The sequence below is a fragment of the Pezoporus occidentalis genome, unplaced genomic scaffold, assembly GCF_034315485.1.
Source record: "Pezoporus occidentalis ecotype Australia unplaced genomic scaffold, CSIRO_AGI_Poc_V1 ctg30, whole genome shotgun sequence".
Taxonomy (NCBI): domain Eukaryota; kingdom Metazoa; phylum Chordata; class Aves; order Psittaciformes; family Psittacidae; genus Pezoporus; species Pezoporus occidentalis.
Window position 1 is genome coordinate 2,300,152 of NW_026914941.1, and position 72,089 is coordinate 2,372,240.

General features: G+C 37.7%; 1 long non-coding RNA gene across 1 annotated transcript; it reads left to right on the top strand.

The window, feature by feature from the left end:
- Nucleotides 1-30,255: 30,255 nt before the first annotated feature.
- LOC134168120 (uncharacterized) lies at nt 30,256-57,187 on the top strand. Its single transcript, XR_009966430.1, has 3 exons — nt 30,256-30,437; nt 33,008-33,136; nt 57,021-57,187. It is a non-coding gene; the product is annotated as an uncharacterized LOC134168120 (long non-coding RNA).
- The last annotated feature ends 14,902 nt before the right edge of the window (nt 57,188-72,089 follow it).

Sequence of the window (72,089 nt, forward strand, 5' to 3'; positions counted from 1 at the left end):
TAATTGTGATTTCTAAATGTGGTCTATGAAGACAGTGTCCTTAGCAAAAGTCCTGTAGAGACAAAGGCGTACGTTTGGAAGGTGCCAAAGACCTTCCTTTTTTCAAGGATTGTCACATCCCAGGAAGACATAATCTGGCTGTGTAATGCTGTATCTGAGGAGCAAATTTGTCCAGAGCTTCATTTCTCCCATCTCTCACAGGAAGGTGACTCCATAGTAAGGAAGTCTTTACAGATAGCAGAAGATACAGGCAAGTACCTATTGTGGTCATCTAGAAATGGTGGCAGGAAGAAAAGAATTCTTGAGAGTTCCTGAGAGTTCAGGAATTGCAGTGGATTTTCTGACTGTTATTTGAGCAAGGTGAAACTTAAGGGGAAGAAAACCCATAAGATTATCTGTAATTTTGAATCTGCAGGCTAAGTGTCATTGGAGTCTGAAATAAAACCTGTGCTAAACTGAAGAAGGGCAATTTGAACTAAACCAGATAACTAAATGAGCTCTTTCTATTTAATTGTTGTAATAGGCAATTTCAGAAGAGGGAGTATTACCTTGTGACAGTGTGACATAATAGTTTGTCTGAAAATAGCTAAGATTACAAAAAAGGGGGGTTTACTGTATGTGTGCAATGAATGTGTGCAATGTATGTGTGCTATGAATGTATAATTCTCTGAATTATCTTGAAAACAATCAGAATGGAATGAATCATTTATTGGAAGCCAGTAGATCTATTGTGTATGAGCCATATTCTTAGTCGTGATGTCAGCAACTGTTCTATTACACATCTATATGACATTATATTTAGAAATTAGTGGAATAGGCATGTACACTGTTGGCTGGTTTGTGTGCTGCTGTGTTTTGAAGCTGTCTCTTGCTCACTAGCACTGGCTGTTTTCTTTATGTCAGGTTTTTTAAGGTAGGGCATATGTTCAGAAATAAAAAGGATAGTCAAGATGAAGAGCAACAACGATTATCAGACCAGGAGCAATTACTTTACTAGGAACAATTACTTTAGTAACTGTATGATAAAAACAGATTATTATATCTAGGTCTGGTGAGTAATGTTTCATCAATACAGTATTTTCTTTAATCTGGACTTTGTTAAATTTGAAGTGTTACCTTTGGAACACCTCAGTTTAAAGAACTTCTCATGTACAAGGTCCTGAAATTCTGGTTCATACTAAATTTTTGAGGCAAACCAATCCAAAAGAAGCAGTTGTGACACATAAGGAGTCTAAAGGGTAGCACAAAGAAGATTTCTGGTTTTGTTGTGATTTCTATGGAAAATGTTTGCTTGGACCCATTTTGATACCATGTTGTTAGAAAGTATTTTACTTGGTACTGACAACTGCGTCATTCTGTTTGTCCTCCTTGTGTATCCATGTTCAGATAAATTCATATATACAATACAGGAATATCAACTAATTTAGTTAGAGATATATACTGAAGAAATTTGCCTCTTAAAACTACTAAATACTGTATGTAATCTTAACAAGTTTAGTGATCATAATTGCTTAGAAGTTACAGAGATATTTGCTTTATATTTATTCCTTTGAATAAAGGCAATGTCATGTTTTGACTGGATGTGAAGAAGTTTCCTTAAGAGATCTGACAAGGAAGGTAATTTTGCACTGTCTTCTCTTTATTAACACGGTGTAAAGAAAATTGTATATTTAAATAGTCTCTTACATTTTTTGCAGTACCTTAGTTTTTAAGAAATCCTCCAATGTTTTGCCCTAAATATTTGTTGCTAAGAATAAAACAATTTTTATCCTTTTAAATTCCTGGGCTGACCATTTTTCCAGTATTCCTTGGGCAAAGCAGTCTTACCTGAGCTCAGTTTCTGCAGACTTTCTAATAATTTTTTAGTTATACATTACTTTATGTACTTTGCAGTAGTTTATAAAAGAAGACAAGATTACGTCTAAAAATTCTACAAAGCCAATAGTTCTTGATGCTCTTTATCAAAATATTTGATAAGAAGTATTTTTGTTAAATATACATAGAAAGTGAACCAAGTTTCTTTTAAAGATCCCCTAAACAATATTAATATTATCAGTTTGTACTCCTTAAGTCATTTGGTGAGCACTGGGCGATAGACTTGGGCAATGCTTACAGAGCCTGTATTTTAAGAACCATTGGCACTGAGTTGCCTTGTTTTAATAAATGGAATTGGTCCAGATTTTAATAAATAGTAAGCACTTAACACCTAATTAAAACCTTTTGGTTTAACATGCATTTAAAAAAGGTAAGGAAATTAAAGAAGAAATAGATACATTAAAAAATACATAGCGTGAAGATTAACCAGCAGCTGCTATTTTAATCTCTGTTGTGATGAAGTAGGAGAAAATCATGTGGGCAAAGAAATGCTCCAAGACTTGAAAAGTAACAAAGTACAGAGGTAGTTTATTGAATACAGATGTAGTTTATTGTATGAGCAGGTTATGGTACTGTTTGAAAACAAGTACATGTAGAAGGAAGTTGTCTCATGTGAAGCTTTCTTGGGCCAAGTTGCATGTCTTTCCTGACCTAGATCAAAGTTACAAGTTTGAGACTTGCAGCTGGAACAGGAGATAGTAGGAGAAATAAAATGAAATTCAATACTATGACGTGCATAGGTAATAAAAATCATGTATATAAGGTATGAAGACTATCAGTAATAACAGATGTGAAGGCTGCTGACATGTTCTGATCACTGTGGGCTGTCAGTGTAATGCTGGTGAAAAGCAATATCCTGAGGGGAAAATATTTATGCCACCTTATCTGGAATACTCGCTAAAGTTTTCAGCAGCTACACTAAAGGATTACTTTTGGTTTGCATATATTTATGACTAAGTGATCAGCAGGTGTATCATACGGAGCGGCACAGTTATGAAAGCAGAATGAAGGAGCTTGGTTGTTTTTGCCAACATTATAGTAGAGATATTGTTGAGCTGTAAAATATACAGAAAGAAGAGGAGAGAGAATTGATGTCACAATGAAAAGCTTTTTCAGCACGTGAACAAGTAGGAGTAGAGTGGCTATATCAATATGCTGAAAATGAGAAGTGACCCAACTGTCTTAATTTCTGCATGTGGTTTTAAGGTGATGTTCAATTAAATAGGAACAAAGACAAAATCCTACAATTCAAGTTTTTGTCTTGGAATAGATGGAAGAATGTCAGAAGTAGCTCTTCATTCCCAGTGAGCTGAAGTAATCCTGTCCCAAGAGCCTCTCTCTCTTGTTTTGTAGCATAAATCCACAAGAAGGTTTGAAAATAACAACCACTTCTGAGACTTAGTGGGGTTTTTGAATGAAGTAATTTCTCATACATTTGTCCAGTTGCCACTTCCTTGAAAGTAAATGAGGTGCTCACAGTCTCACAGAAGAATGAGCGTTGTATTTATAGCAGATTTTTCTCATTTATTATACAGATTGCTTGATTCAGATCTACAGTAGCAGGGTGTAGAAGCAAAATGCACTCTTCAAAGTGTTGCAGTTATTCCTGTGGAACCTTTGTGGAGCACTAGGAAGCCCAGATACTACTAAAGCAAAACTGTGAGCCAGTGTGATCATGGATTTGGATCTTAAACAATCTTTGCATAGTGATAAGTAGACTTACTGAGCCCAGAGCTGCCTAAGTGAGGGCAGTGCACTTGTCCTTCTTACAGATGAGAGATACCCCTGCACACCCCCCTTCTTTCTCGAGAGAATACCTCATTTTCCATTGATTGTGATTTATCACTACCAGGGGTAATTTGCTGGGAATTAGTAAGGCTTGAGGAAGGATTCTTAAACTACTAGGTGCTGAATCAAAAGCTGTCTCTAATCCCCTCTCTTCCCAAACTTCCTATTACTTGGGACTAATTTTTGCTCTGCTTCTTTCCATGAGATGCTAAACTGTATGTTAGAAAACAGTTTCTTTAAAAGCATTTAGACAGCAAGGTAAGTACCGAACTATTGGATGCTGATCCCTTTATATCATCCACTACGTATTTTTAGTTAGCACCCAAGAATGTTATTAACCTACCTGTGCATGACTGATACTGATGATGGTAAAATATTTCAAGGTTTGATGAAAAGTTTATCAGAAGTTCTGACATCCTTTAGAGGTAATAAGAGGTGTTACTAAAGAAAATTACAGTTCGGAAGCCAGGTAACAATTAAAATGGTCAGTTTATGAAAAGATTTGTTTAGTCTAAATGTAAATCTTACTAGTTTTGTGTCCTGGCTCATGATGCTCAAACTCTGGTTGGTAATACTGAGACTGACAAAAAGAAATGCACTGCTTAGTAACTTTTAGTATCTTTTGATAAGTAACCCTTTGATAAATCCTTAGTGGTTTTAGCTTAAAAGAAAGAAAAACAAAAAACAAAACAAACAAAACCAAACACCACCACAAAACACCCAAGGAAGCTGAAATTCTGTTAAAAGCAAAAAGAAAGATACTTTTAAGTACGTATTTGTATGGAATATTTTCGAAAGTCAAACTAGCAGATGCTATATTAATTCTTTCTGGGAAATCTCCTATTAGTCAAGCAGAGCCTGTCAGTTTAAATTGGTTTCAGCGTAACTTTTTTGGATATTACTGGAAATCATGTCATTAAAGACAGCTTAATAACATAAATAAATCTTTAAATAGTTAACACGGATGTGACAACATGGCAAAAATTATGTTCTTTTGGAGAGAAGTTGTTTCACAAGTACTAAAGCATGTAATGTTGTTGAGGGAGGAAACAGCTTCTAATGCTAAGCGGTGTTCATCTGTGAAAAAGGTGCCTGAGCCATGTGTTACTAAATACAACAAATAAAAGAGAATTAATCTGAGATTTTATAACTGAGAGTAAGAAATGCATGGCAGCAACATATAACTGGGGGAAAGAGCACATCCAACTTCTGTACTTCCTAATAGTATCTAAATGGTTGCTAGGCTTTCCATCTGTACTTACAACTTGTGACTTGGCTTGTCTTCCATGCAGAAATGGTACAAATGCAGAGTCTTCAGGAGTCAATTGAGATATTAAATAATTATGTTTAGACATCTAACCACTGTGCCTTTGCTTACTGTATTATAAGCCCTTTTCTGTCTTCAGAACCCCTTAGTTTTAGGCAGTCACTCAGGGCTTTGTGATTTTTGTACAGCATCTGGCAGCTGAAACTTTGTCTCCTGTAAGGTAAATTCCTGTCTATTAAACTAACAAAAACCCCAGTGAAACCCCTTACGCTTCACCTGTGTTTTCTGATCACTTGCATTTTGTCCTTGCACAGACTTGTGATGTTGTTATTGCTTGTAACATTATTGTATTTATGTGCAAATATTTATAGTATGTTTTCCTCCCTAAAATGAAATGAGAGCTAAAATTGGGGTTGCACGTAATGAATTCAGATTCACCGGTTCAGCTTTTTCTCACAAGCAGCAGGGACATGATTTAAAATGTCTTTTCAAGTTGTTAATAGAAATAGGAAAGTCCTTGTCTTGGAGTGTGCGAGAATGTGGGAGGAAATCTGCAGGGAAATTTTTTGAGAACCTGAACAGCAAACTTTATGGAAGCAGCTGTAACATTTGCAAGATTTGAAGGATTTGCTCTAAAGGCTGAGTAAGAATTAAGACCATGTAAGTGTGAGCTGTGTAGGTTCCTGTTGGAAATAGGTGATGTATGAAATGTATACAACGTAAAAGGAAACAAGCTTAACATTTCTAAATTTCATTCTACTTCAGAATAAATTTTACGTGCTGAAGCCCATTTCTTGAAGAGGTGGATGTGTAAAGCAGTCGACCAGGGAGCTTTCAGAAACAATGGCTACAGATTTATCCATTCCGCTGGAGTGTAGCGAGGAAAGATAGTCTAGGATTAAGAAATCTGTCCAGTCTGGTGTTGATTAAACTTGTAGACATCCATAATCTTCTCCATCTCTCAGTTGAAGGATTTGCAATCCATACATAGCCATGTGGTTGAAACATAAGCTCCCTTTTCTAAATAAAGTTGTCATCTGTGTACCAGTGAAAGTAAAATCTATGCTCTTCAGAGACAAAGCAGAATATAACAGAACACCTACTTGGAAACACCTGTCTGGAGTAAAGATGATATTACTTTTTCCAAGTTACTGTGGTCCAGGCTGAGGCATGTAAAGAGTGACACAAAGATTTCTGATCTATATAGAGAAGTACACCAGGTGCTCAGAAGGGGTATGGAAAGGTCAGGTCTAGGTGGAAATCTGCTTTGTAGTTGTGTGTGGCTTTGATTTAGGGGATCTTTCACAGCTAAGGGCAGAAAGCCTATTCATCTGCTCAAAGCACATCCAGAACAGCCCTACTGAAGTACAATGTGGCTGTGTGCACACAGCAGTGGAGCAAGTGGGAGTTTTCATCAGGCAGCACTCGCTTCCCTCACAGAGATGGTTAAATCCTGTATCACAGCAGCCATAAAGCATAAAGAGATTCCAGATTTGCTCATGCCACAGCCTTAGCACCATTCTGATTATAAAATTGTTATATTTGTAGGGTGGTTTGTTTTTGTTTTTTTCAAAGAAGTAAAGGTGAAAGTAGCAGCTTTAGAGCTCAGGGTGCCTTCTATTGTGAAGTTTCATAAGATGACAGGCTACTTTGCCAAGGATGTCAGTTTTATGGTGCATCTCCCCATAATGGCAGGGAATCGTATCTATTTTAAGCCTGCCCAACTTGTCTCTGTTTTCACTTTTTACCTCCTGTTCAGATTTCCAGGCAAGGCACAGAGCTGCTCTTTGAGCTCTAAGTGAAATTCCTTCTCTGTTTGACTGTTCTCTGCCAGACAGTGCTAACAAGCAGCCTTCCCAGCAAACTCTTAGATGGAATAAGCTCTGATAACCTGAAAGAGGACTTTTTGTTGCAACTCCTCTAAACCCCAGAGGTATGGGCTGTCTTTTCCTCAAAGCACCTACTCCTCTAAACCCCAAGATGTTGGATATTCTCTTCCTCAAAGAACATGGTCTCAAAGACCTTTTAACAGAGAGATTCCTTTTTTTTATTAGTCCTTTGTGTGTCTGGGAAATGGAAGCAATGGAAACTAACATGCCAATCTCAAGTGCAGTCTGCGTGTGGATCCTTTCTCAAAAGAAAGGATGGAGTTAATGCATTAGCTTAACTTTTAGTGTAACCCAACCTCTGACAGCTCTGATACTGTCAGTTACCTACAGTTTTGTTCCTAATGTGGTAACACAGAGAGGTCTCATGCTCTTTTAAACAACCCAGGGGTGAAGGGCAGAGGGGAACCCTGCTGTTCATAGACCTGGTCTGCATACTTAACCCAGCACATCCAAATCCTAACCACGAAGAAGAGTTCTTGGCTCCTTTGCTATCAGTGTAATTTAGAAGCAAGTTAGAAGTAGATAATATTGGGTGTTTTCCCTTTATGCAGATTCTTTAATACCTACTGGAGAGATGTCTGGCAGTATTGGCGATGGTAGTATGGCTTAAGGTTTCAATGTGCAGGCTTTTGCTTACCCTTGTTGTTTTGTGGTCGTATTCTGTTTGCCTCAGAGAGCTAAGAAACTGAGGATAAAATGGAAAGCAATTCTTAGTCGAAATGCATTCAACTTGTTTAGAAATCAATAAATGATTCTAGAAAGTAGCTAGAATGAGACTTTAAAAGGCTGGTGTAAAAGTGGTAGTTTTGGTTTCTATTCAATATTGATTTAGATAAACTGTTCATTTCAGTCAATCCCCCAAGTACATAAACAGTCAGTCTGTGACTGTGGTAATTTCTGCTTCCTGGAGCTTGCTGTAACTTTTAAGTGGTTTGATGGATTCAGGCTCTTGCTTGTCAGTGCTGCATGGTACATATCCTAGACCAGGAGCAATGGAGATCGATAACTGAAGGGGTTTTCCATTCAGAAGGGAACATCTTAGGCCAGTAGTGAAACGCAGCAGTAAGTCCTGTCAAACTTGCGTAGAGTGACTGGGATTCTAGACTGGATCTGCAAGGAGGAGGAATTAGAGGCAGGTCTTAAAAACAACAGAACCTGATAAACCCAAGGACATTCATGTATAGGTAAGGTAAGTAACACAGAACTGGTTATCTTCGCTTTCTAAGCGTCTAATATATGAGAATTGCCACTGGGAAATGACAGGAGAATGCATCAGCTGTGTTGGATCAAGTAAGGAATGTACCTGTCTATGAATCATGTTTGGGGAGGTGGTTTGACCTCTGCAGCGTCATGGGGAGGGCAGTTCCCAGCTTCAGCTTAGCTTTATGGCTTCTGTTCAGCTCCAAGTAGCACTACATGTCTGGCACAGCCACTCAGTTCCTGTGTTTGCTCAAGACAGGCTTTGCAGTGGGATAAGAGGTCAGATGTAAACCATGAATTGAACTTACTGTATGGAATATTCCTGGTTGAGGTAGGTGGCAAAGTGCACCTCCAAGGAGCATATCAAAGTGGCTAGAAATAGCTAGGCACACACAGGCTGGGCTATGCAGCCGTTTGGTAAATGTCATCTTGGAGTGGTGGAGAGGTAGCTGTGTACCAGTGTGAAAACCGCCTTGAGATGAAAACTCAGTTGTGTAACATCTTTCAAATCATCGCAGGAAGCAAGACCTAGTCATTAGCTTGCAGGTGTTGTACTTGCCAGACAATTTATTGTTAAATGCTTGTCTGTAAAGAAAAATCTGCTTTTCCTGGGAGCTGTCGATAGTGCTGACATTTACTCAGAGTAAATCTAACATGGATTGGCTCAGAACAGTACAGCTTGACAGACATGACATTTACTGCTGCCATACTTTAACCAATATTGTGATGATAAGGTCTTGGATATCCAATGGAATTGATGAAATACAATTTTAAACCTAATGGATAGTCTATTTACCTTTACACTAAGCTGTAAGAAGAAATAAATTAAGGATCTTTCCATGCTGCTTGGTATATACTGAAAAAAAACCTCATGAATTAAAATTTACCCTTATTTCCATTGTCTCCAGACATTAAAAGTATAAGTTAGTTTTTTCTGTCCTTTTTTGGAGTTTGTTAGTCTGTTTCTCACAGCCTTGCTAAACTGCAGATTATACATAATCTTTGAATACCATATGATTCTATGCTAAGGCACATGGAAAATAAGGAGGTGATTGGTGACAGCCAACATGGCTTCACTAAGGGCACATTGCATCTGGCAAATTAGTGGCTTTCTACAACAGAGTTGGTGCATAAGGGAAGAGTGACTGACATCATCTACTTGAGCAAAGCATTTGGCTCTGTCCCTCATGACATCCTTGTCTCTAAACTGGAGAGAGATGGGCTTGATGGTTGGACCACAGGGTGGGTAAGGAATTGGCTGTTGGGAGTAAGTGCAGAGGATCTGTTGGAGTGAGTCCAGAGGAGGCCATGAAGATGCTCAAGGGCTGGAGCAGGTCTGCTCTCGAGACAGGTTGAGAGACGTGGGCTTGTTTAGCCTGGAGAAGAGAAGGCTCCTTAAGGGAAGACCTTAGAGCAGGTATTTTCGTTTGTAAGAATTACTGTCCAAGAATTACAACCTGTGTCTCTTCTGGGGAATGAAAAGGAATATCTGGTATGTTTCCTTTTCATCTCGGGGATGTTTTGAGGCACTTGTCCTGTGGGCAAACAGGAAAACAAAAAAACGAATTTGAAGAGAAGACAGAGAGATTCATGCTTATGCACCTAAATCAAGTGTTCAATGCTACTTTTTTTTTCACCTTTACTCTTCAGCTCTTTGCTGTATTCTTCTTAGCAATATTTGAGCTCCTCTTGAAGGTGTATGCACGTCACAGTTTTTTGTTGTTGAGGTTAATTTCTAGCCAGCTCTTGCTTAGTACTTAGTTTTTAGTGTCAGTGTTTTATAGTATAGAATGTACATATTAAAGCTTTAAGATGTGTAGTATAGCACAAGTAGACTTTTTTCCATAAAATCAGAAAAACTGTATCTAACTAAAAGGTATTTTCTGCATAATGAACATTTTAAAAGCAAAGCCAAAAGCTGCATCACCATGTGACTAATGAGCACAGAAGCTACAAGATCTTATCCAGCTTCTGAATTTGAGATATGTTCCAAGTTTTGAAGTTTTGCACTTCAGCTGGCTCACAGTGGGTTTGTCATGAGTTGCTAACAGGTAGTTAGCGAAAGCAATGCCTCGTATATGTACCTCATGGGTTTGCATTTATTGTTATATTCATTGTTGTTCTATTCATGAAAACATTGCTAGATTCATGAAGTCGCATATTAATCATAGACCCAGTTTTGATGCAATATTTGAGAAGCTTCAGTGAATTCCAGAAATTAATTGCTGCACACGATCAGTCTATTTTTAGTTGTAATTCTCACTGTAAGCATGGTACAGTGCTTCTGTTTTTTAGCATGACTGCATATTGAGACTAAGTATTTTGGTGTGGTAGGAGATGGAAACATGAACTAAAGACGGTGTTCAGAAGCTTCATTAGTTAAACCTTTTTCCTTCCTGCAGACAGATGAATAATTTCTAAGCTAAATGAAACTGTGGTTGTAAGGATTATTGTGGTGCTGCCTGCAAAACAGTTCTTGCCCGGCTAGTAGCTAAGGTTTGACTCATGAACGCCATCAGTTTTGATCTGTTTGCCCTCACACAAAGTTGATCCTGAAGATGAGCCATGGCAGCCCCGCTGAGAGCAACTTCAAGTCCTTCCTCTCACTCATACCCAAGTCCCTCAGCCTGGAGCAAGTCATAGAATTCTCTTACAGTAATTAATAAATTGGGAACAAAAGGTCTTGGTGAAAGAGAGGAGGAAAAATATCAAGTTGGAATTGCTGCTGTAAAAACAGTGTGCTGGAGAGATGTCATAAACATTACTAGTATTCAGCATCAGTGGGGAATATCTTACAGGAAATGAAATAATGCATTATTAAAAATATGGAATAGTTTTATTTCCACAAGGAAATGAAAGAATTGCATGAGGGCATCTTCTGTAGCTTTTTTTCATAAATCATTTGCATAATCTCTTTCTTAGTATTAATCGCAAGTTCAATTATCAGTGGTGTCATGTGTCAGGAATTAGTTATGTCTTGAGATCTAATTATTCAGGAGTTTATTTTGCAGACCTCTTTAAAGCGTGTTGAAGTAAAGGTTGCCGTCCTTCATGGTTAGCGATAATCAATTTACACACACAGGGTTGGGGCGGGGGGAAGCAATTACCAGTCATGCACATACAATTAAAATAAGTTTTGGAGCCTTCAGAGGGTTTTAACCTTTTGTTACCATTCCGAAGTAAGGATTGTCATAAGAGTTTATAAAGCTGTAATGAAGTCAGAATCTATTCTTTTTAATGCAGATTGCTTATACATTTGTTCCCTTTGAATGAATAGTATATCTTTGGTGAACAGCATAGTAGTTCTGTTAATGATTCCGCATTATCAAGTTAGACCTAGGAAGAATTAAGAAAAAAACTTTATTTTTTCCAGGGTGTTGTACATCTGAATTACTTCAAAGTAATAAAAAGCACGATCCTCATGCTTTTCTGATTCTGGTAGATAGCTCTTGCTTAAGTAGAGAGGGTGGCCAATAATACTGCATGAAACTTTAACACTGTAGAACACTGTATTAAATTGTTCTAAATTTAAGGGCCCTTTGAGCATTGAGCCGTTTGAGTGTTAATGGTTGCTTAACAGTTTTGAAGGAACAGTAACATTATACCCCCAAATATACTGAATCACCGTCCTCATGTGGCAGAATAGTGATTAGTATTAGAAATGACAAATGGCTTAATTAAAGAAACTAAAATGCTACAAGAACATATCAGCTAACAAAGGGAACAGGGCTCTGGTTTGGCATCTTAAGATTAAGTCCAGGTTCTGGGACAAGGGCAAAATCTGCTTGCTTTGTAAGGTGCTTGCTATGTGTAGTGTTAAGGAAGAGAATGCTAGGGAGTGTTATTTACCATAAAATATTGACATTTTTTATATCTTTAAAACATATGCCCAAAAAGGAAATATAATGGTGTTTATGTCATGATGATGGCCATATAGCAGAGCAACAGAATGTTTCTTAATACACTCTGGAAATAGAAAAGACTAGTACAAGTCAATTAGCTCAAAAGCAGCTATTTAGGAGTTCTTTTTCAGCCTTTCATAGTTCAGTGCCATCAAGTCTGATTAGTCAGAACATATGCAAGGGAACTAGATCAGTGACCCATTTTACAAGACGAGGACCTTTCTGTTCAGCTTGGATTTTGTCTGAGCTCAACGTGCACAAAGAATTCCTTACTACAATGAATATAAAGCTTGGAAAAAGTATTTTTACTCACTTTCATGTTAGTCCTGCTGTCTAGCTTCAGCAGGTGTTGGCTACAGCTGATGACTTTCCTGTTTAAGTACTTGATCACGTGAGTAAAATTAGAGTTTTCACTTTTACTCTAATACCCTGCAGTATTGTGTACATGAAAAAATAAATCCTCTGGTACTAGAACAAGTGAGAACAGAAGCCATGTTCCATGGGCATTGAAAATGGCAGAAGTTATAAATCGCTATTGCAGTGGTTGAAAAGGCGCAGTTTGTCCCCCTCTGCCCCCAGGAGCTGCAAGCTGTTAGGCTATGGACAGTCTCACGAGGTGTTGCTCTTATAAGCAGTTAACCCTGGATTTTTAATTTGTCAGATTAACTGTTATGAATCAATTCAACTTAGAGCTTATAAAAACCAGTTGAACTTCTGTAAAGATCACAGCAAAATATATGCACTACATGCCTAAATCTGTGCACTTCAATCCAGATTTGAAGTGAAGGTGTTATTAATCAGCCTGCAGATAAATTTAAAGCTGTAAGTTTAAAAGCTGTGGACTTCTGTGTGCTTAGAAAATGATCAAAGTAAACTATTCATAAATTTCATAATTAAGAAATAAATCTCTGAGGTTGGGGTTCAGGGAGGGCTTGGACTTTGCTGTTTGAGACTTTCTCAAGTTTGTTTTATTGTCATGTCAATAACAAACTGAGGACTTGATGATTTGTATGAACTTTAGAAGACCTGTAGGTACTTATTCCTCCCAGAAATCATATCACCAGTCCACAGTCAAAGAGGAATATCTGCAGTCTGAATTTCCATGAAAAATGTAACAATCAGTAATTTGGTCTGTGACTGATTGCCTCATGAGATTTTTGTTGTATAGAAAGGAGAATGCAGACCCTTTTTCAGATCCAGAAAGGATTTGAGATAAGTTGCGCCTTGTTTGTGGGCAGCTTCTTGTATAAGCAAAGTTACAAATAAAAGGTGCTTAATTTTGTCACTTTCAGCGGGGCTTGCACAACATAGGAAGAACACAAGCTAAGCTGAATGAACTTCTTGCTTGCGTACTTAGACCATTATGGCACCAGCAAGACTACCCAAATCAAACTGGCTTTTGGAGGGAGGAATTCCTTGTTTAGTTTACGCATATTTTCCTGGTAAGTGGATAGACTGTAAAACACCATGTATGTGCTGCTTCAAAGGTGTAAGCAAGGATTTCAATTCACAGTGGATAATATCGTATTAAGATTTAATGATTCTTTCAAACTTCAGCTACTTTTGCCCACCTCTCCCACCACCCCTTGTTAGCCTTTAGCAATTTGGGGGTTGTATTATAACACTGGTCTTTGCAACTCGGAGGATTGATTTCTCCCTTTCCTCCCTCCAAATGTAGCTAATGTCATTCAAGTAAGTTTTTGGTATCATTATATCAAGTGAGCCTTCCCCTACAACAACAAGGTGTTACGTGCAGGAAAACTCATCTGTGGTGTTTCAAATTAACATTAGCACATCAGTGTGGATTATGACATGGAGAGTGTGCCAACTTTTCTAAAGATCAATGGAAAAGTATGATGGTTAGCTTATAGTGTACTCTTCTTGGGAGCTCTGCTTTTTGCAAAATGATATCTTTGAAATACTTGAGAATTGGAAAATGGAGATAACAGGAACTGTCTTTGTTTCCCTTCAGTTTTAAACCTGGTTGTGCAAGTCTTTCTGGGAAAACCTTTAATCAGGGGGTGGAGAATGTTCTGCTGAATTTTTAGGTTTGAAATAGCTTTTTTGTATGTAAATATTGCAGACGAAATATCTGAATGTTGAAATAAATGAATTTCCATCATTGTATATATTAGGGCGTGCACATGAAAGTATTCTGGCTGTATGTGACTGATAAGTAGAAGCTACTAGATTAAAGTTAGAAACACAGAATCTAATAGCTAACAGTGGAGAATACAAACTTTCTTAAGCTGTATACTGACAGATACTGATGTAACAAAGCTGTAAGTAATGGTGACTGGTGACATCCCAGTGGGAAGGTTCTGGCGTTTAAGGGTATGTGCCCAGTCATTTTAAATCCACAGTAGATCAAAACAAGGCAGGTATAAAATGTCATTGCAATACTGCAAAGCTGGAAGCAGTTGATATTCTTGACAGCAGCTGCCACTGCTATATGAGTGTTGCTTCTGAATGTCAGCCGTTCTTCATTTGAAGAGTGAATGACCTACTCGGAAAATCTAAGTAACCTGCTCTTGTCCTTTGGGAAGTAATACCACAGTAGAGAGTGTATGAAACTACCACACACAGAATGTGCCCTGGGCTGCAGGACAGGAGGAAAATTCAGAAGATAACTCTGTGCTTAGTGGTACCGTGGCACATCAAACCATTTCTTCAGGGTTCAGAGCATGGTGTTCCATTTAGATATGATCAGCTTGTGAAGAGCTAACTAAAGAGAGAAACTGTGCCTTTCAAGAGAAAAAAAATAGAATTGCATTCTGTATGATCAAGAATGTTAATGGTGAAAAGGTAAGGAGCAGGAAGGCTGTAACCTAATGTTCTTAGTGAAGAATATTCCCCTGGATGACAGTGTCCTCTTTTAAGAAGAATCTTCTAACAAACGTAGCCAAGTGTCAGGCTCTGCATGAGCCAGGCTTTCAACTGCTGGCAGAGCTCATGTGATTAAGTGAGAGCACAGATTTGGTTGATTGTTTTATTGTGTTCTAAAGGGAACTTGATCCTGAGCTCTGGGAGCCACAGGGAACACCAGCAGCCAGCTGAAGAAGAGAAAACCTGGAAATAAAAGCTCTGAAAGAAACAAAGATCAATGCAAACTCCATAATTACTAATGTCTATTTTGTGTTTTGAGTCCAAAATTGCAATCTCTAAGGAAGGGGTGGATGTGGGATCCTCTGTACTTTATGCAAAATAACTTAGTGTTGTTAGGTCTGTTTTGTTTATTGCTCTTTACTAATACTAGGAGTGCAACAGAATATTTTTTTCTCTTTATTTTTTTCAGCATTGGTTTTCCAGTTTTAATCTTAAAATTAAAACAAAAGCTGTGTAGCTACCACAATTAGATGTGGTAAGAATGAGGAAAGATATGAGAGGGTAAATAGAACTAGAATCTGTGTTTATTCCCACAGCCATGCATTTTGTCCAGAAGAAGGCTTACTTCACCTTTGCTCATATTGTCAGAAGCTTGTTTGCTGCCATTTAAAAATCAGGAGGAAGATTATAAACTTGATTGAGTTGTCTGGATCCTTTGTGGGATTATTGTGGGTTTTGCACCTCCATAGACAATAAGATTTGTCAGAGTTTCATGGCATTAGGAACAAGGGAGAATCATGTTGACATTTGTGGTCCTTTTCCTGTATCATTGCAGGCTCTGGCTGTTGAACTTTGGTTATCAAGGCAACAGTGTGGCAGTTCTCCATAACCTTTTTGTTGTTAATGATCTCTGATGGTAAATGGGGATGATGCCAGACAATCAAACCCAGCTTTAACGCATAGAGAGTGGAATGACAGAAATAAGTGGTGGTTAAATAGAAGGTCTTTGGAATTCTCTTTTTCAGTGTGCAGGAAAAAAAAAACAACCAGCGTTTGTACCTAATTTTACTGCCCACCACTGAGGACTGAGTGCCTTCTCACCCTGTAGTGTCCACAGAGAAATTAGAGAAATCAGGGCAACAGCAAAAGAGGAGACAATATCAAATAACAGAAAATAGTTGTTTAATCCAGTGTCAAGCTCTCTAAGTATCTGACTAGAAACCCCGATTTCCAGAGGTTTATTATCCTCTTCAGGTTACTAAGAGTGGTTCTCAGAGGTAATGATGAAGAAGAAGAATGTCATCAATCATCCCACATTGTCTGTGTTAAACCCTCTGGTTGCTGTAAGAAGAATATTGAGCTCCTTTAGGTTTTGACTGTGAGATTCAATTCTAGCACACTTGGAATTTTAAGTAGACAATGAGTAGAGACGAGAGCTGTCCACAAATCAAATTCTTTCTAGTTTATATGCTATTTATTCCAAACAAAATACCTGAAAAACAGCCAAAGTTTTGAAAGTGTCTGCAAGAAGGAGGTAACAATGTTTGTTGGTTTTTTTTTTACTTCAAATACTGAAAGATTTCCAGTAGGGAATAGGAGAGTCATCTATTATAGTACTTTATGGAATTCCTAGTGTTAATATTCCTCAGAAAAACTGAGGAAGAGACAGTGTCCTGTGATGGAATGGATTTTGGAAGTTTACACTTTGACATGAGTCCCCATTTCCCAGTTCTGTGCAGACTGCAACCCCTTTTACCGTTGCAGTGTACCAACTTGTCAGGGGCTGGGCAATGAAACTGGAGGTAGGTTCCCCTGAACCCATGGTACAAGTTTCTAGGCAAGCCTTTGTAGTCTGAGAACAAGCTTAAGCAAATGCTCTGCTTTCACAGATCCCTTTTTCTCACTAGCTGAAGTGGGGGGACAGAGAAAATATTCTGTAGTTCAAGTGAAAGAAGTTCCCCTTTTTAAACTAAAATCTAAAGCTTACTGAATTTCTGGTGGCTTTAAATGTTATACATCACATTTAATGCTCTTAGTGTGACTTTAAAAGAAATCTTAACAGTTCTCAAACTCTGTAACAAAACCCAGAATGTATGTATGGAGGACTATGGATTTGTTTTAGCTAAACATAGTTGTAATAGTTAATGATGTAAGGTTTATATAGAACAGCCAGCATTGTAGGTATTTAATTTTCCAGGATATTTTTTTTTTAATCATGGGCTTTTGAACATCAGAGTAGTCAAAAGGCTAAAGAATATATTCACTAATTACCACACTGTTACATTAGTAGGTACATGAAAGCATTATCTAGAATTTGCCCTTTTACAGTAAAGTGGTTGTCACTAAAGGTGTTGTGATGAATGATTTCCATTTTGGTAACCAAACTCTGATGAAATTGTGATTTGATCAAACCAGCATAATGAAGCTTTATTACTTATTTTATGATTCATTTATTAAAAAGGATGAAGTGTGTATTTTCTTTCAAGAAAGGTGTTGCCTTTAATAAAATTCAAAGTGCAGGTAGCGCACAAGACTTCAATGCTGAATATCCTCCAAATTTCTTTATCAAGTAGCTTTGCATGTGGTGATGATGATTCTGTGCATTTACCGCAGTGATTGTCTTGAAATAACATAGAAGGATTTTCTATTGCTTAGACTACAGAGGTTTAGTTTGTATTGCCAAATCAAAATGAAAAACAGTTGTTAAGTGGTAAGCAGCATTTAAAAATTGCTGGCCTTTTGTACCCATGCTTATATTGAAAGCTCAGTCTGAATTTCCTGATGCATTATGGTAATAAAAAGTGCACTGCATTTCCTCTAATAGCAGTAGCCTTTGACCCTCTTGGCATTAAGAGATAATAACAAGCAAAGCAGGTAAACAACATATGCTTGCTGCATTGTTGGGCTTGAAATTGGCATCTGGTGGTGATGGGAAAAGTATTCCAAAGCGGGATTTAAGATTTTAGCTTTCTGCTTTAAGTTTTTATGTTACTCAGTGACTTGCAGGAGCTTAATACCCCAGTTGGTGTAGCTTGAAAAAGGTTACTCTTTGTTCCTCCTCTTACAGGAGGACAAAGGCAGCCAGGGAATCCTTGTGTTGAAATCATACCATGAGCAAGCTTGAAATACAAATGGGAAAGTAATGGCTTCACAGTATGATCTATGGTGTGGAGATGGCTGAGGCAAGGCTGTAATCCAGAAGGAGTATGTGTTTACTGCTGCATTTCAGAGGTAATTAAATGGGATTTAGTGTCTTTTTCCCCATGGTAGCATTGCTAGGTGAGTATCATGTTATTTAGTGTAACTCTCTCACTCCCTAGTTGAGGCCTGTATACTGCACTGCATCCCCAAAACCTTGCCTTTCATGCCGGTGTTGACATCCAGACAAAACTCATAGCTCATTTTAAGAAACTGACTTTAAGAATAATCATTATCATGTTGTACTTATGTCATATAATGGGAGTGACTAGTAGAGGCAGGGGCCAGTCCTAGGCTCTCCTAATGAGTATGATCTTCACAGGTGCTTGTAGCTGAAATTTCCTATCTTCTCTATAATACCATTTCATGTTCACACAAGGGAGCAAGCCTTCCAGTCTCATGAGCTGTCAGAAAATCCACCTATATGTAGAAACAATTCTGAACCAAGCATTTACAGAGAGAGAGGACTCGAGTAGAATTTATATATTGATGATGAGGATGGAAGAGTGAAAGGCTTCCTTTGGAGGACTTGAAGGTGAGTGAGTACTTGAACCTTAAACCATTAATGAATTGAAGTGGTCAGTACGAGTTTGCTTGCATAGGATGATAAACACTTTATATTTATAGATTTCTTTCCACCAACTACTTTTTTCCCCTCCTACACTCTTTAAATGTATCACTTTATTTCCTAAGGAAAAGTGTAGTTTTTACCATTTCTAAGTGAATACTGCAGCTGGAGTTTACAGAATAATTAACATATTTATTATAATATGTAATTAGAAAATAAAAACTCCAAGTGGCTTTTTTTTTGGGGGGTGAAATATGCTAACATGGTGTTAGCAGATTATCTGATGATCATTATTATTCTTCAAAATATGTAACATTGAAAGCTGTGTATCTTCCTTCTCATTTGGTATATGAAAAGAGGGGTGAAAGCAAATTTTCCAGCTCAGTCTTGAATGTTGAAGAACACAAATGCAAGGCATCAGATTGTCAGTGATAAGGATTTGGGGTTCACAAAGAGATTTCAGTTTTGTCACAGTAGGTTGCAACATTAACTCCTGGTATGTTGTGATGGTCAGGAGACCCTTTCTGTGCATGTCTGGGCAACTCAGCAGACGGAAGGACCTGATGGTGGCTGAGCGCCTCTTCTGATACGCAGGGTGCTGTTGCTCGGGTGAAGGCTGTGGGGCAGAGCAGGGGTTGTGCTGCATGATGGTGGATGATTGTTTCCTGTGCTGTCTGCCCTGAGGCTGGAGATCTGCCTGGCGAGGCCCTGCCCTGGGCCTTGGAGGGGTCAGTGAGTGACAGGAATAAAAGGGGTGTAACTAAAAGGTCTGCAGTTTAAAGGACTACACCTTGCTGACCAAGATGACATCTCTGGAACCACAGGGGAGTGATCCTATTTCTTCATTCTCTCTCTGTCCTTCTTTCATTTCTGTCTCCTCTCCCTCTAATTCAGATATTGAATAAGAACTTGCCAAGACCCGAGTTCCTCCTGACAGTTTTAGGGAAGTTTACACTAAAATGAATTGTTTCAACCTCCTGAGGGCCTGTGGGCTATTGTAAAAGATCACCTCTTCCCACACCCACTGGGCACGATGGGGCATCTGTAAAAGGTCAAAACCACCTGCAGGAGAGCTGCTGTCTAAGACATAAGACAACTTTTTCAAGTACAGGTGTATGTTAATCTGGGACTATGGAAATTATGGAGTTAATTTGAGGGCTGAGCCTCAAGCAAGATATTCTGTGAACATTTCTGACAAAAAAAAAAAACCACACAAATATCCCAATTCAGTAATGAAGAAATACTTTAAAAGAAATGAGAAGAACTTCATGGTTCAAGTACCATCCTTACAGTGCTCCACATATAGAATCACCAAATCTCTTTCAAAACTGTGAAGTTTTAGTTGGTGGATCTGGGGTAGATTTCTTCCAAACTGGAATCAATACAGGAAGCTTATTCAGCCGCCTTTGTCACCAGCTCTCTGCTGGGTGGTTCTCTTAATCTCTGAAGCTTTCAAGCTGTTCCTTGTCTGACACCATGTATGCTATGCTGGTAGCATGTCGACAAGCTCATTCTCTCAACTGTGCAGGAATGGAAAAATTATATGAAAGGAGCTGTTATGAGCACCTGACCTACATTTGAATCCTTTTTTAAAGTAGACTGGTTCAGAATAACTTTGAATGTGTCCTGCATTTTCTGGGCTTTCTAAATCTGCTGTGGAATCACTTCTGGGTGGACGTCTAGGTCAGTGTATTAACTTGATTGCTTGTAATCTCTATTAGCTTGAAGTAAAGCTAAAAGAACCCCTAATGGTGCCATTGAATACTCCTTTTCTCTCTTTGTCCTGCTTGTTTTCAGACTGTGCCACTCTGAAACACTGCAGCAAATGTTGATTAGTGCATTTCTTAAATGGTACGGTCACACCTTGGTGATTAGTTTCATGTCTGAGTGCAGTGGAGTTGAGATGAGGTGAAAGAGGCAAATTTCTGGGGCATCAGTGACCAGAGCTTGTGCCTGTGAAGGTACAGTAGGTACCAAGACAGAATATCAAATGGGAGTTTTGGCTGTTCTGGAATAGCTTCTCATGAAGATGTGTTACAGCTGCACACATCTGGACTTCTGGGTATGGATCCCTCTGTGGGTTTTGTTTTTGGGGCTTTTGGGGGGGGAGTCTTCAGTAATAGGACTCTTCAAAAATCTGCATTTTCTGGCTTGCCTCCGAGAAGTGTAGGAACAGAAAAGATTGCCTCTTGTTCTATGGGGTTTTTTTTGCTGTTTCATAGGTGTTGAACAAAATCCTATTTTTGTATCTCCGTATACCCACAGGAAATTGATTTGCGTTTTAGTCACAGTATGTGTATTACATATGAAGTTAATGTGGTTTTAGTAGTCTGCCTTTTCTTTAAAAGGGTCATGTCTTATACCAGTCTCTACTCTGAAGAAAAACTCACGTGCCAGAAACTGAGTTACACCTATATTAGGGTTATTTTGGTTTGCTTGCTGTGTATTTTGTTGTTTCATTTTTTCCTTCTCAATGTTTTGCTATGCCTGTCCTGTTTTGAGACTTTGGTGAAAGGGTTAAGACAGTGTATGTACAAGGTGTTTAATGAAAGCGTTTTGTGGTAATGTTCAAGAAACCCAAACAACCCCAAAACCCAGGTGCCTCAGGGGCAGAATTATTGTACCTATTTAATACATACTGCACCTTTATGTTGCAAAAACTTGTTAGATGTCTTTTCTTAGAGAAATTCACAGTGCAACCAGATGAGAGTAACAAATACTGTTCCAGTTGCTGCTTTTGTGCCTAGCACATGATTACTTGGAGAGACTAGATGTCAAGACTGAAATGCAAAGAAATACTGCATTTAAAATTCCAGAAGGCACCTTATTCCTTGTGGTAATGTGATGCTTACAAGAATTCTGGTAGCTTGTACTTCTGCACTCAGGTTTTCCATTTAGATGTTTTGTTAGACGGTTTCAGTGCTTGGTTTTCTTCTACAGTAATCATTCTGTGGTATTCACAGGTGATGAAAGTAAGTTACTTGTGTAAACTGGAAAATAACTGTGATGTTATGAAGTCTGTTTTGTTTGGATTATGCTTTCTCAAAAGTGTTTTAAGGTACTGGAGTTCAGATTGCTTGCTCTGTCAACCAAAGCTCGCATTGAAAAGGGAGCTTCAGAAATGTGGGTTTGGAAATTATGTAGTAAACAAAGGCTGGAACTGAATATTGAATAAAAAGTTGACAATTCATAGAAAGAAAATCCATCAGTGATTTCTAAGAGAGCGGTCCCTCTGGCCCATAAAGCTTTTGAGATCTCATGGATCACTGAATTCTGGCAATATGCCCTTACCCTTTTATGGTCAACTACTCTTAGTCTCTTTCCAGGTACTGGGTTACAACTGCTTTTACTAGATAAAGCTGCTGTTACTTGCACCTTACATGCTTGGAAAAAAGAGAGGCTAGATCTGGAGGGAAATTTGTAGTGTATCATAATCTGCAGAAGTGCAGGTATGTACATGGGCGATGTACTCCACTTAATGACCAACACAGCAGCATTCTTTTGCAGCCGCCAAGGAGGAACTTAGTAATGACATAAAGTGAATGGCCAGTGTTTCAGCTGTTATATTTCTGCTCTTCCCAGAAGAATAGAGTCAGTATTTCTCTCCTGTTTAGACTGCAATAATTATTTTTATGCATTCTTCTCTGGTTTAATGGCCCACATTTTCTCTTATCCAAGTTCAGAGGCTCTGGTCTAGCAAATCTTCCAGGACCTTTAAAAGAGTTGCCAAATCTGGAAACTACTCACAGCTCTAGGAGATGCTGTCTGTGTATTTATAATCCCCAAACTACAGGGAATTTGTCGTCCTTCAGCAAGCTTTTCAGTAAGCCTCCTATGTAAACTTGGAATATAATACTGGTTTACTTAGGGAATCTTCTATTTGGCAGGAGCATTGCAGCTTGTGCTTTGAACTCCTAGGGAAGCTCATGTCAGGGATTTATATAGGCCAAAGAAAAGATTGTCATGATCCTTTCCAAGCAGTAAGCACCTGCATGTGTGTTTGTGGTTGTGTGCTTGTGGTTGCGTGTTTGCTGTTTTCTTTGCATGTTTGTTTTTACCAAAGTCCCTTGCCAAACTGTAGAAGCTTTCAGATTTCTTCCTGCTAAGGAAAATGTCAGTGATGGAGGTCCCCTCCATGTGGTTCTATTTGTTTAAATTCATTATATGTTCTTTACTGCTTTGCTTCTGGAAGCAGTACATCTGTGGCTGCACACATGGCTTTGCCTTCCTTCCCTCGCTGCCTTTTCTCCTTTGTGTCTTACTTCTCTCCCACTCTGTACAGGTAGAAGCTTCAGCTGATCTGCTTGATCCTGCAGACTTACTTGTACAATTAACTGGAATGAATACCTTTAAATAAATTTTTGGCGCTATATACCAGTTTTGAGTACACTTCTCTACTGTATCTTGATTTTTAAGGGATAAGGAAATGCATTCAGTTTACTTGGAGATGCTGCTGAATGAATATTTATGAAGTACCAACACATTTTTAGGGCAGAAGCATTTGCTTTTAAAATATAAAAGTAGCCAAAATTGTTTCCAAACTGCACAGCTTCTATCATCTGACTATTTCTGCTCAACTGATTATTTAATTGCGTTGAATACTATTTGTATGAAATAGCTTGAGAAATTATAACATTTAGCAATAATACTTTAATTAGTAAAATCTATGTTCTTGAGAATAATTATTAAACAACATTTTGAGTTTAATTAACAGTTATATTCTGCCTTTTATGCTGCAATAATTAATACATTACTAATTCTGTTGGCACAGATAGAAGAAACTAATTGCATTTTCGTGCCTATAAAAAGATGAAATTCATTAGAATAATTTTTACAGGATTTTGGGCAGCTAATATTCTGGTTTATTTACCTTGTTGAGAAAACTCTAGAAGGATAATCAATTTCTAAGGCTTTGGACATAGAAAAATCACATAACTTAATGCAGATATGTTAGAAATGAACATCCCATTTTTAGTTTTATTCCAAAATCTTACATTTTGCAGTTTTCAACATGCGATGTTTGGCCAGTCTCGCCTTTACTGTCATTTGTAAGCAGGACTGCTCCCTGTTACAATTATTATCAGATATATTCAGCATGGTGAATTATGCACCTGAAATTGGAATTCTGAAAATTCCAATTTCAGAAATGGAGTGGTTTATCTGTTAATTCTTTATATAATTTAGCTGTTTTTTGTTTGATTAGTTTGTATTACTAATGTGTGCATAGGTGCAGGGTACTTTTTGGCAGTAACTTAAAGTTAGATAATGCACTACTCACCCATGAATCATTGTGCCAATGTAGTGCAGGCGTGAGAGTAAAATCCTAAGAGATTTTTATATAAACTTGCACTAATGTGTGATCCGAGATATCCCTGCCTTGGGATGCCTGACTTTCTGAGCGCAGAATAAGTCAGGATACTTAACTGTGCCTGGAGTGATAGAGAGAAGAGGCTGTGTGGGGAATTTCGTGGGCCTGAAGTTCAGGAGCTCCGTTTTAATGATACTGAGCTTGACTGGATGTTGAGAGTGTGATGAAAGACCTCAGTGAGGCAAAGGCACTCTGAGGAATTTATTCTCCAGGACTTCTGCAGCACATCCTGTTGAGTAGCTGGAAGGTTCCACATGATGGAAACAGTATAAGATCTGTTGGGCACATAAGGTAATATGCTACTAAAATTCAGGATCTACTTGTTGTAAACTAGCAGATGAGAAGAATGCTTAGTGCATCTGTTTGTACAGATGCTAGGCACAAAATCCTACCAGAAATGCATGCAAATGTCACACAGTTCTCATTCTTTTTCTCTCCTTTAATATTTCTGACCTCAAAAGAAACACTGAAAATAAGTTCTACCTTGAACTTAATGATATGGCGATGTAAGAGAATAAGGTTCAAAGAATCACAGAGTACATGATGTAGGAAGGGACTTAACCAGGATGGTCACTCAGTGCCCACTCATTTAATGTAATGAGCACTTTTATGATCTGTAGGCTGTTGGTTGTTTTTTTTTTTTTCAGATTCACTCCATTAAGTGGAGAAATGCAGGCAAGGGGATGCAGCTCTATCTCCACATAATACCGACATTTTAATTATCCTGGAGGAGAAGGGGTCAGTGGAGTCTCACTAGGACTGTTAAGCACTCTGTAACACTGAGACAGTCAGACCGTAAGGTTTGCTATTTTTAACGTTCAAATGGGCAGCTGCAGGTGAAATTTTGCCATTTCTTTCTCACTTTTAAATCCTAAGTTTATCAAGCAGCATGCATTTTAACTGATGCGGAGTTCAGTACGAATGTAGTTGTTTTAATGCGTTAAACTCTTTCTCGTAAACTTGGGTGCATGTACCGTTTCTCAGGTAATAGCAATTTGTTGCTCCTCATCCTTTGTTCATAAAGGTTTTTTTTTGTGTGTATTCACACACACACTTGCATAAATGAAAAATAAATGCCTCTGCATTTTTCAGCCCAGTTTACATGATTAGATCCTCTATAAAGTTTAGAGCTTTGAAAAGGCAAGGAAGTGCAGATTAAGACCAAGGTAGATTAACATGGCTGTATGTGATCCATTCCTATCTTACTTACCTCTAGATGTTTTACATTTAATTTCAGGCTTCGCGGGGTCCTACTTTCTCATTTTTGTCTTATAATTATCCATTCTTTGGATAGCTTGCTTGCAAAAGTTACTCTTCATCTCTATTTCAAATCAAGTAAGAAGAGAGACACAGCGGAGATTGTGGTAACTTACCTACTGCTCCCACTATGTGTGAAACTCTAGAGGAAAGGTTCTGGTAGCACAGATCTTTTTAGTATTCTGGGTTTGATGTCTTCAAGCAAAACTTCTTTGAGATACCAATTGAAGAAAGTTCAGGAAGTTATCAGAATACTCCAGTTATTAAAGCAGTTTTAAGTGCTTAAATACTTCAAATCGTGGTATGGAGATAAGGTAGGTGAGAGGTCTTTCTCTTAGACACCCCAAAGCCAGCTGCTCTTTCACTTGCTACTTTTTATCACAGGGATGCTGGAATATATACTTGAGGAGATTCCTGCTTTTGGTATGTATGACAGTCTTGAGGTGCCATAGGCTGGCTGGATGTGCTCAGTGTTAGAAGCCCTCAGTGTAACACATTACTGATGTTTATTTCAACACTTAAAAAGGGTTTTCTTTGAGTGCCACTGAATTCTCATCCAGAACTGCAATGTTATCACAATTTGAACTTAAACTGAATTATGAAATAGAAAACTTAGGAAACTGAATTTCACTTTGCAGGCTATTCAGTTCTGTAGGTGCTGCCAGGCCTTTGGAAACATCAGGCAACTGATACAGGCTCTGGCATGGTGTCATTAGATTACCGTGAGTCTGATGCAGGATTCAAGTTGTCTTGGTCAGTAAGGACAGGAGGTGTGCCATAGATATTTATACATTAATAGCAGTGCTCTCTGCATTTTTAACACTTCTTGTCTGGGTCTCCAGAGCTTATGGCATGTGTGATGGGTGGGATCTTATCCTGCTTTTATTTTAACAGGCTTGTAACATAGACGTTAGGGTAGAAATGTGTCAATCTGTGTTAGAACTGCTAATCAATAAAACATTCCCAAGACTTTTCTTGTTGACATAGGGATTAAAGAGCTTTACTAACTGAGCCAGTAGAAATACCTAATGAGTTTGTTACCTTTTAGAGCAAAGAGATGGGTTATGTGACTGGAAGACACCATTACTGTGAACGGTTTGACAAAGGCTAATGAGTAACCTTTTGCTAAATTACTCAAGTTTATTTCTGCATAAATCCTGCCAGGAGGGCTGTTTTCAGAGGCTTCTTGGTTGTTGGTGCCTTGGGAGGTCTATTTGTTCTGTTTTTTGTTACTTGCTCTAGTCTTCACTAAACAGCCGTGAATGGACTTGAACAAAATCCTTACACGTTAAGAGTTTTTCTGTCGTAATTCATATTTAGCTGTTAGTGATGGGAAAGCTCTTTTTTAATTTACTCATATTCTTGGTATATGTACAAATATACCCCATTATTATTATTATTTCCATGTATTTCCGAGTATCTGTAAATTTTGTAAATATATTATTGTATAATTAAATTCTTCACTGTACTCAAAGCCTCTGGGAAGAACTAGCTTTGAACTGAATTCCACAATCATCTCTGTTATACAGAAGTAAAAAATAAGGCAACAGGAAAGGTGATGAAACAGTTTGCTGTTCTTAGACGAATATTATATTTTCTCCTTGCCTTGAACAACTTTCATATCCAGCTGCTGTTCATCACTTGATTTTTTTGATTATAAGTGAAAAAATACCATGTAGTGTTACCATTTGAAAATATTTTGGTACTGTACTTTGGTACCTTTCCTTTTGACTTTAATTGTTTATAGTAAATATATTAATTTCACCTTTTCTGGCATAATCCTAAAGATATCTGAGTACTAGAGTATGTACCTGTTTGTAAATTCTTTTCCTTCTATTGATGCAGACTGTCTACATACAGAAATAAAAGCCCATTTCTAAACATGCAGTATATTGCTGTTCGCAATGCTTTACATGCAGAATTATGCACGGCTGTATGTTTTGGTTGTTAAATATGACATGTATCGTCTTGTAGTTTCTTTACTGAAACATCAAGAAAAGAGAGAGGTACTTGCTTGGAACTGCTTCCAGGAAGTACCCTTTTCTCTTGATAGGCTAATGGGGTGGCTGTGCAGATTTATATTGCTGCACTATATAATGAAGTTTCTAAGTCTTCATTGCCTGAAGAGGACTGTGATTCATGCTGGCAATTCATGGAGAATTACAAAGCAGCTGAGAGGTTGCTGATGGCTCTTCAGCACTCTACTTATTACATATAAACATACTTCTGTACATTTGGCATCAAATGCTGCTTGTCTGCAAACAGTCAATAACAACAGGTGTATCTGGAAAGCAGATTTGGGTATCTCTAAATGCTTTCTTGTTTAACATGTTACACATTCAACATTTTAATTCAGCCTGTAGCAAACAGTACAAAGGCGCTTTGGAAGCGAAATAAAATGGTATCATGATTCACCTTATGTCGGGGAGTCAGTAATGTGTGTATTGGCAGAATTAAAATTGATAGTCAGGCCACTCCTGTTCACTGTCTTGCATACCCTTTTGCACACCCAAAGCCTCTGACAGTAAAACTTACCATCCTTTTCCTTTTATCAAATGCTATCAAGGATTTCCAACGATTTAGGGCTGGTACTGCTACTTTACCATGCCTGTTAAATGTGTCCTATCACATAGCAGAGAATTAATGCTTACTGTTGCCTCAGAAACTAACATAAACTGTGACCAAATATCATCAAGAATTTAGCATTGTTAGGAACTTAAACATAAGCTAAACATTCATGTAAACCTTATTTGTTCTCTGCAGTTGCATGGCTGGTAAGAATTTAACGTTAAGGTGGGTTTTGTAGAGCATTGTGATCGGAGTCACCACTGGATGGCACTATTTAATAAAGTATACCAGAGGAAGTTGATTGCTACAGTATGCAAACTTTAGATTGAGAGGACATTATAGAAGTGACATTTAGAATGCCTAAATATATTCTGTCTCTCATCTTTTGTTTAATGTAAAGCACAAAACACATTGGTCTGATGAGCACATGAGATGGCCAATGTGGTTATCATAACAGCACGTTTTATATGAAACTAGGTAATTGTAATATCACAGGTTTGCCAACTAATGCATGTTATATTTTACTTAGGATTCTGACCTCTTCAAAAGCATAAGATTTTTTGAAAGGCATAAATGTTTCTTCTTTTTCTTTGGTCAGGAGAAACTGATTTTCATACAGCCTTGATGATGCTACATGGTGTTGAGGTCTGTTTCTAATTTGCTTAATACAAAATGTCAGCAGTTACCATTTGGTAGGTTATTCAGGGTTTTCATTTTTTCTTATGCAGGACCTTAACAGAACAGCTGGTACAAACTTGGGTAATTCACAGAAGAAAGGTTCCAGATAAAAATGGAATAAAATCTGTTTCATTTGCTAGAAAGTAGCAATGGTGGAATACTTTTTTCTTGTTTTTGAAAGGTGATTGAGGAGGAACTTACTCCATAAATAGCGAAGCCTGAACTTCATGTATGAAAAGAAAATTAATGTTTTAAAGAATTAACTTAAAGACATGTCAAGCTTCCTTCACAGGCAGTCAAGAATTAGAAATTCAGTAAGGGAATTCAAGGCAGGCAACTATCCCAGAATAGCAATATGGCAGGGATGCGCAGAAATACAGGAAGCACGCTAGTGTAAGATGTTCAAGGCCGAATTGGACAGAGCCTTGGCTGATATGGTTTAGTGTGAGGTGTCCCTGCCCATGGCAGGAGGGTTGGAACTTGATCTTAAGGTCCTTTCCAACCCTAACTATTCTATGATTCTAAGATCTGCTTTCCTTTCCCACACAGTTGGTGCAGTGGATACTCAATTTCTGCTGACAAATGCTAAGCATCTATAGAGAAATAATGGCTTCCGTTTTCAGAAAGTGGTGCTGAAGTTAAAAATAATCGGGATATAACCTCGCGTTTTGCTGTTAACATCTACCACTTTGACTATGCTCGGTGCCAGGAGATGACACTATAAGCTTTGTATCTATAACATCACCATCTTACCCTGAAAGCTCTGAATTTTGTGGTGCAGCTGTACTGAACCTGTACAGTATTGACCTATATAGGTTCAGTACAGGTGTACAGTGTGCATAGTACCAATTGTGTTACTCAGTGCAAGGGAAGCTGAACAAATCATGGAAAATGTTCATTGAACTAAAACTCAACTTCAGTCTTTGTTTTCTGTTTGATAAGCATTTAAAAGGATTTATACTAGCATGCAGCACTAGTGGTGGCAAGGGAAGCTTTGTTCTTCAATACCCCTACCACTGCATGAGTGGTATGTTACTTCTGAAAGGAAGAAGTGAAAGAGGATTTCACTTCTGATTTTAATGGGAAGCAACAAACCAGTGGTTAGCTATACAGTCAGGATTTAAAGATTGAAGGCAACAGCCATGAAGTGTTTCTCAAACTCTCGTTTTTTAATCAGTGTGACCTTGCTTTCTTTCCCATGGCACAATCCTCATTTTTCCTCTCTCTGAATTGGAGAGTTGTGGTTTGGTGCTTGCCAGACGGTAGTAATAATTCCAACAAGGTAACAATGGAGGCCAAAGCAGTAATTTTTCTTTAGAAGCTGAAGAAAAACTGATTGATTCCCAATGCACAGAAAACTGTCTAAAGTCACCAAATTAATAAAAACCCTCCCCCAACATTCAAAAGTGTCAATTAAAATGGTTCTTATCTAAAAGTGGTAAATCAGATTAAGTATCATCTATTATATATTACTTTTGCAATTCTCTCCAATTACTCTCCAATACTGTTGTAATGTCAGGCCTGCCTTGGTTTATTTTTCTAATCCATACAGAATAAGCTTGATTCTCTCTTCAGTAACAACTTCTGCTTTTAAAAGGTTGTGTTCTGGATATGACAAAATAAGAGGAGTTACCTCTGTAGAGAAATTAATGTTACCAGCTCTGTGAAATAAGTATTGCCATGTACGTTTCTCTGCAGCTAATGGGAGTACTGTTACGCAAACTGGAAGTGAATAACAGTATCTAACAGGTTATAGTAAGAAATGAGACTCGGAGCTGGCTTGGTTTTTATCACTGAATATTGCTTCCTTAATCTCAGAACAGGCTGCACTGTTTTCTTTATACAGCTTCTAACCTTCTGCTTTCAGAACCTGGAAGGATGAGACAGATGACCTTTAAAAAGCAAAAAGCGGTTTGCCAAACATCTGTTATGAGACTGAAGGCTCTTACGACTCTGGATCTACAGTGAAGACAATTTTCTTGTTATCAAACCACTGATACATTTAGAGTGCGGGCTACTTGTATCATCTGACATTTTAACATCAGTTTGAGAGGTATTGTGGCCTGTTAAATCTGTACGTTATTTCTGATAAAGTGAGTTCAACTCCAGTTTTCAATTTCTTCGTTTAACCTCTGCTAAGTATGTTCGGATGGGGTCAGGAAAGAGGGAAGTCTTTGCTCAAACACCAAACTAGTGTATGGTATGTTTATTCAGCGCTTAGTCTAGGGAATTTCAACCTCAGCTGAAGCCTCTGTGTTTCCATGACATGGCTCTTTCTACGTTCATTAAAATTAGGAGGAAAAAACCCCATGTGAATGTTTGTTTACAGTGAGGAAAGAAAATGAAACAGTTGCTGTATAATGAGGATAACAAAATGGACCTGTTTTAACCAGAAGGGCAGAATATCTGTAGGCCCATGAAGAGCAGGAGTTCATCCTTTCTTCAGAATAAGGAGAAATTCAAGCACACTCTTATTCAGAGAGCTGTCAAATAGAGCTATTAGAAATACCTTGTGGGGAGAGGCTTGGTGCTAAGTGATGCAGGTATCTAATTTGAAAATCCATGCAGAGTCAAGGACTAGAACACCATGAACTGCTAATATAGGCTGGAATTTAAAATTTGTTTGAGAAAAGCTTGACTTCTTAGGAAAAATGTAGGCACTGCAATTTGAGGAGGTCTTGCGCATCTGAAACTTGGGGTTTAGCAAATGTAAGTTGCTGCGTCGTGAACCCTCTCTTGTAACTTCTGTCTGTTTCTTAAGTGGTTTTGTCAGTTAAGCAGCCATTACCCCATGTGTAGCCACTGTTTCATAATATGACAATCACCTATTGCATGTTATGAAGCTGGTATGGTGAAAGCTAAGATTTTTATAGAATATGGTTCTTAAAAATGGCCTAAAGTTCTAATCATAGATCTTTTTCTACATAAATGATGATTGGTCTTGCCAGTTATTAGAAACTATTCTTAAATATGGCCAGGTGTTAGAAAAGAATTAAAAAGATAATTTTCTTCTAGATAACAGTTCTTCTAAACTGTTTTGTAATAGAATGTAGCAAATCTTAGATTCTAAAGTTATATGAATTTAACCTGCAAGTATTGTCTAAATCTTAAATGCTAATAATCATAGCTTTGTGACTTGCTTTATCAAATTTTCTTGGCTTTGTATTGTAACTTGGGTGGACCATAACACATCTTTCTAATCCCTTTTGCTTCTGGCTGCTCAAAGGCAGTCAGTCAGTTCATCTCTTGTGGACAGAAATAGAACTAATTTAGCTTATTTAAGGTTTGAGTTAAAATATTGAAAAGCATAAATGATTCTCAAGTTCATGGGACCTAAAGGAACTTTCTCAAAACTGACTTAAGGTAAAAAACCCACCCCAAAATCTGATTTGAAGTCTTAAAATTTCTTGCAGTTTTAAAAGGTTGTTTTTAATTGTAGGCTTTCAAATGCAAACGCTACACTTCATTTCCTTATGGACTGCCATGTTTAAAAAAGTATGGTTGATTGAAGTAGGAATGGTTTACTTTAAAGGAGATACATGAATGCTCTGTCCCTATTCATAATGGATTTACTTCAGAATGACTATGTTGGGTCGATGTTTGTGGTATCTGCAAGACAGAAAAACAAACTACCTAGGTTCTGCTTTACCATACCATTACTATAATTTCTATTATTCATTATTACACTACTGTAGCTAATTTAATATAGGCAACTTAGTATGTTACCAAGTGTTCTTCTAAAGAGCCCCATGAATTCTTTTTGGTTTTTGCTTAATATTTTTATTCATTCCTTACATACCTAGGGTCATGATTCTGTATGGGAAGGTGCACAGTCACTGAAAATCACTCTTATGCTAAGTCTTGTGATTAGGTTTGAACCACTTGATAAGAGTATTTTTATGTATGCCCAGGAGATGTATAGGGTATTTGAGGCTTTCTTTGTTGTTCTCTACAGACTTCCTAAGCAGAGAAGGTGTAATTCCCATGTGTATGTACATTTATTTGTCTGACTTTAAACAGCAGCTTTAACATTAAGCTTGGTAGGGATGTGTGAGTGCTTAAGGGATATTTCTCCTGTGAGTTTCTTCTCTGAAAGTACTCTCTTACGACTGAGGATGGTAAAAGCCCTACACAGTCCTCAGTACTAGCGAGACTATGAAGTGGCAGTAAAAGAAACTCAGCTGTGAACACTTTACCCACACTTTATAAACTATTTATCTGACCTACAGCTGGCGCACATTCTTGTGCACTGCAGGGGATCCATTGCGCCAGCCTACAGACCCTGCAAGCACCATCTCCACCTGCAGCACCACTGCAGAATGTAATGAAGACATTGCACATTAAGGAAAAGATTATACCCTGGGGCAAGAAAATGGTGAAGCAATCACTGTAGGAGTGTTTTGGTTTTGTTTTGTATTTTAAGTAGTGGGTTTGTTCTATTAATTAGTTGGAACACTTAGCTTTTAAATTTCCCTTGCAGAAATACCACCACGATTAGCACAGAGGAAGGGAAATAGGCTAGCTGGATGATATTGTTTAAAAAATCTCATCTTCAAGTTACACAAAATAACATTTCTTGGAATTACATTGTAATCTATTTGATCCCCCCCCCCCCCCCCCCAGTGCTAATGATCTTAGTTAAGAGGATGGCCGGATGAAAACTGCATATTCCATGCTTTCAGACAATGTTGTAAAATAACAGCTTCCCTTGAAAAGTTACATAAGCCTTCCTCTGAGACACTTCTTGGGAAGGTAAGTGTTCAGGAATTAATGAAAATGATGCATCAATAAAGACTTTGAAGGGGTTTTTCATTTACTTGTCTAGTTATGTAGAAAAAACCACTAATACTAGAGTATTTGAAAGAGGTTAGTAAAAAATGAAGCTAAAAATAAGAAATAAATGGTTCTGTAATCACAATCTTAATAGCAAATTACATTGTCACTCATTTCCCTTCGTGAAACTTGACAGTGAGACTCCTGTTACAGCTGCTTAGTCCGGTATAAAATGTTCTATATTCTGATAAATACTGAAGGGAGAAGCTTTGTAGTGTTAGCTATGCTAGGGCTACAAATAGCATAATCAAAGGATGTGTGTATATTTGCTGTCTTTAATTTTTAACAGCACCTATGTACTACAAAGTTTTGTAGGATGGTGTCCTTGAGGCATATAAAATGATGCTTTTATTAAGTGTGTCACTTGTAAAAATGACCTTTTTTCCCCCTTATTACTGTCATTAAAAAGCTTCCCTGAAAAACAGTATTCCTCGTGTAGTTGCAAATGTCATGCAGATTTGTTTGGGGTATTAATGGAGAACTTTGCTTAGATTTTCAACTTGGCAGTATTAGGATGGCAGACATCAATTAGTTGTACTATTTGATGAAGTAAAATAGTACTTTTGTCTGCCCCTTGAGTTAGTAGGAGCCCGTATTATGTTTTGGATTCATTTACAGGTTTCAGGTGCCGTGAGAATGAGGGCTTCACCTGCATCTCCTCAAAATATATTAGAAGTCAGCTTGTTAGGTGGCACTGCAATGTGTTGGGGGTTAGATGTGGTCTAGGTTAGTCTGAAGCGTGCCAAACAGCTTTCTGGTAAACATTAGATATTCTTAAGGAACTGTATCACATATAGGCCTCTTTGTACTAGTTCACAAGGCCACATGTTCAGTTCATTACAGATACATCTCTCAGTAGTTACTGAAACATACTGGGTACACAAACAACCAGGAAATGAATTTGAGGAAGTGGAACACCTTGATTTGAGAGATTTGTCTCAAAATCATCCTTAATCATAATCCTTATAAAGAAATGTACAATTCTCTCAGAAGTTTTTACTGTATGAATAATTTTAAATGGTGAGATGGAATGGTCATAAGCTCATTGGTTTTCTGGTAACAGAAATCTTAAGAATGCAGTTGTTGTATTGCTGGTACTGCCTAAAGATATTAGTAGACAGCAATAATAATAAGTGAAATTAAACACTGATATTAAAATGTTTATTTCCAGGATAGTGTATGGTAATTTATACCAACGTAATCACAGACTTTAACCATTTTCAGAAAAATTATGGTTTATGTTCATGGCGCTTAAAGCGCCTTGTAAGAGACACTTTGTATTGCTTTTTATTTTAAATTGAATATTTAGCCTTCAAAAAGTTTCAGGAGGCTTTTCTGTTGCTAGAGGTCATAGTAGACGATATCTTTGGCCTTGCTGAGATTAGCAATTCTCATACAGATTCCCAAAGAATATTTGAGAGCCTTCAGAGAAATAACTTTGTGTATCATATTGTTATGCTTTCAAGAAGTAAACTTTCTTATTTTTCACTCTGGAGAAAAAATAATTTAAAGCCATCTGAATTCCTCTGGAATTCCAGGAATAGATTAATATGTGGGAAATGTTGTTCCAGTTCTTGTTACTTTTGATGTAGTTGCACATTAAGACATTTACCTGTCACTTCCTTTAAGAGTAGCCATTAATACAAGAAATAATTAGAGAATAGATTAGTCTCTTATTCTCATTTATTTTCCCAATGTGTATACGTAAGAACATAAAACAGAAACTGGTGGGCAGTTCCATCCTTCCCATATTCTCACCCCTGGTGCTTGCTAGGCTACCCTGTGGGGTGACTTAACTTGTTCAAGTAGTGTAAACCCTTGCAATTCTTTGCTGGGTTTGTTTGCTGCCATTTTAGAGAGTCAAATTGCCCACAAAGGGCCTGGAGCAAGGTATGTTGTTGGAATTGCATAGCAGGAAGGAGTGGGAAGTTCCTTTCTAATATTGGTGGACAGTTATTTGAACTCCTGCTACTGATGCAGACACCCTGACACATCAAATAGAGTAGCTGAGCTATCATGAGAATGCTTGATACATTTTCATAGCTCTATCAGACAAAGGAGATTAGAAGCAGAGCCTAGTCCCTGTGTGTTGGGTACCGATTACAAAATGGGGAACTTCATCATAGTTACTGGTTGGAGCTACCTCCCGCTGTTCAATTGTTCAGTCCTTGAGGTGTCTCTTCTCAGTATTTTTGGAAACACATTTGCTACCTTAACAGGTAGGAGGTCAGGGAGTTTTTCTTTTGCTAATTGTCACATTTTCAGAGCAATCTTCTGAAGAATTGATTTCTATTACATTGCTGTGTAATGCTGCCTATTAGGCAAAAGAAAGAAAAAGACTTTTTGCTGTTTTTTTTTTTTTTTGACCTGTTTATATTAGTTTTGGCCTTTGCTCTTTGTGCCATCACTGACAATTTGCTCTCAAATGCAGAACTGCATTTTCAGTTCAGTCAATCCTTCGGTGGTAATAAAGATGATAGAAGGGGGAAGTTCTTGAAAGTTGTACAAGTTCCTTATGTCAAAAGTGCTATTTTGTTAATTTTAGTTTCTGGATTTCATGAGGACTAGTACTGATATTCCCTAGAATACAGCACGAACAAGTGCCATTTCAAAAAGACCTGGGACACAGAGATGGAAAAGGCTTAGCCAGGCATTTGCTGTCTAGGCTACAGCTTTCATTCATGCAGTTACTCAGAAATATACTACTCTTATGTTTGATTAATCTGTTACATTTTTTTTCTTCAGTGGACTCAGCTAGAGTAAATTTTGTTACACATAAGGGGGGGGGGGGGGAAGCCTAAGTCTAAATCAGCTGTAGCTTTGTGTATCTATGTGGAATTATTGATTATCTATACATCAGGTAAGTCTCTTTATAATGCCCGAAAGTAATTTCATTATGCCTCAAAGCATGCTTTTAAGAAGTTATTAAAAGTGTATTCAATACTGCGATGAATGATCTGTCCAGCTACATATTATTAGTCTTAATACATTCTTTGTCTTGTACTGGTGAACATTAAGTACAGTTTGATACGACTGTTTGGTATTTTTGCTCACATTTTCTAATTCCATGGGGTTGTCTTTTTAACATTATGAAGAAGCAATCCATCTACAACTTCTGGTTTTGTTTCTGAACCATTTTGTACCTGTCTGTTACGACCACATGCATGATTTCTTATTTATCCAGTTCACCCTCTCACAGCGTCATGCATTCTGTTTTTAAAAATTCACTATTGGATGATAGAGGAATTAAAGTGCTTCATAATAATGTTTCTGGGCAGTTTCTTCATGATTAAAAGTGTGAGTGTTTCATATTTTGTGAGGAAATAGACAAAATCCAGCAGTAAACTTCCTTGGCTAACTGCCTATAGAAGTCATTCAAAGGCCATGTAATGGAAAAGGGAGTGCTACTGGTAGCCTTCTATTAATTTTGGTGTAGATTAAGTTCATAAGGAAACTCACTTAAAAGAGAAAGCTGAATGGTGGAAGTCAAGGATGGAGGTTTACCTGAAGCAGTCCGGCTATTTTGTTATATAGTTCTGTGGATGACTTTCAAGAAGCCTTTGACTATGGAGTCCAAATGACTTCAGACCAACTTGGAAATGGATCAAGTGAAGGCATCTGTCAATATAAATCAAAACCGAAGCTCAGCCTCACAGTAGTGTTTAATGAGATGCCAGCACCTCTGCTGCAGCTTCCCAATAACACCAAAGGAGGTCTCCCTTTTTGACCTATATTATGTATTTCTAAAAGTAAATCACAGCACTGACTAGCATTTCTGTGGCTAAAAAAATGTCTTTAGAAAGAACTGAATCATTAGTTGCTATTATTACAAATATAAATATCTGTTAACTTGGAACCTACAAGGACCTCCTTAAATCACAAAGAATACCCCAAAACTCAGTTTCTGTCAGTCTCATTTGCTGCCTTATCCATTTACATGCTTACCATCAGAATGGACCTTTGGAACACCTGGTGTTAATGTCTGATATCCAGTGTAGTTACTAAACAAGAGGTGTAAACAGCACACAGTCAAATCAGTACTTAAAACCTGGAGGGGAAAAAATTAACCAAAACCCCAAAATAGTGAGCACAGAAGCCCCGCTGCCTGGCTGCTCCTGTGGAACCAGGGGCAAGTTTGGGTCCTTGCTACCATCACTATGTTGTCCTCCAATGTTCACATTGTCTGTTTATTAGCTTATATGATAAATACTGCTATTTATGTTACTAACGGTTCAAACATACAAGCTTAAGACAAAATATTTGGAATTTTATAGGTAGGGAATGTGGTACTGATAAAGGTTTCCATGGTTGCTGTTTAAATAACTTGTAGAGTTTCTTATCTACCTGGGCTCGTGTAAAGCGTTTGACACTGTCCCACATGACATCCTTGTCTCTGAATTGGAGAGACATCAATTTGACGGATGGACCGCTCGGTGGATAAAGAACTGGCTGGATGGCCGCATGCAAAGAGTTGTGGTCAATGGCTCAATGTCCGGCTGGAGACCAGTAACGAGTGGTGTCCCTCAGGGATCGGTGTTGGGACCGGTCTTGTTCAACATCTTTGTTGCTGACATGGACAGTGGGATTGAGTGCGCCCTCAGCAAGTTTGCCGATGACACCAAGCTGTGTGGTTCGGTTGATACCCTGGAGGGAAGGAATGCCATCCAGAGGGACCTCGACACGCTTGTGAGGTGGGCTGATGCCAACCTCATGAAGTTTAACCATGCCAAGTGCAAGGTCCTACACCTGGGTCGGAGCAATCCCAGGCACAGCTACAGGTTGGGCAGAGAAGAGATTCAGAGCAGCCCTGTGGAGAAGGACTTGGGGGTGTTGGTGGATGAGAAAATGAACATGAGCCGGCTTCAGTGTGCGCTTGCAGCCCAGAAAGCAACCGTATCCTGGGCTGCATCCAAAGGAGCGTGACCAGCAGGTCAAAGGAGGTGATCCTGCCCCTCTACTCTGCTCTTGCGAGACCTCACCTGGAGTATTGTGTGCAGTTCTGGTGTCCTCAACATAAAAAGGACATGAAACTGTTGGAACAAGTCCAGAGGAGGCCATGAGGATGATCAGGGGACTGGAGCACTTCCTGTATGAAGACGGGCTGGGGAAGTTGGGGCTGTTCAGCCTGGAGAAGAGAAGGCTGAGTGGAGACCTCATAGCAGCCTTCCAGTATCTGAAGGGAGCCTATAGGGATGCTGGAGAGGGACTCTTCATTAGAGACTGTAGTGACAGGACAAGAGGTAACGGGTTAAAACTTAAACAGGGGAAGTTTAGATTGGATATAAGGAGGAAATTCTTTCCTGTGAGGGTGGTGAGGCACTGGAATGGGTTGCCCAGGGAGCTGGTGAATGCTCCATCTCTGGCAGTGTTCAAGGCCAGGTTGGACGAGGCCTTGGGTGATATGGTTTAGCGTAAGGTGTCCCTGCCCACAGCAGGGGGGTTGGAACTGGATGATCTTAAGTTCCTTTCCAACCCTAACTATTCTATGATTCTATGATTCTAAGTGTTAACTTTTTTTATCCCTTATTCTGATGAACATCTTGGAGTCTGTCTTGTATTAAATACTGTTAAGTACGTAGGATAGTTTCTGGAGGATACTTTAATTGGTTTTCCTGTTGTTACAGAGTAAATGTAGAATCTGTGGCTGAACAGAGTGTTTCATTGAAGTCTCCCAACTGTTAGTCTGCAGTGCAAATTAGGGTAGACAGACCATAGATAGGGCAGTTGTTAATCTAATTGTATGTCTTTTATGCCTTTTCTCCCTGGTTTTAACACTGCTAAACATGAAGATGAATGTTTCATATCTCCAAGCCAAAATTAATTCTCCCAACCTCTGCTGATGGTTTTGCTATTTAAATTTAATTGTGGTTTTCCTTTCCCATGTTTTGTCTTTCATAATTTCTTTCCTGTTTTAAGTCTTCAGTGGAAGAATTGCCTTCATAGAAAGCTTGTAGGTTACGTTTTGGAGAAAGACTTGATACGGTGCTTCCCTGTGTATTATATAATGTATTATAATGTATGGAGCCACCATTTTTACAGAAATGAACTCTCCTACATTTGTTGGGTTTTTTTGCCTCTTCCTCAAAGCGCTGCTTAACGTCTCTTGTAACCCTTCTGTAAAGTCTTCATAGCACAAAGCCACGTATCTTACCAATATGAGCTTTTGAAATAGGCACAATTTCTGTGTTTACGTATCTATCTGTGTCTGTTACCCCTTTTCTTTAACCTTGCTCCCTGTACTGACACCTGCAGCCAGGGCAGGCTTGCCAGAAGCAGCAGTGCAGACCACAGCACTGAAGGTTACTGGCATTGCTCTTTTAGTATCGTCCCTGTTGCCTGTTCCCTCTGAGAGGATCTGTGTGTAGCAGAGTTAAAATGCTAGTGACAGTAACCACCTAACCCTCATTAGCACTGCTGGCATGCCTCATATCCTAGCAATTGACAGCTCCAGAAGGGTTATTTTATGTTTTCTGCCAAGAATAGAGTGCTGTTAATAGAATAGAGTACTGTTAATCTCAGTACTGATTATTTAGCATACTTGGTGCATTTGTAACAAAAGTCCAGAATCCCTCGCTGCTGGAGACTGCAGCAATAACCAAGGGGTAGTTACAGGGAAAGCTGTTTCTCTTTTCATCTTTAAGAACACAGAGATCTGTGTCAATCCTTACTAAATCAAATCACTGCAGTTAGCAAAGATGTGCTGATCTGCCATACTCAAAGCCTTTTCTTGCAGTAAGTTCAGTACTAGGTAGTTCAGGTCAGTAGTACATAAGGTGCTCAGGACATGTTGGGAGACACTCGTAGGGATAAGAGTTTTGGCATAAAGTATATTCTCAGATATTAGAGATAGAATCCCTGCAGTTTGTTGGAAAGGTGTTTGTTGGTAGGAGAAAAAAAATACTGCAGCTTTAAAGGCAAATCGGTGCCATTAATTCACATTCATTATTTCATCTAGCAGACTAGTGAGGAAAATTGCAGTCCCCATTACAGCACAGTTTGCTGTTTTGTAAGGCACATAAGAAGTACTGCTACAATGCGTGTTTCTTGGTATCTGCAAGTAGAAGAGTTAACGTGTGCATGGTGTGTTTCCTTCTGTTTAGTCAACTTTGTGTTCCTTGGAAGTGGATGTCCTTTGGAGTTGTTTTGTTCAAAATGTGAAGCAGATAGTCTCCTATGAAACCACCTGCTGTACTTAGTGTAGCCGGCATGCCAAATCACCACTGTTATGTAATTTGGCACCGACATCCTTGTTTGAGGAATGCAAATTTTCTTTTTCTGCAGGGATGTAGGATTAAAGGTGTAGAATCATATTTGTGCTCCAAGAGAGACAGTGTGCATAGGCTAGGAAACGTCTATGAATACAACAGAATCCTACCTCTGCCCACTAGCAACTTAGCATATTGTGGGGTGATAAATACACAAGTTAGGAAGTCTGTTTTTGAGGGAGAGAGGGAAGACTACCTATTAGAACTGACTTAATGAGAATACTTATTCTGATTTGGAGAAGTATTTATTCTTGTCTGATAGTCATTCTTAGGGTTTTGATTCCTTCAGAAATAAAAGAACCTTAATGAGGTATTTTTTGCTGTCCATTCTGCTGCAGAGCTTAAGTGAATTCCAGCTGGGTGTTCATACTTCATTCCTTGGACTGCAGGGCATAGAGAATAGGTTCTCTAGAGCAGTGTGTAGCTTTCTGTGCACGGGTGATACTTGGATTTGTGCAAAAAATCATGGTGCTCATGGAGAAGAAATGCATTGCCTTTTGCCCTGGCTAAGAACACTTAAAATGAGAAAAACAATACAAGACAAATTGATGAGTGCTCCGAAACCAATTCTTCTCCTCAAACAGTTCTATAAAAAATAGGTGAACTTGTAGAACAAGTGAAGTTTTATCTTCTTCCTGACGAGTTTTTTATAGAAATAGAGGTGGCATATGGCATTGTTCAGCATCTTCTTCAGGTGAAAGATAGAAGCACAGCATCTTAAGCAGCATGCTAAAAATCTAAAGCCTTTGGCTGGGCTGGTTTTCAAGACCTTTGCTCGTCACTCAGTGATATTTGATTTAGTTGTGACCTTTTGTCCTGAAACCTGTGTAAGTAAAAAAGGAACTACTCTTCTGTCAGAAGCTATATAGCCTTGACCATAACCAGAAACCCAAATGCGTTCATTTCTGTATAATGTGGAAAGGCAGTAATTTCTAGATGATTAAGTTTCATGGTTTAGTTTTGTGGAGCTCTTGATTTTAGGAAACTTTCAGTGTGGTATTTGAAACAATTTTAGACCCTGCTATTAATTTGTGCAGTGAATGCTAGTTAGGGCTTTTGAAGATTGCCTTCATTGTTTTAACTTTTAATTTGTAATAAATGCGTAACTATTTCTTTTATTGTAATTTTTAATAGCTTTAATTATTGTGATTTTAATAAGGACTTGGCAACAGGATTAGAGGCAATTAGTGTTTGACAGATGGGTGTCACAGTAATCAGTATGCAAGACACAGTTGAGCAGATAAAAAGGATCTTGTCACATTTAAGCTTCTGTATAGCTTCACTTTGCATAAAGAGTTAGCAAACATTAGAAATCTTATAGGAAGTTTGCTGAGGTAAGCCATTATTCCTTGCCAAGAAATACCATTGATATTTTATAATTACAGTACAAAGCTTGGTTATGTCACATTGTGACAGACATTTTGTCATCATCCTAGTCATTAGTATTAATGTGTCTTGGAATGCAGAATAACATATAAAGCTTTAGCTCTGACTGGTTTTGATCTGACACTAGTTCTTGCACAGTATAAATTAATTTTGTATTAGAGTTGTGTCTGCGCTCAACATTGCCACACAGCCAGCCCGTAACAGCAGTGCCATTTGGCTTCCTTTTTACTTTAAGAAACAGTACATACAGTGTTTGCTTCAGCCACCTTAATGTTGTGAAGACCTTCCCCTGAGCTTTGGGAGAAAAAGATTGTTATTACAGTAATTGGGTAGTCTATGACAGCTTGCTGTAATTTCTTTATTAATAATATTTCTTAATATGGAAAAATGACATCTTTGTGTGTTTGAATTCAGCTGCCCTGACAAAGTTAATTGCTCCTCAAGAGATGCCATCCTGGGATGTGCTGGGAGTGTGAAAAAGAACAACTGCTGACTTCAGTAACTTTTTTTCCCCCAGCAATTTAACATTTTTCATATAATTAGCCCTGGTGTTTTTCTTAGATTTAACAGATCTACTAATAATATTGTGCTTTAAAAGCTACAAACCGAGGAGAACATAATGTAAAGCATATTCAAAGTGCCAGCTCATTACGCTGACAGGTTTGGTAAGTGCAACATATTTAACCTTCAACCTTCACAAAGGCTTAAATACATTTCAAATACAATCTTGACCCTGTACTGTAAATGTATGGAGTTGTTTTTGACTTAAATAATAGGGTAATATCCTGAAGGGAGCTTTCTGATTATTTTGATTTCTATCACATTGTTTATAAAGAGAATTCATAATTTGCCTGCATCATTCACTTCATAAACTCAAAACCTAGCTAGAGGAAAACACCCTATAAATATGTCATTATATGTATATACACACACAAATATATATGGCTATGGAACAGAGTTTTTCATGGTAGCACAAATAATGCCTTAAAATTTTAGTGAACCAAATGATCTAGTTAATAGAGAAAAGCTCTTTGACAGTGTAGGTAAGGTATACAAACCATTCCTCTTGTCCGTCCCTTTTCTTTGGTGTTAGCTGGCCTTACCAGCAAGCTGTGGGTTGAGTTTAGCTCTGCCTCATGAAGTCCCAAGGGGTCGCTGGGTTTTTACAGCGAGCACTTGCCAAGATGAGGCTTTTCCTGAGAGGGCTCCAAGGCAGGGGCCTCTTTGCCTTGGGGTCTGCTTGGGGCTCTGCCTGTATTTCCTTCTCCTTCATTCCTGGGTTCATGATGGCCTCTGCCCAGCTTCAACTGCTGTGTAGGACTGTTGGCTGTTAGGTAGCAAGTCTCCAGGCTTGCCAGGCCAGTGCCATAACCGGCACCTGCAGACCCGGAGCTACACCAGGAGTTGTGTGGCTGCCAGACAAAGGTGACAGCCAAAAATACATAAGCCAAAACCTACCCTGCCTGTCAGGGCAGCGAAGAGCCCATGGTTTTCTGATTATAATGGCAAAAATCATAAAGGCAGGGCTTGCAGCCCTTTTGAGTGTTCCTTTTGTAGCTTTCAGAATCCTCAAGAATTAGTCTTTTCTACAGGGAAATGCACAGATTAATAATTCTCTTCCAAAGCTCTTGCAGTCCTTGCAAAGCATGCTGGAGCTGTGAGGGGAGATTATTAGGAAAACCAGTGTACAATAAAGTGAATGAAACCATTCTGAACTTGAATAAACAGGTTCTGGAAATAAGAAGCATCAGCTAGTTTAATCAGTTAGATGTTATAACAACAAAAAAGTATGAAGGTTAATAGCAGAACCAGTGTAGATTTTGTGCTAGGAAAAGTTGGGGAAAGGATCTGGCAAGAGCCTGATTGTAAAAGAGTCTCATTGCAGAAACTGATTCATTCCCAGACACTGAAATAAGTTTGTTTGCTTTATATTAAGAGTTTAGGAGATGTTAGTAATAAGGAACAAAAGTAACAGACATTGAATTCAATCTTTAATATGCATTAGTATGTCAGCTCAATACCTATTTACAACTTCATACAGGCTTCCTTCAGCTCAAAGCCACTATCTTTTTGTTGTAACACATACGTATTAAAATCTGTGTCTGAAAGTCTTAACCAGTTTTCATTGGTTTTATTTTGAAGTAGTACAGGCATGGCTAGTAAAGCCCACAGGTTTAAGGGGGTGTTTACATGGATTATACGATGCTAATTTTATCAATGAAATGGAAAATGTAATATAAAACAGCACTAACAAGGTTATTTACCTCAAAGGAGATGGGCTGGAGCAGACCACAGACCTTATTAACCTTAATTATAAGCCCTTGGGGTGCCCTAAATTCTTAGTCCATTAAGTATAAAATGCTAATCTTCAGGGGCTGTAGACTCATCATGTGCAAAATGATTTGAAAATGCAAATGGGAGTTATAAGACAAACATTCATCCATGTCTGATTAATTCTTCACTGCTTCTGTCTCTGTGGATATATACTCCCTGGTGTCTAACCACTAGCAGCTTGCCCAGTCTATGGATGTGTTGAAATGCATTGGGTGGTCAGATGGGGGCCAGCCTTGAGACCCTTCATTACACAGAAATGCATAAAGCAATGTGTTGGGGAAATTTTAGCCTGAATAGAACAGCAGAGGGCTTTTAGGCATTTATAGTACATGCTGTGTTCTCTGTGTATCCTGCAGACCTACTTGTGTCTATTCCTGTTTAAAATGACTCGGTAAGACCTGGCTGTATTTTAGAATTCTTCAAAAGTGACTCATTTGTGACTTTCATTTTTCAATTATGCTTTAGCAGTGTGTTGTGTTACAAAGTTTTCTTGCTTTGGTAATGTAAACTCAAAATAGGACATGGAAATGAACTGAAGAAAGAGGCACTAGAGAGTGTTTTCATACTGAAACACGGAAATGTTGAGAAATTCTTAGTGTATGCTCATCACAGTGGTTTCTGTGAAATGAATGCTGTTTACTTCTGAATGTTTCCCATATGAGTGATACGGAGATTAAGACCACTGTCATGGACTGTTACATCTTTGTTTCTGGAAACTGGTTCTGTATATTGATACCAATGGTATATATTTTCAGTGGTAGTGACCTCAGTATGGTAAAGGCTTAGAAAAAACTGTTTGAAAAATACTGTCAGTGTTCTACAAATGGAGAATGTGTGTACTTATTCAGCGAGAATATGAGACAGAAAAACAGGATCTGTAACTTTACAGAAAATCATTTCTAGTTGAAGAGAGTACAGTTCATGCTGAATCAGAAAGGATAGAAAAGGAAAGTATATCAAATAATACGCCAGCTTAATGATACTATTTTTTTTCTTTATTTTTTGTTTTTTTTTTCTGCAAACATTTACACATTTTGGTATGTTTGTATGTTAGCTTGCACAGTGTTCTCAAACACATCTGTCTAAAACCCACATACATAACTCATAATATATGAGATCTGTGAGAAAGGATGACCTGTTCTTTCTTTCTGTTTCATTATTTTTTTTTCCTCAGAGAGAGGCATGCAAAGATGTGTATTTTGGTCTATGCTACAAGAAATCATTCTGCCTATGAGTCAAGTCCTGTTATGACGTTACTGAATTTGAGAACTTGAGTTTGCTTCTCGTCCACTGGATTTACTTCTAATTGTTTGGATATACATCTGATAATCACTTAGCCCATGTGATCAGAGTATTTCCTAGTCTGTGAATCACTGTTGTGTAATCATTGTTCCAAAAGTGCCTCTAAGATTCCCAATATGCATGTGTTTTGAAAGACAAAAATTGCACAAGAAACAAGGTATGCTTTAAGTTTCTTCTTTTCACCCGCAGTCCATTGCAAGGACTGTTTTAGTCTTTACTTTTCAGCAGCACCATCATAACACTGAAGCAGTTTTCCAAAGGTTTGCTTCTAATTCAATCATTTCTTTTGGCAGAAAAATTAGCATTGAAAAAAAATGAGTGATTTTTAGGGCATTAATTCCCCTTTAATAAATGTTTGGCTTTTACCTGTTTCAAATTTTCATATCATATTTTCATATAAGAAAACAGCCATTTCCTATATAATGCCTATTGTATCTATTGGTTCATACTCATTTTCAAAGGTGACCTCCTGTAATTTCATATCTCTGAAAGAGCTGATTGCATCTGATACTATGGTTTTGCAGAAATGAGGTGCAGGTTGTTTTGCTTAGAGCTAGATCGTGGCTTTAGGCCCTTTATGAGTTGTAGGTTGGACTAGCTGATTTTCAGGGTCCCTTCAGCCACCAATCCTGTGATTTATGATGCCCTTGGGAGGCCTCAAGTGCGTAGCTTGTTTGAGCAGGAAATTACGGCTCCAGATTCATGACTTGGTTGTGTTGGCAGCTAGAGTTCAGGGCCTGGTCATTGCCGATCTAAATCTTGTATTTGCCTTTTCATTTGAACAGAGGAACGTCTAGAACATGGGAATAAACATAATGGCTGAGACCAAAGGTCTGTCTAGCTAATGCCTTGTCTCATATGTCCCCTGAACAAATGGAAGAGAAGGTAAGAGGGCAAAGCATTTGCAGGTCTTCCTTCAAATGATCTTCCAACCTGCAATGTCTTTCAATTCAAAGATCCTGAACTAGATGTTTTGTTTAGGTAGTATCTTGACATGGACTTTTCTTCCATAATCTTTTCCAGTCTTACTTGACATCTTTTGCTGTTAGATGAGTGAAACAAGCAGTGAGCATGAAGTAAAATGAAAGGATATTTTATTTTTTAGGTCATAAGAATTTAGGTATCTGTAATGGTAGTGGAGGTCTAGCTGTCTTTGCATTAGGAAAACATGGAGTTCCAGTAGCTTAATGAAGTTGCTTTTTATCAGTTCAAATGTTTAGCTGTATTTTATATGTAGGTAATGAAGTTACAAAGATGCCTGTAGCAGTGACCAGTTGAATTGGAATGACTGCCTCTAATAATAAATTGAGACAAAGGCCAGCTAAAGTGATGTTTAGTGTCTTTGCTTTGGAGTGTGAGGACAGCCAAACTGAAGACATGTTACTCATTCTCTCATTTCTGAGACTACCTTGAATGATCAAGTCCTCAGTGTTTGTTTTCTGAATTGCAACGAGATTTGGGAAGAATGGATGCAATTTCAGTGTATGACCTTAAAAACAATTTTCAGAGGGTATAAAACACTCTTGCTTAATTGCTATTACAAATATACATTCAAAATGGAATGCACACAAGGTAACTTTGGTTATGCACTGCAAACACTTGGCTATCAAAAGTTACCTTTTTTCCTTTAGAAAAATCTTAATTTATGACACTGAAAGTTTAGAAAGCCAGGTTTTCATGCTACACTACAATATTTGAGGTAACTCTTTAGTGTAGTTACTCTGAATAAGAGTTAGAACAATCTCACATGAGTCAGTGGACTACAATACTTGTGTCTTCTAGGAATATTCTTTAGAGCTGCTCTTCAGAGCAACAGAAATCATGAGGAATTAACAAACCATAAACTGTGTACAGGCCTCATGCTGGCAATATCTGTTAATACTAAATGAATTGCAATAATATGATAGTTTAGGCAAGTTGATAGGACTTACAGCCTTTGTAATTGCTAGTGGAATAAAACTTAAATATAATTTCTTAACTTTCTTAATAGCTTCATTGCAATCTTCTTTATTCAGCCTTGTGTTGATTCAAGGTAACACATGTGTATTCAAGTGAAAAAGTTAATAAAAATAGCTTGCTTTCAAGCAATTTAAACAGAACCAAGATGACAAAGATTAGAACCAGCAGCACCAGGAAACCTCAAGATACTTAAAAGATTTTATTTTGGTGTGTTTTTTTGGCAATTATGGTAGTCTAGCATTGACTTGTGAGATGCGAGAAACAAGCTGAACATCTGCAATCCCCCTTATCAAGGTAGAGTACCCTAGAGTGGTAAATGAGATGTGGAACTTGTAAGAGGCCAACTTTTTTTTTCCACCATGAGTATTGCTTAAGAAGGTTAGGTTTCATTTACATTTATAACCACTTCTACCTATTGCTGTGAGAAATGTAGACCAAATCATCCAACAATTACACAGAAACAAAAAGGGATCATATGATCCCATAAGGTTTGTAGCTTGAGGCTTTTTTGCATGATTGGATGTAAGAGATAGCCAGTATTTTAAGAGTATGAACTTCTCTGTCCTGAAGAATTTCTAGCCTTAATTTTGGCAGGTTCCTAACTGTACCCAGGTACATAATCTTAATTAGGCCCAAATATACCAAAGATAGATGAAACTTTATAATTTCACAATAAATTAAAAAGACAGTCTTAGTAATTAATTTTTTTTAATATTTCTCTTTAGGTACTATGATTGGTGATTTCTTTACTATTACTGAACTGCTTAAATATTTTTCTGTTTTCCTGAACCTGTGCAGACTGGTTGATGATTCCGTAGGCTTACTTATCTAATAAAATAATTTGTGATGAATACAGGCCCATCATTGCATTTTTATTTTAATTGTATCACTTAAAATGTTATTGGCTGCCATAATCTTACTATCCGCTGTTAAGTTTACAGCTCATTTAGAGTGCTGGATCACTTATCCATCAGTTTACTGCAGTGATTATTCCTACAAATCTGAAGACAGTTTTGTGCTGCCATTTTTATCCCTGCCAGAGGTGATGCTTCATTATTAATTGCTAAATTCTTATTAAAATAGATTATTTTTCCTAAGTGGTAAGCAATCTGAAACCTTAATTCTCTGTTTTGTTTTGCATTTGGGCTTTTTAAATATTTTTACACTTTGTGCACTTGGGCTTCTGTAATTGTGTGTAATTGTAATTTCAGCACTGTGTTTGATACATTGACTTTGCTGTTCCCCATGATTTTCTCTGAGAAGGGTAACAGTCAGGAATTATGAAAGCTTCTCACATTTTAATTTTTGTTGTAAAGGGAATTCTGGTCTTAAATTCTGAAGGATGTTATGGGAAGCTATATTCAGGAGGTATTCATGGTAGAGCATGCTTAACTTCAAGTTGCAAGCAGCTAGGGAAATTCATGCAGCTGTAGAATTTCTAATCTCACAACTTCTTAATGAATAAAAATTATAGAGCTATTTACAGACAGCTGAGAGATAGTGTGAGCTATTGGTGAATAGGACCAGAGATTTGTCTACATCAGGTATTAGTATTTGTAACCTCTGGGATTGTAGAATTGAGATTCCTATTGTAGCTGTGCGCTGTATGTGCAGTGTAGCTCTGTTGTATCAGCTGTGTAACTTACACTCGTCTCTTTGATTTGAACTTATACTACTACCATGATGTAAGTTTCAGTCCAGTGCAAGTTTCTAAGGCTGACCTCTGGATATCAGTGGAAAGTCTTCTCATAGGCTACTCCTGAATAATTGTGACTCTTATGGGAATGATCCATCCTAGTTTCCATGGTCAAGCATTGCTTATGTAAGCATCAATGCCATATTATTTTAAGGCAGCACTAAAATACAACTTTTATTTTGTATCATTCTTGCCACATTTAAAAAGAGCCATTTCATGTGTACAATAACAGTTTTTTATGACATTAGGGCACAAATCAGTGTCTGACCTTATAAAGCAATTTTATGCTGTACACTTTAATAGGTGTAATATAGTATCGAAGACTTTGAATCATAAGAGGCTATGAAACTATGTAAAGAACATTACAACCTGTCTCAGGTTTTAGATGAGAAAGATGAGTTGCATAATTATGAAGTTTTTAGTCTTGACACTTTATGCCACAAAATACTGTTTATGCCTCTTCTAAAAGGTTTCTTTGCTAAACCACTTCTTTAAAGCTGGTATTTCTATTCCAAGCAGTAAAACACCCCGAAACCATCAGAAATTTATGGAAATCATTTTCCAGAAATGCTGTGTTAGAAAAGCTCATTTCAAGACAAAGTTCATGGAAGAGAGATCATCATTCATAAGCTGGAGAACTTGAGGCATGGCTTCAAACTAGGCCATGGCCGGCCACACTGCTTGTGTGTCAAGCAAGTTGCTTGGACTGCAGAGTCTACCACTGCCTGCATGTGCTCTCAAAGTAGATGCTCAAGGATGGGTTGAACAAAACCATTGTCAAGGGGCTGTTCTGATGGTTTTAACAGTAAATTTCATTGGGAAAATGGAGCACCCTGTATATGTAGGGTTAGATTCTTGCTGTTGGTCCTAATAATGCTTTTAAAGTCAATCCAAATGATATCATTAATAAAGAAAAGCGCATGTGCGGGTGGTTAAGTGAAGTTTCCATAGTGTCTTTCCATTTTTCTCATCTAGTGGGCAGTAGGGTCAAGATCATGCGGTTTTGTATGAAGTGGTAAAGAATTTAGCAAGTTTTGCCATACTCTTCTGTATAAGTAAATGAGTTGACATGGCCTTTCCATTTACTGTGTCTCTGTTTTCAGCCATATAGAAAATCAGTTAGTTTCTCTGAACTATATTTAACTTGTATGAAATACATATTTAACTAGTATGAAATAGCGTCATGTAACGGTTTCTACAGACCTGTCATGAAATAGATGCTGGTTTGGTAATCGGAGCATTCATCTGGGACATGGGAAACTAAAATATGGGGGCTCAAGAGGTCACTGTGAGGTGCCTGAAGGAGTGTGCAAACTGATGGTAAAGTCAGGGTCCAGCTCACTTGAGACCATTGTCTGATGCAGTTAAATGTTTTAGTTAACCTAATAAATAGGAAAGCATTCATATAAATATAGCACTGTAAATTTTACTTAGAAATAAGGGATTTTTAAAGAAACCACTTGGACTAACGAGGTTTTCTTGTGCATTGCTGCTATGATACATAATGAAAATTGTGGAAAACTTAAGTGGGTTATGCAAAAATATATTATGTTTTGCTGTTGGCTTTTATTATATATGTATTTTGGATGTTAGAAGTTTATTGGCATCTCCTCCAAAAATAAGGTTCCTTTGAAGGTCTTCCATTTAGTGCCATTTCTTAGCTATTTTTTGAAAATCCTGGTTATAAATGCATGTATCTTTAAGTAAGAATTCAAGTGAGAAGTAGAAGGCAGACGGAACTGCCATAGCCAGTCAAGCATTTTGAAATATTCAAAAGTAATCCTAGCCAAAATGATTACTACTGAAATACAACAGCCTGTTTTGCTGTTCTCTTAACCTGTTAAGGTTTCATCTTTTCTCCTGGCAGAGCATGCTCTGGTAATCTTGCATCACTTTTTTTTGCACGTATGTGGACAGATGTTCATAATTCATGAAGCTTGCTGGCTGTTAGAACAAATTCTTTTGTTATGGAAGCACTCTTAGGTAAGCTGACAGTGAATCATTATGCTATTTTAGAGGCAAATAAGTAATTGGACCCATACTAAAAAGGCCCACAGTACTTTGATTTCCCAATTATAGTCAAAGTGAGAATCACTCAATAGACATTCCCTTATTATAGGAACAGTGTCTGTATAGTAAGCGTAGCTTGTGTGATTCACTTTGTTGATTTTTGGCAAATATTTGGAATTAACAAGTCTTTATTATGTCACAACAGGTTTGGTAATTAGTTATTTAGATAAAAACAGCAGCAACAACAAAGCAGCCTAGAAGTGAATGGAACATGCAAAACCATTATAGTGATTTGTCACCACACATTTTTGGATCTCATTACTTCTGCGTGTATGGCAAAACGCAAATGTATGGTAAAACCAAAATATTGCTTAGCTAAACCCTGTGTGACTGCTATATTGTCTGAAGAGACCTTATTTATTCTCAGCTGAAGTAAACATCTGGGTATATGTCATGGCTTTTGGATTCTTCAGTTCATCACCTAGCATAATGTGGTGACTGCTCTGGATTTGTAGCTAATGCCAACATTATATGTATTCAAACAAGAAGTGGTTAACTAATAAATTTGTTCCTTCTGCTTTAAATCTGGATCTCTGTTTTATATTTAAATACACATATTTGAATTATTTGGGGGGTGTTTGGGGTTTTTTGTTGTTGTTCCCAGGACACCCTTTTTTTAGGGAACTCTCAGACCTTTTAAAGTAGGACATCTCAAAAGTGTTAACATTTTATTAATTTCTATTAGAGGCAAAGTGATAGCTCTTTCACTAGAAAGCAGGGAAGGCTCATTCCATTATAACCATCAAGATGTATTTGTCATGTTATCTTCTTAAATGCTTCTGTTTAACGAACACAAGTAAACTTTTACAAATCTCTGAGGCAGAATAAATAGGAATTTTATTCAAGTGTGTTGGAAGCATTTTCCCATTAAACTTGTCTAGGTTGATTTGAAAGGGAGGACTGTGGTACTATGCTGTGATTCTTCAGTGCTTTTCCAGTGTTGACATACTATTTCTTTACACTTTTTCCTGACTTTTTTTTTTTCCCAAGGTTAGTTTGTTAGCGCTTCTTTGAGTACATAGAAAGCAAATGGTGACATTCATCAAATTTATAGTGTTAGGGCATCAACAAGCTTCAGTGCCTGTAACCTACGGGAAATTCTTTTAGGAAGGCTCTATTTCACAGATGTGTGTCATGGTTGGAGTCATGCACTTCACTTGCAAGAGAGAAACAACAATATATTTGATTGATACAAGACAGTTATCAAAGTTCAGTGGTAAATGTGACAGTGGTTTAGCAGGATTCAGTGACAAGGTACGCGTGATTTACTGCATAGAGAACGAGATCAGACAAAACTTCCTGGGAGACTCTCCCATTCAGTCATAAGGTTAAGAAAGGACCTCATTGTGTTCTAAACCCCTCCTCAGAGGGGTGTTAAGGTGCAGCTGGATCTAGGTTTAGTCCCAGACCTGGTCAACAGTTTATGTCTAAAGTATTACAAGTGTGCAGTCAATCCGTCATATAACTTAGCTTGTATTTCGGTCCTCTTGTTCCTGATTCACTTACTGAGTATCTGATGTAATAAGGAATCTCTCCACCCTCAGAAGTAAGCTTGAGAGACATCCCCACTCAAGGCGAGAAGCTGACATGCAGCCTGCTGCGATGCAGGAATGCTCAGCAGGCCCTGGGCTGGCCATTATTTATGGAGTAAGATGATTGACTTACAGTCATATTTGCATACCAACCTTATGGTAGTTGGTGCATGCTCACCTGGCACTCAGCAGTTAGCAAGGTTTATGGTCCTTGGCTATTGTGTCTCCTGTCTCCTCAGAGTCCAACTTAAGCCAGATGCAGGCATTACAACTGCCACTGGCTGCTGCTTAAGCAGAAAGGGGTGAGGGGAGCACATGGTCACAGCATGCAGGGGTTTACAAAAACCCTCACAGGATAAAGATTCCTCTTAAAAGAAGGTAATGTGTTTTTTTGGTTACATTTTTGTTTCACGCTCAACTTTCTGAAGGCAAAATGATTTGGAATGTCAGTTAAAGAAAGCAAGAATATAAAACCTCAGTATTTCTTTCCTATTGAAACGTTGTTATTGTAGGTCTGTGGCACAGTGGTAAAAAATGGGTAGGGGGACTACAGGAAAAAATGAAGGGAAAGGAGAGGAAAGGTAAAAAGGTACTGGGAGTACAGAACCATGCGTGGTTGATCATGGTACTGATTTCACACATCAAGCAATAAAGCAGCAGTGTTGGTTAGAAATGTGAGATAATAAACAGTTGTTCTGTTGTGGCATGGCATGAACCACGTTGTGGAAATAATAGCAAAACCAAACCCTCATCTTTTCAGGGAGAAGGTTTGTTAAGTTGGAATGAATGTTTATTATAAACAGGGAGGCACATAATCCATGTTGAAAATGATCTTTCTTAAAAGGCCAACTTAAAAATACCATGAAAATAAGCATCAATGTAAAAAGAGCTATACTTCTGTCTTAAACATTTCTGTGTATACCTTATGGAACTGTGATGTGTGTCATGCCTCATATCCCTGAATATGCAGAAGAGACTTGAAATCTCTGCAGTTCCTAATAACACATCTCTGTCATCTGTCTGTCTTAATTTCGTAAAGAATGAATTTCATTCTGAATCCTTGGGAGTCTACAGAACAGAAACTCACAAAGTACTGCATAAACCATTTGAGGATGTATGCACTGGTCAGATTTAATATTTCTTACCATTGTCCTGAAACACTTCAGAGAAGCAGTTATTGGGCTAGCAGAAAGGAAGTGGATTAGGGAAATGGTTGTGTGATGGGACTCCATCAAAGCTGTAAGCATGTACCTAGTAGCAAGGTTTTAACCAATAAATGTGGGCATTTAAATGTGGGTTTGCCTTTAAGAAGTAAAGAATCCTTGAGATGTCTTTGCTTCTAGAAGCTGTAATAACCCTCAATGTGATTTGTACTTTAAAAGCTTATTTACAGAAGACAGACCACTGTTAATGGCATTTGCATGGAAATTTCCCAAATGAATATTTATGAATATGAAATACTAATACAGCACAGTGTAGTGCATGTTCTGGCACAAGTGTTTCTATATACAGATGCATGATTTTTGTTGAACTCGGCATAACTGACAGATCTCTTGGGGAAACACCAAACTGCTTGTTCCACGTACAGATGTTCCTTTGGCATCTTATTATAAAGACTTGAAAAGCATACTGTTTTACTGGCAATAAAGCAGCAATAATGTCTTAATAGAATCTGAAAGAATAACTAAGCACTTCAAATGCCTGAAATAAAGGGATAATTGAAGTTGCTTTGGGTTTAAGCCTCAGCAATTTCTTACATTATAATAACTCAGGTGGCTGTTTATATCTAATGAAAGGCAATAAAATAAGAGCACATTATTGACTGAGAACTTAAACTTTTGCTTGTATCTGTAACGTGTCTCATTGATACACATCATTGTAATGGAAGGAACAAATTATTTAAATTATATCTCATTATGCAATGCACAAGACAATAACTCACTTGCACAGAGACTTTTCTTAAAACTTTGCAAAAATTTTAATGAGTATCTTGCAAACTGACACCCTAAATAATTTGCACTCATGGTTTATTTGTTCAGGTGTGCTCATTGAAATTGTCAGGTTTATTTATCTCAAATACTCAAAAGCTCTAGAGTTAGATTTCTATTACCATATTTAAAAAATAAGATTGATTTTAATTGTTTTAAGTACCATAGTCTTTCTGCTTAGGCTCTTCTGCTATTCTCTGTAGATGCAGGCCCTTCAAGTGTACCAAGCAAGGCAGTTTCCTCCCTAATCCAAGGACTGACAGATGGTGCTTAAAGAAAAGCATTGAATGTGGTATGGATAAGCAGATTGATTTCCAACATTAAGAACCAATATTATGCCTTTAGATTTTTTGGTACTGTAATGGGCTACAGTGGAAGCTGTAAAGGTGTCTGGTCATGGTCTGCTGGTCAAAATGTAAGTAGCATCATCTCCATCACAACTGTGGAAGTCCACATTTAAAATTTTTATTGTAGGCATTTAATCTTACCCTGCTGCAGTAGAGAGAAACATGGGATATATTCATTACAGCGTTAATGTGGCAGGAGCTCCTTTGTTAGCATTGCCTTTTGGAAGCTGTGCTGCCAGCAACATGACAATGGGTTGAGAGTTATGTGTGCCTTATCAACACAGCAGCCACATCCAACACTAGCAGAAACTCTATCAGCCCAGCTGCTACGAAAGAACTTGATTTCCATTAAAAATAAAAAGGGGGGAGGCAGGAAGGGGCAAATTATTTTTTCCCTTCTGTGTGACCTGTTCTCCTCCCATTCCTCAAAACCTCAACTATACAAGCGGTGACATGTGAGCTCTTCTGTACAGGGTGTCACTTAGGTCATGAATCACCCTTCTTTCAAGTACCTGTTACAGTGTTGAAGAGATAATTGCTACCTTTTTGCTTGCAGTTTCTGATGTAGAGTAGTATATGCATGGGAAACTTTGGAAAAGAGGAACTAGCCTTAGTCTGTATAAATTGTGATTTCAAGCTTCTGAAGGGATTTTAATTTTCTTTCACTTTTGACAATGTAAATAAAAATCTGAAATGGGACTGTTTCATGTCTTGATTGCTGCAAGTCGCCTAGATCTTTTCACTGAGAGAACGGTGAAATAGCGGTGAAAAATATTGTAGATGTCAATATACCTTGAGCATTACCTGAGTTTAGTAACCTGCACATTTTTCAAGGGCAAGCTTAATTTTCAGATGTCTGGAATTACAGCAAATAGAATCCTCCTTCACTTCACTCCTCCTTATGGGGAGAGGATGGGGAAGCAAGCAGATTTTGTGCTTTGTCATGATGTTTACATTTTGAGACAGGTGTGTGAAGGAGGGTTAATGGAAGGAAACTGCTGAGACAGCAGGACAGCGGTCAGCTACTGGGGATTCTTTCAAGACATTCTGTCTGACCAGGGCTCTGGCAAAATACATTGACATAATAGCAATGCCAGCTTTCTACAGATAGCACAAAGTTTAATCAAGCTAAGCTGTTAGGACTGATTGAGGAAGAATTTGAGAAGCTATAATACTAAACCAGTAGCAACGTAGTTCAGTGTCTTACTTGTGAAATGGTTCTTCACTGGAAAGGAAAACTATTTCATATAATTGCTATGATACTTTCTACCATGACAAATGTGGAATCATTTGTCAAGTGTTTGAAAAATAACGATATGAAGTCTTCATTTTTAGTTAAATTGTATGGGTAAGATAATTGAGAAACAATTTTTTCCCTAGAAATTGTTCTTCCCTCGTTTAAATGAATAAGTATTTGGTTTTAAAAGCAGCCTTTCTTGGCACATTTAACTTCTCTTTCATTCTTTGAACCAAGTTTTCTAAAAACTGATTCCCTTAAAGTTGGTCTGTTTATTTCTCTATCCTTGATGAATCATGCTGTGATGCATCATTTGGGGTTATTTCAGTGGTAAGGTATAGTACACAATACAGTGTTTCTGAGTAGCTGGTGGTAAACTGTAGAATGTTTTTACTGAAGCTGATAACACACTTATCCTAGATGGGATTTACTGAAGGAGAAAAATCTTGTAAATAAGAATCAATATTTCAAGCAATAAACTATAACTTTTAATAGACTACAAATAAAGCAGTAGTTAGGTGATCTCAACAGGATATTTCTGCTATAAAGTTGTAATGAAGTTACATTTTAAGTTGCAAACTGAGTTGGAGATAGAAACCATAAGTGTTCAGGTTTTCTCTGGGAGGAATTAACTAAGTTCTGCTTTTTCTTATTCCATCAAAGTTCTTTCACTCATTTGACTTCCAGGAGGTGCCAGGAAATTGTGGATTGGAGCCAGAAAGGCTGCTACATCTCGGTGTGAATCTGAAAAATAACCAGTACTGGGTTTGTGTAACTGTTGTGGTTTAACCCCAGCCAGCAACTGAGTACCATGCAGCGCTCGCTCGCCATCCCTGGCCCTGCCGTTGAATAAGTTGAGGTAAGAATAAGTTACTAATTCAGATAATGTAGAATGTGATCGTCATCACAATAATAAAAGGTAATAGAGGGATGTGTTACTCTGATTTCTCTGTATCCAAGGCTGGTTCTGTGAAGAGATGTAAATCATTCCTCTGGAGTATTTTTACAGTTTGAGGTGTTACAGTCACACCCTCTACCCCCACCAACGAAATGTTAATTTCCTATATGAATCACATACATACCTGTCAGTTCTCGTAAGCAGGCTGAATGCATTCTGCAGTGTGCTTGCCAGTGATTTCATGCTACACAAAAAACATTGCAGCATTAGTTGAATATTAACAGAAAAGTTCTTGGTTTTGGGGACTCTGTTCTCTTAAGCAAGGTGATAGGCTTTCAAGGTTTGCTAACAAAGAAATGAACTGTATGTTAGTAACTTTTATCTGAGAATATTTTAAATACACTATTTCTTATTTATTTGATGCATACAGGAATTACTCACTACAAAAATAACCCTTCAAAAGTTCTTCACAATGAACAGCAGCAGAGAGACTTTTTCTAAGGAAAGATCCAACTTTTTAAAATCTATAGTTTTAAAAGTATTCATGAATGTCGTATCTCTCTGTCCTCCTGAGATTATTGTGTGAGATCTACAATAGTTTTTGGTGAAAAGGGCATCTGTTTATGTCTACTTGAAATAGTGTTTGTCCTCATTCTGTATTTGGGGAGAGCAATTTCCTTTTTCCTATCTTTATAGTGCATAACATAAAGGACTTAAAATCTGTGGGTTTAACTTCATAAAAATGTTGATATAACTATTTTACCTCAGAGCATCTAAAAAAAGAAGTGGTAGCTATTGGGATAGCTTTCAAATAATTCACAATGCTATTTCTAGGCTGGCATTTATCCTTATATGCAGATGAAAGGGTGTGTATGAATGTAAGAGAAAGGTAACATGTCTTTTCTCACTCATGTCCATTGGCTGGTCATGTTTATTCCTGACACATCTCCACACCTGTGCAACATGTGTTGGCACTGGATGGATAACCTGGCCAAAGAGGTTAATGCAGAGGTGCTTGTAACATAGGGTTGGAAGTTGCATAGTATTTAGTCAAGTTAGATCAAATGCTTTCTTTTGTCTAGACTAGTAATTATTTGCATCACTGTACTTTGTTTCAGTCATCATTTGTATTATTTCACTAAACTGAGCCAATAAGAATTCTTGAAAGGGAATGGGATTGATGTGAATGACAGAAAAAGAGCATTTACCATGTTGTTTATCAACCACTTGGGTTCAATATTTAGAACCAAAATAAAGTCATGATAACTCAAGCTCCCCAAGCTTATGTATGAACAGATAATCAGGCCCTAGTTCTGCTCTTCACTTCAAAGGGACTTTCTGGTACAGTTGTATCAATAACACCATCTTTCAGGGAATACCAAGCTGAATGAGTATGCTCAGAGGGTAGGTCACATAATGTTGCTCAGAAACGGCCATCGTAGAAAATATTTTCATTAGAAATAATAAAATTACTGTATTCCAGTGGTTGCTGCATCTGGCATTATGATCATAGTTGTGAAAATACAGTCTTAACACCTTTCTTCCTGCTGTCAAGCTGTGGTATTTTTATTCTGGATAGTCTGGGGTGACTGACCAGAACAAGACTGTGTTCTTTTGGTGACTGCCAGACTCCTCACAGGACATGGCTGAGTCACTCCATCAGCAATTCCTGTTGGACACTGATGCAAGAAGCTGTTGAAGATATCCCTTCTTGAAAAAGTATTTTAGATGAGATATGAAGATGCTCATAAGAGTTCTGAATCAATACATGTTGCCTCCTGAATGGAATCATGCTTGCCTCTTACTGTTTACAACTCTAAAATTAGACTATGAGTTCTTCAGGTGGAAATGCATACTTTAAGGTGTTGACATAGAGTGGTTTTCTGACATCCGTGAGCAATTAAAAGGCTTCCAAAGCAGTAAACATTATTTTCTTTATAGTAAGAAGTAGAAAGGAGATAAGCAATTTCATTAAAATTTCTAAGCATTAATTCATTGAGATGAATATGGCACGACTTCATTTGACTATCTGAATGTTAATTGCATTGACATTGTTATTAAAATAATTACTTATCAGCTATTTTTGACAATGGTTGATCAACTGCAATAGTGTGCCATGAAGCTATAGAGCAATATTCACAGGATGATGGTCAGATTGCTCTATTAAAAAAGGCAATAGGCATTTATTGATGAATATTAATTTTAATTAGCACATATTTGTTGAGGAGTAATTCAGCAATCATCCTTAACAATATTTGATATTGCCTATAAGCTGTTTGTATATATATACATCACAGTAATTTGGCAGAAGGTTTTACTAGAGAAATAAATTTATGGTTGAAGTATTGGTTTTGAAGAATAATCTACTATTTAGCCATTAGGGAAGGTTGTTAGTTTATCTTAACACACTGAAAATCTAATTTTCTTTTTTAAAAATATTAATTATTCCTCCTAGCCAAAAGGACTACATCACTAACCCCAAAGGACTGGCAATAACCAGAAATAATGCAAAAGCTTTACTAAGTTCAATTAATTTGTCCTAGCAGCCTAATTTTGTCATGCTTTGCTAGACAGTGTATTGTAAGTAATTCTGATGATCTCCAATTGAGTTGGGCAAACAAGGCTGCACACTAAAGCAAAAACGGAATTGTCTTGATAATTACAAAAACCATTGGCCTGTTTGGGATTTGTGATAAATGGGTTAATTAGCTACTTTTTATTACAATTAGACTTTCAGTGTGGTTGAGCAATGGTAATTTATTTTGCTGTGTAAACTGGTATAGTCAAATTCTGTGGGTCCGATTTGTTTGGATAAAAATCTTTAGAGCTACTTGGTTTAAAATGAGACAAGTATGGCTGTGGATGTAGTTTTTGTTATTTGCACTTGGTTTACATGATTTATGGAACTTGGTTGTAAGTTAGTCATTTTTCAGTGTTTGCCTGACAGTAAAGTAAGCTTTGTCTTATTTCAGAGGGACCATCAAAATCATCCTTAAGGAAAAACAAGATGCTGGTTTGGTATCTTTTAAATAGATAGCATGGACATTGTGAGAAGGAGTTTCTAGAAACATGGTTTCTTCAGATTTCTATTTCGCCGACCACACTGTGGTGGGTGATAAGTTTTAGCTGAGCAGTATTTATGACAAGTGGTCTAAAATGATAATCAGGTAGGATCCTGTGTTAATGTTAATGTTGTTGTTAAGCTTGAGCTGCTTTACAGAGCCTTGAAGCAGATCCTACAATAGGAACATAGTCACTTGAGTTCAGAGGATGGTCCTGTGTTGATCCAGAGTGCTGCTGCACCAGCAGCCGCTTCCCTCCATTCTGCTTAGAGAAAAATGTTTAGCTCTATCCTTGAGAAACAAAAGAAGTATCAGACTGCAAAATATTTATAAGAGATTTTCTTCTTCCTATTTCATTTGTAACTGGACCATACTCTGAAGCATTTAGGAGCATATGCTATATAATCACTGCAAAATCCAGGAAAATGATTTAAAAAATAGTCTCATATTTCTGTTTGATGAAATCTCTGCTCAGCTGAGATAAAAGGTTACACTAATTTTTCCATAATGAAATAAATCTTTTAATTTTTAATGTTTTCCTTTTCAGTTTTGACTGTTATCTTCCCATTCACATTTCCTGCTGTGTCTTATCTGACTTACTGGTGTGATCCGTTCCATTGTCTGTCATCTCTTTCCTCAACAAAATCATCTTAATCATTGTTTTCTCCTTTTGCTCTTTTCCTGACTGAAATTATTGGCATGTAACAATAGGCTTGATTGCTGTTTTGTTTCAGAGATAGGAAAATTGGAAATGGAACGTTTTTGAGTACACTTTAAGATGATAAAGTTGTAGTTACAGAACATTTTTTTCTTGGTTTTGTGCTTGATATATCTTATGGTCATTTGTGCAAACTGAGAGTATTTTGAGCAGTGTTAGTATACAGTAGTGTCTGCAAGCATTCATCTAGTGTAAATGACTGATTTCAGCAGTGAGTATAGAAAATTTAGCCTTATACTTGCAGTCAACACAAAATAAAATCAACGTTCTATTTTATTTTTTTTTAGGAGAATTGTATTTTCAGATAATTAGAAATACGTCACCTGCCCACCCCCCCTCCCCGAAACCTGTGTGTTCATTAAGCTTAATAGCATTTTTGAAAGTGATAGTTTTTCCAGACACTCCGGTTCAGTAAGAAATCTAATTACTTCTTTCTCCATTACAACTTGGGAAGGATTATTCAAATATTTTATAGTCCTAAATGCACAGAGCACTTTAATCCTATTGTTTGTAGATTGTCATTCTCCTGCCTTCTTTCTGCTTGCAGTTTCCCATTAGTCACTACAGGCACATTCTGGTAATCTCAAAATCCAGGAATGTGCTATCTGGCAATCAATGTCTGCCCCCTCTATTTACTTTCCACTCCTTGCATATTTTAAAATAAAAGAACTAGACTCACAATCTAGCACAGTACAACCTATGATTTAAAAACCCATATATAATTGGTATCTGTCCTTCTCAGTCCTGAGCTTGTCAATGCCGTCTCTTCTTGTGATCTTTTATCTGCCTCCTCATAACTACAAAGGATTCACCTGTTTGCTTTCAGACAGACATGCCACCCTGAAGAAAGCATTAACTGAGTAAAATAAGATTCCAGCCTCTTAGCTAAAAGGGAGAAGGATATGAGCATATCAGGCATAACAGCCTCAATGACAGCTCTTCAAGTTGTGTGTAACATACTCAAGTGAAGGTGCCATGTAAGAGCAGTAACACTCCATTTACTGCTTACTCGCAGATCTCTCAAAAAGGCAAGGTCACATTCAGAGTGTTGGTCATTGCAAGTTGAAAACTGGTTCTTACCATGTCTTGTGTAGGCTCTGTAGCCTATTATATAGAGTCATTTAGTTATGTGGCAGTAGCAGTGTGTTCAGGACAGGCCTTTTTTCAAACGTCCACAAGAATTATGAGTTCTGCTTCTCAAAATGTTCTTAACCCTTGTGCAGTTGCTTCTAATATTTAATAGAAGACTTGAACTGTGAGTACATAAACAGTTATGTTTATGCATTATGTACATAAATTACATGTAATTTGGTGTATGAAAACATTGCAGGACTATTTTTTTCTCCTTTAGAGAGAGTGAGAAAGTTCTGTAGGCTGTTAATGGTACCAGTAGATCCTGCACACATGGCAGAATATCTTCCTCTGCAGTAAAATTCACTGCTTTTGATTATTATCAGTTCTACTAAATGACTCTTCTTACTTACAGCATGAGTGCTGCTGAACTTGACTTTGCAGAACATACTTTGACTGGTATTTATGTGAAATAACAAGGAAGAAGAGTTTCCAGACAAGTATTTCACATTTTTCAAGCTTCTGTAAAGAAACAGGGAGGTGAGCTGTGTAATAGCCACATTGCTCCATTTCTCATTAACTGATTTGTGCTTGAGAAATCAGAAGCGTGTTTTTGCTGTTCAGAGTCATTTGCTGTCACCGTGGAACTAATATTCAAGCAATAAGTGCCTTTCCCTTTATGAAAGGGGCATTTGCTCTGCAGCACCACGTGACTGCTTATTTGTCACACAATTGGGATTAACTGAAGCCTTTTTTGCACCATCATATCTTGCTATATCATTATATGTCATTTCAGCTTCTGAGGTTTTTACCTGTTCTGCTATAGATGTTAAGCAAATCAAATTAAGGACATCAATCCTCATTTCCTAGCAGTCTTTGAAATTTGCTGGGAGTGGGCTAAATGCCACTTGAGCCATTCTGGTTTGCTTCTGTTTTTCTGAACTCCACTGTTCCTAAAGTGGAATGATCTGGGTGTTAATAGGACTGCACTTTTTACATTTCCACCGTACATCAGCTGCAGTTCATAGGATGGCATGTCAGAAATTAGCTTATTTCTGTCTGTGCTTCTGAAAATAAGTGTGTTAAGCCCAGTGTGTGGTTCTGACTTTTTTCACTGCATGTGAACTCCAGCCTCTCCTACTCCTTGACTAATAAACCAGCCTGGTTTTTCAGTTCAACAGATTGGTTTCACAAGTACATTGCCAGGTGAGAAGCATTCACAAGTAGCTTTGCTGACAGGGGAAAAGGCTGCCAGAGCAGATTTTGGGAAAGGAGACCTTTTGCCTCCCATATTACTGGAGACTGACGATGCTAACAGACTGATTAGTTGACTTGTTACAAGGCCTTCTGATTACCCTCTGGCACACACACCTTGCTTGATGATTTACCAACAGAAATGAGGTCTCCAAACAGATTTACAGCTGGTGCATAGTACTTACAGAAATTCACAACAGTCGCTGTCAAGTAAGCACCAGGAATGCTTTTGTTTTATTTAATGTCTTGTTCTGAGGCATGAAGCAGTCAAACACCCATAGTTAAATGTCTGGTAACAGTGTGACTTGTTTAATGTTCTATAACCACTGCACATTCAAAGGAGGACCTTGTTTGCTGTGGAACTGATTCCTGAAAACAATGAAATGTTTTCCTGGGTCAGAGGAACTTCTGGTTGTCGCAGTGTGGGTGTAGTACTTCCAGCTTTTTTAGGGAATTCAGGTTAGTGGAACTCTTCTGCACTTTTGTGCTTGTCACAAAGGCATGACATTAAGCAACTTTTGCCTAAATGTTCTGTGAGACTGGTGAAGCCCAGAAATTCATGGAATCTTTTCAGTGGAGTTGAATTTGGTAACAATACGGTATTTTATTTTCCCATCAGGTTAAGCAGCTGTTACAGGTGTACTGCTAAATATCCTGCCCGCAGTGTTAAGGGATTAATGTTGGTCACTTGTTCTGCTCTGCTTAGCGTAATTCAATATCTATTAGAAATATAATTGCAATATTTTATGTTGTGACTAGGCATCTGTTGTGTGTTTTCCTCATTGCTTCTGGGGCTACAAAAAGATGGGGAGAAATGTATAATAGGCTGTGTTTAAATTACTCTATACAACAAGGATAGGTAGTTTTATATGCTATAAAATATAGCTTGCTATCTTTCACAAAATTTCTGAGGGCAAAATTAGGTTACCTCAGTAAAACCATCAACTATAATCATGGGGTGTGAATCAAATTCTTTGGTAGTTGTGAATGTGGCAATATGAGAAGGTTCCGGGGATGTCAGTGGCCTCATATTTGAGTTAAATTGTTAGTATATTGATGAAAAGGAGAATAGAAAGGGCTAGGTTTTCTTTTTTATTTTTTCTCATTTCTCCATTTAAATGAGAAGTACAAATAATGCTGTAATGCTGCCTTATATTTTTCTATTTCTATCCTTGCTGTAAGGACGTGTGTTTGACTATCAATCTGTCTAAATCTTTCATTAAGAAAAGAAAGGTTCGTAGGAGGCAAGCATCTGGCCTGGCATTTCTTGCGATTAGGAAATCGTAGATGGGATTACTGCTTTATTTCCTTCAGTGTCAGTATTTTTTAAAGCTAGTTAAACTCATCTATTTGTTGTTCTTTCTTCCCCGGTGTTTCTGTGTGATCACAGAGTTTTGAAGCTGTCCCTGTTAGTCTTTAATTTTTTATTTCCAGTAGGCTGTAGGGCACCATAGACTGGTGTGATATTAATGGGCCTAATTGAGATGAAGTTTAATGGTTTTTCTCACACACTTCATCATTAGGCCAGTGGCACATTTTATTGTCATCTTTTCTCTGTGGTTGTTGTGTTAGCTGGTCCTAATTATAATTGAATGTTTCAAGGCTAGGCAGAAGAACACTTTTTTTTTTTCCTCCTGCCTTGAGTCCTTTTTAGGATTTGTTTGCTTGTTTGTTTTTTCCTCCTCCTTTTTTCCCTGCCATTCTAAGGGGTTTATTCCCATCCTGCTTACCACAGTCTTGAATAAAATATTTCTATTTACAAGCTGTTTTCATTCATCCAGATCACAGCTAAACCAATTTGCACATAGCTCATAAAATCTCTTTAATCGTATTTGGCCAATGTTTAAAGCATACTTTAGGCAATTGCATGAATGAGTATCGTAAATATATCTCATGGACAGTTCTAGCCTCTTAAAACCCCTTATATTGAGGAAGGAATACTTCTTTCATTTCTGAAATGATAAATCATGTCTATAGTGATCCTTAAGATATGGTAGTAAAAAAAATTTTCCTGATTTACCCCTATGCTACCATGATTACTTTTGTAATAGTATAGCTCTTCAAGTTCTACCTCCTAATGGGTAAATTTACTTTTTAAACCTGCAACTGAATGCATCTTGTGCAGTCAGCCCTCTTTTTCTTGCAGTTATGTTGTTTTTGTAGTTGAATGGTTCAGTAAAAAATGAGGTGTCTGTTTAACAGTAATGAAGTTAGTTTTCTGGTGATTATTGTAATATGAGAAAGGTGCCTTGAGAGAGCAGCTACTGAACACGTGAGAAGTGATGGGTTTCTTGGGATGCATGCTTTTAAAGCATTACTGATGTATAGTCATTAGTTTTTTAGTTTGCTTTAGTTCTTATTTTAGTTCTGTTGTACAAACTGGACATTCATTGTGGACAGTAACGCAGTTCTGGCTTTAAAGCAGATTACTTAAATGTATTAATAAAAGAAAAAGTCCAGTGACAGATTATATATCAACATTTAATGAAAACATAAGTAAAGGCTTAGCTGTGCCAATGAGTCATAATGGTTATACTTTTGAGTAGTCTTGAAGAAATAAATAAGATTTCCACCTTAACTTGCAGGACTTGCAGTGGGTAGTAGTCAGCTCTGTCATTGAGCTCATCACTTGGACCTGCTGCAACAGCCAAACTTTGGGATGCATCAGAGTTAGAAGAGGGATAATACTGTCAGAAAAATGCTGCTGTATTTCAATATCAGAATGTATTTTTGTGTATTTCCTGAGTTCTAGAGTTTAAGACAAAAAATGATGACAAAAAATACTTCAATCAAATTTTTACAGAGTCTGCATGACCATACCCCTTTATGTACTCTAAGCATATTTATTGTTGCTACCTGTGTACAAAGACTGTAAAAGTACCTCCAAAGCAAATCGGCTTTCTCCAGGTTCTAACTCGAGCACTGTTAATTTACATTCAACAGTTTATTTGCTAATGGTTAGTTAAGTTCCCCAGCTATACTGGCCTTTGATAGATCCATAGTGATGATAATAGCAATAATTAGGTAAGGGTTTATGCTTAGAGTATTTTAGTGGAGGCAAGGCTATATGTGAATAGTATACAGATATCAATACCTTTGCTGTTCCTCAAAGCGTTTTGAAGCTCATTGTCTCCTTTCTTTGTTCTGTTCTGTTTCTGTGTTAACAGTCTACATAGAGTTGGCAAATTACGGTGTGTGAGCAAATGTGATAATCCAATTCTCTTTCTTTTACCTGCTTTCTTGGCATCCAGATGGATGACTGAGAGTTTAATTTAGGCAATACAGTGAAAACTGGAAGTGAAAGTAGTACTGGAGGCAAATCTGAAACAGGAGGTGTCACTTCTGACAGGTATTCACAGCTCGGATCTACATTAAGCAGTGATGTGGTTTTCTTGCCCACTTCTTCAAAATATCTTCAGGAATTTCTGGGAAGCATTGCTGGAACACAATAGTTAGTTATAAATATGTTAAATGTAAAATGAATACAAGTTAGCTTCCTGGAGTAAAATTTAACACTTGGATTAGGTACAGGCATTTTCAGAATATAAAGATGTCTTTTGATCTTGGGATTTCCCACAAATTTAACTTTGCTTTTACTCACCACTGTGCTTTATCAGCTTTGTTTGCAGTTGCTGTGTACATATTAAATCTGAATACGGTGCATTCTATACTTTGGAAATGCAGTGATACACTTGCCTTGGAACTTGGTTTTGCAGTGGAAGGTGTTGAGGTCTGAGCTCTGTCAATGGTTGGTCTTTTGCAGTGCCATCTGGTGTCAATTAAAGGAATATAAAATTCCCTGTTTTCTAAGTATTCAAACTGAAAAATAAACAAGAGAACGACAAAATGCAACTCAAGTTCAGTGTAAAACCAGCCTAAATTTTATGTTAGACACACCTTTATTTTTAAGAAAGGGGGATTTAAAAATAGAATCATGGGTATTTATCATTTCTTACTCTTTTGAAGTCTTTGTGGTTAGTCCTGTTTTGTGTTACTTATAAGGAAATAATCTGGGATATGTGGTTTGAAGAAGACATTTTGGATTTCATTTGTAACCTGGCCTGCAAATAGCTTCATGGCACTGTAGTAAGTGGCTTCCATTTCTACCTTCCACACAACAAAATATTCTACCTGAAAGGCTGAGAAAAAAGGTTACTGCTTTCTATCTTTACTCCAAAATACTCATTAAAACCTAAAGCATTATTTTGCCATCTTGGATATGTTGTCTATTTATGGACTTCACCACTAATATCATCTGGGATTTCTACCTGGAGAGCCTCTTCCTATTTTTTTGTGCTCTCACAGGAATTCCTTCATTTGAAGTTAATAGAACCTCAACCTAAATATATAGTTTTTTGCTGACAGTGGAGGTTATGGTTTTGCTTTATCTGAATCTAACAGATGGTATTTCAGAGGACAAAAAGGACTTGCTGCCTGTGCAAAAACTTGAACTCAGTAGAACTTTCACTTGTGGTTACTGTAAAAACTTACTAAGCAGGTTATTCTAATTGAACTGATTGACCCAATCCCTTGTCTCTTTCAATTTATCTTTAATGTATCCATCAACCTGTGCTTTAGAAAATGTCTAATTTGGAAATGCTAGCACTTGGAAGACATCTACCTTGATTCCTAATACTTTTAAGATTTGTGATTGGGGTAATTGGATTAACTTAAAATGGTCATTCTTTTTGATTAGTCATAAACTCAAAAATAGCACCAGGGAGTAAGATAATTTTCAGGGGTTAAGCATCAGTATTGACTGTTTCATTTTGCTTCTCTGGGCTCAGTGAGGAGTTTAGCCATCAAAGTCATCTTGCAGTCTTGTTTCTATAGAGAGTTCTTAACTGTGTGACTTGATTTGCTGTAGAGATTTAGGTGCCTGTTCATTTAGATTAGATTCAATAAGATGGAAAAAGACTATGTTTCTGTTAGGTTCAGTGCAATAATGATGATGATAATAAATCAGCTAGGCTCCTAGATCGAATTTAGTTGGGCTTTGTGCTTTAAGTTCTACAGTCTAGGCTTACAAAAACATAGATACCTTGGAAAGCAGGTAGGGTCACTTATTCCCATTGGAATAAACACAGGCTCACCATGAAGGTTTAGTAGGAGTAAGAAAAAATGCTGTCTGTGTTTTCAGTCTCTTGAAAACTTAACCCTTCCTTTTATCTATTTTTTTCTTTCTGTATTGAGGAAAACCTCTTTTTATAAGACCTGGGAATTTGAGAAACGTTAACTTTCAGCCCATATATCACCTTTTTTGTAACCTAAGGATGCAGCAAGAGGAAAAATACAGTAGAGCCGATTATCTAACTGTAATCACATGTGTTTATGCATTTGATGTAGTTAAGCATTTCATTTTAGCTTTTACTGTTTCTTGTTGCTGCTTTTCGCTGTCTGCTGGTTGCCAACAGATGGCAGCAAAGTATTGAAAAGGAGCTTTGGCTTATTTTGTTTGAACAAATAATTATCTACCAAGGAGCAATCAAATATCACTGAAGGCATGTTTTCTTCATCTCAGCAATAAAAGATAAATTTGTAAAGATGCTTTTTAGTGATCAGACAACACAAGAAAAATAAAACTTGTGATTATTTTTCAAGGTTGTTTTTAAGCTCCTCTATCTTATTGTGAATGCTTCAGACTGAACTTCTTTCTAATCTGATACATTAAGGAACACTTCCATTCTGTCGTCAGCATGCACAAGCAATGAATCACACTTTTTGTTTGTTTGTTGTTTGTTTTTTTTCATTGAAATCTATATTTCAGATAAGCTTATAGCACATGCCAGTTTCATGGAATTTCCTGACACTTCCTGTGCCCAGATTCACAAGCACTCCAGGAGCTTGGCTTCCTGCAATGAAGATCCCACCATGTTTTCCCATTCTGCATGGATGCTCAGGAAAAGAGCTTTCAGTAGGGAGTATTTTGTAGTGGAGAGGCACAGGAGTAGTTGAGAAGAAACAAAATATATACATCTGGAATCTTGTTGCTCTCTAGAACTTAGATGCCTACCATCTACCATAGAAGAATTACCTTCACTGCCTGGACAACCTTTGGTAAGAGACTTAAGGTAACACAGGTAAGCAGTGCCTGAAGTTCTAGGTGACTTCCAGTTCTGACAGCATTGTTGCAGGTCAGTGGAACTGTGTAACTCATAAACTTCCCAGCCTGCTGATAATGCCACACTGGTTTGGTGGTACTCCTTCCAAACAAAAGCCAGAGTTTCTGTAAAATAATGTGTCGGTCCATGTGACAGTTTAAATTTAGTTTAGGACTTTTGGACAGCCAGGGATTACTGCAAGGTTAGGACATATTTTATGCTGTTCCATAGCCCATGGAAGACTATGCTGTGCTTTGCTTTCAGAATACAGGGTTAGGCGGTGGCGGTTTCACCTGAGTTCTATGTGATTGCGAAGTTCAATCTGTTTTGGGCTGGAGGATTTACTACTTAAAGCTGCTTTTTCTCTGATCTTTGTTTCTTTTTCATCTTTTGTTTGTTTTTCATTTTTTTAATCTCTCTGTACCCAGTGCCTAAGTGCTTTTTCAGTCGCCCTTGCCTTTCATGCTGCCTCTTTCCTTTCTCTCATCACATACTGCTACTTTCCTGTTTCTGCCGTGCCTTTGTTGTACTTCCACTAGCAATATTAGAATAACGATGCGATCTTTAGTTCCCTTTCACATCCTTACAGCTGCCAGCTCCCAAGAGCAGCAGATCTTGCAAAAAATCACCAAACCATGATGCTTACTGCCTTTTGCTCTGCTCTTGTGAGGTATACCAGTAAAACAGTGTTGGATTTGCTGAGGTACCAGCTGGAACAAATTCCCAGGAAGGGAAAGGTTCAGTTTAAATTGGCTCTGGGGATGCATATTTAAGTATTCCACTTCCTTGGAGAATGCCCAAGCCACAATTTTAAAGGCTACTCTGTCACTGGTAAAAGAAACATATTCCTGAGGTGAGAAACTAATGAGAATACATACTCATATGACAGAATTCAGTTCTCTATTCTAGGGTCTGTTTCTGTGTTTGTCTCTAGTAGTTCCTTGAGTAAACCAATTGGCTATGATTTAGGAACCAAAGTGTAAGAATTAGACATGTGATGTCAATGAGGAGCTAGATGTTAGAGCACTGTATTACACAAATTAGACTGAAATACAAACATGGTGCAAGTCATTAACATCTGTATTGTAAGAAATCTTTTGAAGGTTTGCTTTACAGGTGTGGGAATGATAGCTTGTATGTCTTCCATGTGTAGACAGTTTTCTATTCAGTTCAGTAGAGAGATGAAAGAGTTGAAGATTTTAATCATTTTCCTTAATATATATTTTCCAGTAGCCAATATAGGACCAGGATAATTGGTCTAATCTGAATGTTAACATTGACATTATTATTGTGCTTGGGAGGAAATGAAGACTAATGACAAAAACCCTGATAAATAGAATAAATTGATATGTCATATTTAATTTGATTACTCGCCACGTACTATAGTGATTTCAGTCTGAATTTGTGCCATTATGTCTGCAAATTGCTGTTTTTGTTTTGTTAGACAACGCACCTTGCTTTAGAAAGGCACCTCATTACATCTGAAAGTTCTGTTGATGTCTAAGCAGGTATGTTTTATAGTACTACAATTATTAAATATGGTAGTGCAGTCTTGCCACTCCGAACACAGTTCTCGTTCAGAACGGCAGCAGACACTGGTGTTTGTTCACCTTACACAGAGCTGATACTGTAGAAGAGGGAGGGGGCAGGAACTTTGTACTTGAGTGTGCAAACAGTGAGTCAGAGGTGATAGAATTTTGTCACTCGTGAGAAGGAGACGCCATAAATGCGCTTGGGAAAAAGTTCTGACTGTGCTGGGCTAATGATTTGCTACTGCATGAGGTCAGTACCTAGACAGCTGCCCATAGTGCTGTCCCAGATGGAGGATATCAAGAGTAAGAAACAGGAGATATTGCACGACATGTATCTGAGAGGCTGTACCTAATAGTGACCTACCAAAAATGATGGTGATTTGTCTTGAAGGTGTACTTCAGGCTTCATCCCTTCTGCTTGAAAATACTATGCCGAATAATGATATAAATGTTCTCATGACACATCACATTCTGTGAGAGACCAGGAATTCACATAAATGATCTCAAATGCTTTTCACAGTTATTATTTTTAAAAGTTTAATTAGAAACAGTAAAAGTTGCAGAAAAATACCTAGTGCACTAGGATGAGTGGGGCAACAAGGAGAAAAGAAATGGGATGGCCTCAGTGTGCTGGGTTGGGGTAAGCTGCATTTGAATTTCAAACATCCCCAATGGCTCTACTCAGCAGAAATGATCTGCATCTCCTTTGTGTAAGTAATATCTCAGCAAGCCTTGGAACAAATCCTCACACCCTACTGACTTTTAATACTTAGCAGAAAATGAGTTGCTGAATAAAAGATGCGACGAGTTAAAAGGGTCTTTTCATTGGGAGTCAAAATAAAATGCTGCAGAGAGTCGGTGCTTTGGCTGTCAGGAGCAGGTGAATTACGTTTCCACTCTCATCCCATCTCTTGCAACTGCTTACAGCTTCTCTAACACATACCTGGGGATCTCTCTTCATGTGAAACTTAATCCGTTCATGTGGAGGACAGTTAAGAGACTCGTCTGCTGCTCATTAAGGAATGTAAAAGGAAGCCCAGGATAAAGATCCTGTTTTAAAACAGTGCCCAGGAGAGAGAAGAAGGGAGGCAGGGGATTGGATTGTGAGTATTAGAACAGG